Source organism: Xyrauchen texanus, chromosome 9 (assembly GCF_025860055.1).
Source record: "Xyrauchen texanus isolate HMW12.3.18 chromosome 9, RBS_HiC_50CHRs, whole genome shotgun sequence".
NCBI lineage: Eukaryota > Metazoa > Chordata > Actinopteri > Cypriniformes > Catostomidae > Xyrauchen > Xyrauchen texanus.
The window spans coordinates 4,471,856-4,543,944 of record NC_068284.1 but is presented as its reverse complement, the minus strand read 5'-3'; the positions used below and the strand labels follow the sequence as shown (position 1 = coordinate 4,543,944).

General features: G+C 39.9%; 1 protein-coding gene and 1 pseudogene across 2 annotated transcripts; both read right to left on the bottom strand.

Annotated features, from left to right (window-relative positions):
• Positions 1 to 24,631: 24,631 nt before the first annotated feature.
• On the bottom strand, positions 24,632 to 31,658 carry LOC127648974 (uncharacterized; annotated as a pseudogene).
• Positions 31,659 to 36,060: 4,402 nt separating this feature from the next.
• On the bottom strand, positions 36,061 to 70,332 carry angptl1b (angiopoietin-like 1b). Of its 2 annotated transcripts, none has more exons than XM_052134559.1 (5): positions 70,165 to 70,332; positions 49,888 to 50,736; positions 43,685 to 43,878; positions 38,554 to 38,824; positions 36,061 to 36,520 (listed from the first exon to the last, which is right to left on the bottom strand). In XM_052134559.1, exons 2-5 carry the CDS (start codon positions 50,708 to 50,710, stop codon positions 36,333 to 36,335), a joined length of 1,476 nt encoding a protein of 491 aa, XP_051990519.1. In that variant the 5' UTR covers positions 50,711 to 50,736; positions 70,165 to 70,332; the 3' UTR covers positions 36,061 to 36,332. The 2 variants fall into 2 exon arrangements, with proteins under 2 accessions (XP_051990519.1, XP_051990518.1); XM_052134558.1 differs by having other exon boundaries at positions 36,062 to 36,520; positions 49,888 to 50,741.
• Between the last annotated feature and the right edge of the window lie 1,757 nt (positions 70,333 to 72,089).

Below are 72,089 nucleotides of genomic sequence, written 5' to 3'. Positions count from 1 at the left end.
CATCTGTAAGTACCTGTGTGAGTAGTGTAAATTCAAACTTGAGAAATAAAAATGCAATGGTTATCTCTAAACTTTCATTGCTTTTAAATCAGGAGCATGTTGCCTCTTCTGTGCCCGGCCCTACTCTTACACACTCCATCAATTTTGGCTGCCCACTGAAATGAAGAAGACAATCCCCTCAAAGGATCAGAGGTGGATTTCGTCTGTGCTCTTTCATGAGGCCAGACTTCAGCCAGACTTGAAGCTCTGGTATGAGCCACCAGTCCCTTCCCTCATCTACCACCAGGCTCCATCACCAGACCGCTTTTTCAACCACATGTGAAAAAGTTGTGGAAGTTTAGAGTGTTCTGTCCTGCATGTGGGAAGCAGCTCACTGGCTATGGCATCCACAAGAGGGCACAGAAGGTCCTGGACATCGACAGATACTACCTTATGGTAACAGAGACTCTCAGGTGTACTGTTTGTCGCCTGAATTACCTGTCTACCAGACTGTCCTGGACCAGATCGACTTGCCCCATAGCAGACTGTTCCGTCTGATCTTGACCCAGAAGTGAGTTACAATCTACACACACCAGACGGAATTTTGAAATCAGTTTATAATCATGATAGTTATAACACCTGTCATTAATATGGCATGGTTAATAATCTCATTTCAAAAGTGTATATGCAGAAATGTGTAATATAAAGTAAATTCATAATATAATGAAAGTGTTTTTATTTAGCATGGAATAATAATTGAAGCATATCTCCTATTGTACACAAAGGTATGCATGTGACATTCATGTCATACGCATGCTGAGGGAGAGGACGCTGGGCTAGCCTGGTGGGGTCATGTCAGCCCCACCAGGCTAGTAAAGCAGCTGAGGGAGAACCATGGGGAGGAGTGGCTTGATCGCTTGGCACACTATATGGAGGAATGTGCGGCTTTTATCAACCACCTTGGCCTCTTACCTGTTGTGTGCCAGAAGCCTCCAGAGCCCATCGACGTCCCGATCAGCAAGTGGCTCCTGTCGGTTTACGGGAGGGACATTATCAGCCTTATAGACCACATCAAGGCCAGCATTACCTTCACATTTGGGACCATTTTAAAAATGGACTCAACAAAGCAGGTAGTTTATTGACATTATTACTGGTGTTTAAACTTTTGTAAAAAACATTTTAGAATAATTTGTGCTATGCATTATTAATATTTTTAATGTATATTGCTTTTGATTTCAGATCACAAGAAAGCTGGCGGGCACAGCCAGGGGGTCAGCACAGTGACTGACGTCTCTCGGAAATGAGACGGGGCAAATACTTATCAGTGTCCTGACTGCTCAGGAAGGACTCGGTCTAGACACCATGGTCTCTGGCCTGACCAACAGGTACAGCCAGGCGGGTGTGGCTCCACCAGTGCTGCTGTATGTGGATTCTGGCTGCTGCGTAGAGAAGGGGCAGAGCAAGCTACAGGCCAGGTTTGGAGACCGGCCTGACCTCATTATCAGACTGGTCATCTGGCACTTCATGCGTTGGCTGGCAGTGGGGTGCACCACCGATGCCCATCCTCTCTACCCAGCTTTCATGGCAAGGCTCTCTGCATGCATATTTGAGTGGGACCCACATGATGTTGCGTTGTTGCGCCAAACAAAGAGAGAGCACCTGCAGGAGGAAGGGGTGCCTATCATCAACGATGACCTGGTGAACCGGCGTATTACCAAAAAAGAGCTTGCTCTCTATTGTCGTCGGCGGACCCGTGGAGTTGAGTCCACGACCCGCCACATTGACAAGCTTCTGCAGGAGCTGAAGGGGGAGAAGGGGAGAGATCTGATGGGTGTTCCTCTGCTGGACACAGAGAGGATAGAGCACATCTGGCGTGTTCAGGTGAAGCATGTGAAGTGCATCCAGGATGTGCCAGGTGTGTCTCTCTACACTGAGACAGGGACCACCACCACCAAGGGAGGGATAGTTCTCACCAAGTACAGGTGTGCTAGAGGCTCAACCTCCCTTGAGTCTTTCCACTGCCACCTGAACAGGTTCATTCCAGGTTTGTGGCTTATCCTTATTGCAGTATAGTATGCAATAGAATAGAATATCACTTCATGAAATATTCTTATCCCAATTTCATGTTTTTAATTTTTCACTTCTTTACAGGAACCAGTGCTAACACACTGAATTTTCATTTGTATCTCCTGGAAGGCCTGAACAGGTGGAACCAGGACAGGGCAGCAGCATCCCTTGCCACCAAACCCTCCTCTCTTCTTACCTATGCAGGCAAGGTAGTGCAGTCCATTAATACTAACAGCCTGAAGGTTTTTAGTGAGAAGCTTGTGCCCACCTTCCAACCTCCTGCACAGTACACTGGTAAGACTCTCACAGTCCATTGTAGTGATGTCAAAAGTACCGGTAATTCAGTCCCAAGTCAACATTAAAATGTTGAAAATGTTACAATACCAGTCTTTCTGCAGTGCTGGTAGTACCGACTTGGTTCGGTTCCCGCATGCTTCTCGCTTTCAAATGCTGCATTTGTTTGTACGTTCTCTGTGAACAGTGCTCTGTGAAGAGCGCTCGCGATAATGCGGCTGTGCGTGACATGGCGAGATTTAATCGTATACGTGTTCAGTTACGTCTGAAGTGACTAAACATATGGGACAAAAATTCTAACCTGTGTGCTTTAGGTCTTGCAGTGTGAATGCAGCTAATAAAGCAGACACTCTTTATTGTGTCATTCATAATAATCAAACAAACAGCAATATTGACAAGGTAAAGACGAAATTGTTTACTGCTCATGGCTTGGTAATTTTAGTAGCTTTAATAAACATCAACAGTTGTATATTGTGAAAATATTAGAACTTTGTTCTATGTCTTATAATGTGTTTCTTTGTTCATTATGACTGTTGTTTACTTGTTTTTTTAAAGCAATATTTGCAAAGGCTCAGTGACCTTGTTTTCATTTATTTATTTGCATTAATATTTAACTTTTTAAATAGTTCAAATGATTGTGTTCATTAGCAAATTCATATTTTTTTTTTCTGTAGTATTGAAATTGGTTTAGAGAATCATGAAATTTTCTGGTATTGGTACCAACTACTCAAATTTTGGTATTGTGACAATATTAGTACATTATACAGTACAAGGTTTTGTACAGAAAAGGGTTTCCTGCTAATGAAAGGGCTATTTGTTTACTAATCTGCATTCTGTTTTTATTTTAGGAGAGCTAATTTGAGTGGACTATCTACTTAGTCAGACAGGGCAACCACTTCAGGCAATGGATGCTGACTCTGAGAACACAGACCAGCTGCTGGAGGAAGTAAATGTAGAAGAGCAAGATGAGGGATTTGAGGAAGAATTTAATGAGGACCCTACACTGAGTTTCCTCCATGAAGTTGAAGCTGACTGGACCCCACGCACAGTTCAGCCAACTGCTGCCTCCCCCCGGCCAGCTGCACACTCCTCCCAGCCAGCTGCACACTCCTCCCAGACAGCTGCACACTCCTCCCAGCCAGCTGCACACTTCTCCCAGCCAGCTGCACACTCCTCCCAGCCAGCTGCTGCCTCCTCCCAGCCATCTGCACACTCCTCCCAGCCAGCTGCACACTCCTCCCAGACAGCTGCACACTCCTCCCAGCCAGCTGCACACTTCTCCCAGCCAGCTGCACACTCCTCCCAGCCAGCTGCACACTTCTCCCAGACAGCTGCTGCCTCCTCCCAGCCATCTGCACACTCCTCCCAGCCAGCTGCACACTCCTCCCAGCCAGCTGCACTCTCCTCTCAGACAGCTGCACTCTCCTCCCAGCCAGCTGCATCCACAGTCCAATATGAACCAGGTTCCCCCACTCAGGAGCAGGAGATTTTGGTATGTAAATATAACAGTAGGAACATGCCATATTTATAAATTAGAAATTAATTTGGAATGTGATGAAATGATTGTTAATGCTATCATTAAGGTGTAATTTTATTGATCTGTTTTTCTTTACAATTTGAAATGATACTGTTTCAGGCTGTGGATGAGCAAAATATTCCTGGGATGGACTGGGTGGACAGCCTGGCTGAGTATTTGGTGGAGCTGAGGACAAAGTCAGGGCTAACACTTAGCAGACAGCAGGTCTGCCAAAACTTTCAATGCCCTAACATGGAAAAGAAATCAGTTATTCAAAATAGTGGACTATGCTTGTTAAATTTGATCAGTTTCCTTTTAACTCATCTATGCTTCTATCCTTTATTCTTCTTCAGGTTTAAGATATTGTGCACCTGTGGCAGAACTTGCTTCATTATGACAAGCAGCGGGTGGTGTTTGCTGCTAGACACCAGGACAGGCTGACCACTGGGAGGTTCAGGTCTCCAAAAAAGAAGGCTTTTTTCACCCCTGGAGTGGACAACCTGAAGCAATGTGTGTTGGAGTCCACAGCTTCACCTGCCCAATGCCAGACTGCTGTCGTCTTGTTGAGGCCATTTTCATCAGGCACTGTTGCATCCACAAGTGTCTTAGAAAGAAGGGAAAGAACTTGTTGATGAGGTGGTCTCTTATATTGCAGGATTACCGCAGGATCCGACAGCATATCCTGGCTAATGGTGCTATCATACAGAGCACCACTCTGCAGCTGGTGGAGGTCAATCAAACCACTCTGGTCCAGTGGCACAATGATAGGATTAAGAAGCAAGACCAGACTCTTCTGCTGCAGGGGATTGATCTGCCTGACCCTCTTAGTGTTGCTGCTGAGCCTCTCCCGCCTGCTTGTGTCCGTGCTGTTGCTCCACCACAGGTCCAGAGAGAACAGCATGTCTAAAACCTTCCACAGAGCACTGCAGGGCAAGCTAGGCTGAAAAGGCATGCCCCGTGCAATTCAGCTGAGGCTGCCAGACCCAAGCTAACCACCATGAGTCCACTAATTCCTCGGCCTGTTGGCTACCTGAAACCAGCCCCTGTCCTTTCCAGCCCACGTGTCACCCTTGCCTCCCACACAACCCCCACCGTCACTTTCATTGTTGTCCCTCAAAACCCTCTTCTTAGACCCCCAACCATGTTACATTTTAATCCCCAACCCAGTTACGTCCTCCCACCTTCTGCTATGGCTGGTCCATCTCAACCCACTGTCCCTCGTCCTTACCACAGGAAGGTCGAGGCAAACACCTGCAGGAAGTGTGGCCAGTTTAGAACTGCAGTGACCGGGCACAGCCAGTATAGAAGGAATATCTACTGCCCTGCCACAGAGACTCTTACAAAAGAGCAATGGCTTGAAAAAGTAAAAAATACAAACTAGTTTTATGCACATCATTTTACATGTTTATATATTTTTGTAAATAGTCTCCACTAATATGTATATAGTTTCTCTATAAATATATGTAAATAGGGGGGGAGGGGGGGTAAAGAATAAACCATTTATGGTTCATAGAACAGTTACTCGTCTTTGATTCATCTTTGACACTGTCCTTTTGCTTCAGTAATCATACTGTGAGCCTGGGTAAAATTATTTTAACACAATTTCTATATATATTTAGCATGGGTTATTTTTTAAATAACATATATATATATATATATATATATATATATATATATATATATATATATATATATATATATATATATATATAAAAATAAACACATGGCACATTTCAAGCAAATTAATATTCATATGGGTAATCAATAAATATAAAACATGCATCTCACACTGTGAAAAGCGGACTTTGTAATAAGACAAATACAAAAACAAGGCATAAAACATATGCAAATTAAAAAGTATTCATGCTTTGAAAAAAGTATGCATACATTTTATGCAATTTCCAGTATCATCATCAATCCACCCATAAATTAACCTGGGTGATGAGTGATTTACTTATTTCACTAGCAGCATTTTTAACAGTAATCATATATAAAGAAATGATTTAGCTTGCATTTAATTAAACAGAATCATCATCAAACTAAACAGAAGTCAAAAAATTAACTTATCACCAATATCTATGTAGAATATCAGTTGTAATTTCAAAGGTTCATTTATGTCGGAGGTGGGACTCGAACCAATTTCCTTCTTGTCTCTATTGTAACCTGTCATTTCAATACAAAGCCATTTTTTTCAGTGATATATGACTGATATATATGAAAATTAATAAGTGATATATGAAAAATGTATAAAAGTTGCAGGGGGGCTTTTGATCTTTTCTTCTCTTTCTTTCTCTAATTTTTTCTTCCTTTTCTCTTCTGAAACTATATACCTCTAAAATTTTATTTTCATGGATTTAACTCCAAATATAAATAGCTTACTAGAAATAGACACTTAATTAACTCCTTGTAGCACTCATTAATCTTTTTCTTTAAAGTGAGGGTAGTATTTGGAAAATCTAGGGGAGTAACCATTCCAATATGCAACTCTTAATATGCCATTAAGTGTTAATATTTAACCTTCACATCAACAAATTAGCGGTTAGTTGGATTTAAATTTAGACCCTCAGAACAATTTAGACATGGATTTTGAACCCATGGATGGCAGTTGGGAGAATAAAACATCCATTTAGTCATGACTGAAATCAACGTATCAAGAGAAATTTGAATCCACAATTGAAATGTCAATTCAGTAATGATTACCAGCATTCATGATATTAGGAGGGCCAATCATATAACAGCCCAAATACTGTATTTCTCAGTCTTTTTTATTTTCTCCGGACTTTCTCCTGCAATATAAGTATCTTCAATAAATCATCTGGCCCAGCAATCTGCAATGGTGAGAGACTGGTTACAGAATGATTTATTGAAATGACTTACACAATGCTGACAACCAAAAGAGTAAAACATAGTTAGCATCACTGACACACAGGATAGACACATGAACATGAAGTTATTTACGATATTCAATTGAATCTTAATGTTTCTCCATGGGTTTTCACCTAGTACCAATTACCAGTTTTTCCTTAGCATTATCAATATTTTTTCAATCAAATATACCACATACTGTGACTTATTTCAATTTTATCTGGCATGATTAATCACAGAACAAACCCAAGAAACAAATTCTCTAAGCAAATTTGAAAAGTAGAGAACATGAAATTATCTAAATCATTCTTAAATGTATTTCTTTAATTCTAGTCTCAGTGACAGCTCTCAGTGTACCCATGATCAACCAATGCCTACACTGTTTATATAAAACAAGAAATTAAAGAAAAATATCTAATTTTATCTAATCAGTGCAAGTCATCAGAATAAGGTAAAGCTTGAATACGTGGCTCTCACTTCCCAACCCGTCACGCTGGCTGGCCCGGACCATCCAGTTAAACAATTCAGTTTGCCAGGCCCCCGCCCCGCTTCACGGGCGTCTGCTTCTCCGCAGTACACGGCAAACATGCCAAATCCCTGCACGCGGAAATCGCTACTCTTCTACTCAAAGACGCGATAGAGCCTGTCCCTCCAACCGAGATGAAGAAGGGTTTCTACAGCCCTTACTTCATCGTACCCAAGAAAGGCGGCGGCTTATGACCGATCTTGGACTTGCGAGTTTTCAACCGGGCCTTGTACAAACTCCCATTCAAAATGCTCACGCAAAAACACATCCTAACTTGCATCCGGCAACTAGATTGTTTTGCAGCGGTAGACCTGAAGGACGTATACTTTCACGTCTCAATTCTGCCTCAACACCGAGCTTTCCTACGGTTCAAGTTCGACGGCCAGGCATATCAGTACAAAGTCCTCCCCTTCGGCATGTCTCTGTCCCCTCGCGTCTTCACGGAAGAGAAGCCACTCCGAGAAGCCGGCATTCGCATACTCAATTACCTCGACGACTGGCTCATACTGGCCCACTCCCAAGAGTTACTATGCACTCACAGAGACCAGGTGCTCAGGCACCTCAGCTGCTTGGGGCTTCAGGTCAACTGAGAAAAGAGCAAACTCACACCTGTTCAGAGTATCTCTTTTCTCGGCATGGAGTTAGACTCAGTCTCGATGTTAGCACATCTCACCAACGAGCATGTGCAGTCAGTGCTGGGCTGCCTCGCCACCTTCAGGCCATGACCAATGGTCCCTTTAAAACTTTTCCAGGGCTCCTGGGGCATATGGCATCCTCCGCAGCAGTCGTGCCGCTGGGGTTGATGCATATGAGACCGCTTCAGCACTGGATTCAGACTCGAGTCCCGAGACGAGCATGGCGCCACGGCACGCACCGGGTAACAATCACCCCCACCTGCCACCATACATTCAAACCCTGGACAGACCTCTGCTTTTTACGGGCAGGAGTGCCCCTGCAGCAGGTGTCCTGATGCGTCCTGGTCATGACCGGTGCCTCCAGATCGGGTTGGGGGGCCATGTTGATGCGCTGGCACATCAACTGCCGAGTTGCTAACTGTATTTTTTCCCTGCGGAAGTTTCTCCCATTAGTTCGAGACAAACATGTCCTAGTCAGGTCAGACAGCACCACCGTGGTAGCATACATAAACATGCTCCAGCCACATGTCGCGACTCGCCCGTCGTCTCCTCCTTTGGAGCCAGCCGTGGCTCAGGTCGCTGCGTGCCACTCACATCCCTGGCAACCTCAATGTGATGGTGGGGCGCGCTGTCACAACAATGTTGGCCCAGTGGAGAGTGGAGGCTTCACCCCAGTCGGTTCAGCTGATTTGGGAATGGTTCAGCAAGGCCCAGGTAGACCCGTTTGCATCCCAAGAGACCTCCCATTGCCCGCACTGGTATGCCCGAACAGAGGCTCCCCTCGGGGCAGACGCACTGGCACACAACTGGCCCTCGGGGCTGCTCAAGTATGCATTTCCCCACTGAGCCTTCTTGCACAGGTGCTGTGCAAGGTCAGGGAGGACGAGGAGCAAGACACCCTAGTGGCTCCTTACTGGCCCACCCGGGCCTGGTTCTCGGACCTCGTACTCCTTGCAACATCCCCTCCCTGGCAAATTCCCCTGAGGAAGGACCTTCTTTCTCAGGGATGGGGCATGCTCTGGCACCCGCATCAAGACCTCTGGAACCTCCACGTCTGGCCCCTGGATGGGACGCGGAAGATCTAGCTGGTCTACCACCTGCTGTCGTAGACACGATCAGCCAAGCCAGAGCCCCCTCTACCAGGCAACTTTACGCTCTGAAGTGGAACTTGTTTGCAAATTGGTGTTCTTCCCGGGCTGAAGACCCACAGAGGTGCGCAGTTAGGTCAGTGCTCCTATTCCTGCAGGAGAGGTTGGAAGGGAGGCTGTCCCCATCCACCTTGAAGGTGTATGTTGCTGCTATTGCGGCCCACCATGACGCAGTAGATGGCAAGTCTTTGGGTAAGTCTCAGTGGTCCTCGTGGGCCTTCAGAGACCCCCTTTTCAAGCCACCAGAATCAGTTGGACTCAGGGCCCTCTCTCTAAAAACGGCCCTGCTTATCGTGCTCGCCTCCATCAAGAGGGTCGGGAACCTGCAAGCGTTCTCTGTTAGCGACGCCTGCCTGGAGTTCGGAGGTTACATCCGTAACCTAGACGATATTCAGAGAGTGTTTGAAAGCTACTATAAGGGATTGTATTCCCAAACACAAACTGTAGATCCTTTGAAAATGTATTCTTTGCTCACACCTTTAAAACGTCCCTATATTAGTGATAATCAGAATGCTATGCTATCAGAAGATATAACTGTGGAAGAACTAAATAAAGCAATATCCAGACTCAGAACAAATAAATCCCCAGGCCCAGATGGATTTTCTTCCGAATGGTATATTATATTTAGGCAACAAATGACTCTGACCTTATTATCAGCTTTTAATTATGTTTTACAAGGAGGTGAATTGCCGCCCTCATGGCATGAAGCCATCATTTCTTTGATTCCAAAGGAGGGAAAAAATAAAAAGGATTATGCAGGATATAGACCAATTTCCGTTTTGAATGTGGATTATAAATTATTTGCCTCTATTTTATCAAAAAAGGATTGAAATAGTCATGTTGGAACTAATTAATTCAGACCAAACAGGTTTTATTCGAGGTAGACAAGCGCAAAACAATATTAGACGGACTCTCCATATTATCAACCCTATCTAGGAATGTAATTTACAGGCTGTAATTTTAAGCTTTAATGCCGAAAAGGCCTTTGATTCAGTTCATTGGCTTTTTCTTAAGAGTGTACTCTTAAACTTTAAATTCCACAAAAAATATATACAAGTAATACAAAACACAATGCCGGTCAAATGTTTTGAAACACAATCATTCTTTATTATAATTTTTTTCTTCATGTTTTAGAATAATAGTGAAGTCATCAAAAGTATGGAATAACATAAATGTAACTATGGGAATTACGTTGTCCATGTCATCAATTTCAAATACTTTTTTTTATTATAACATTTTAATTTTGTAATGAAATAAATTAATATGATGGCACAATTATATTTTTGTCTACAAAACTAATTTCAAACATTTAAGCATATGCCTTCAGATCAAAAGATTTTTAAGATCATGTGTAAGGTCAAGTGTTTCAAAAGTTTTGACCAGTAGTGTATATTCTAGACCTTCTGTAAGAATGAAAACAAACACGCTTCAAAACATGGACTGAGAAAGGGCTCATAGCCTATTGCACTATTATGAATAGAGGACAGTTATTCGATTTTCAATCTCTTAAGGAAAGATTCTGTTTAGAGAGGATTTACAGGTTTTACAGATACCTTCAACTGCATCAACATTTTTATCAGAACATTAAAAAAATAGACTGATGAAGATCCAAACAGTAAAGCTATCATTAAAATAATAACCTCAGCATATAAGGCTCAGCCAATGGAGAAGATTATTTCTAAGTAGTACAAAACACAGCTGCGAAGCCCCACCAGGTACATAAAATGTGATAATTCCCTTGACGTGTGGCTTACACTTTCCAACCATCGCGCTGGCTGACCAGGACCATCTGACTCAGCTATGCGATTCAGTTCGCCAGGTGTCCGCCCCGTTTCAGTGCATCCATCCCACTTCGGTGCACGGTGGAAAAGCCAGCCCCCTGCAAGTGAAAATCGCTACCCTTTTGCAAAAGGATGCGATAGAGCCTGTCCCTCCAGCCGAGATGGAGAAGGGTTTCTACAGCCCTTCACCGAACCCAAAAAGGAGGTGGGTTGAGACCAATATTGGACCTGTGAGTTATCAACCGGCACTGCATAAACTCCCATTCTCTCTAAAACACATTCTAACATGTGTCCGGCATCAAGATTGGTTCGCAGCAGTAGACCTGAAGGATGCGTACATTCACGTCTCAATTTTGCCCCAACACCGACCCTTTCTAAGGTTTGCGAGTACAAGGTCCTCCCCTTCGGCCTGTCCCCTCATGTCTTCACAAAGTGGGCATCCGCATACTCAACTTCCTTGATGACTGGTTGATCCTAGCTCACTCTCGAGAGGCACTATTTACTCACAGAAACCAGGTGCTCAGGCACCTCCGCCATCTAGGGCTTTTCAGGTCAACTGGGAAAAGAGCAAGCTCTCCCAAGTTCAGAGCAACTCTTTTCCTGGAATGGAGTTAGACTCAGTCTCAATGATAGCACGCCTCACAAACGAGCGTATGCAGTCAGTGCTGAATTGCCTCTCGTCGTTCAAAATAGACACTGCGGTTCCTCTAAAACACTTCCAGAGGCTCCTGGGGCATATGGCATCCTCAGCCATGGTCGCGCTGCTAGGGTTGATGCAAATGGACTGCTTCAGCACTGGCTTCAGACTCGAGTCGCAAGATGGGCATGGCGTGTGATCTTCACCCCCCCCCGCCATAAGTTATTCAACCCCTGGACAGACCTCTGTTTTCTGCGGACAGGAGTGCCCCTGCAGTAGGTGTCCAAATGCATCATGGTCACCACAGATGCCTCCAAACAGGGTTGGGGCACCGTGTGCAATGGGCACGCATTCTTGAATGGGCCTGCGGTTATGTTGGCACATCAACTGCCTAGAGTTGCTGGCTGTATTTCTTGCCCTGCGGAGGTTTCTCCTGCTGATCCGAGGCAAGCACGTCTTGATCCGTTCAGACAGCACCGTGATGGTAGCGTACATAAATCGCCATGGTGGTGTGTGCTCTCGTCACATGTCACAACTTGTCTACCAGCTCCTCCTTTGGAGTCAGCACCGACTGAGGTCACTGCACACCACTCATATCCCAGGCAGCCTCAACACAACATGCGCTGTCACAACAGGCTCTGCTCAACGGGGAGTGGCTCTGGCTCTGCTCGCAACAGCACCTCCCTGGCAAATTCCCCTGAGGAAAGACCTTTCTCATGGACAGGGAACACTCTGGCATCCGCACCCAGACCTCTGGAACCTCCACGTCTGGTCCCTGGATGGCATGCAGAAGATCTGTGTGGTCTGCCACCAGCTGTTGTAGACACGATCAACCAAGCCAGAGCTCCCTCTACCAGGCAGCTTTACGCCCTAAAGTGGCGTCTGTTCACAAATTGGTGTTCTTCCCAATCTGAAGAACCGCAGAGGTGCGCAGTCGGGTTAGTGCTCTCATTCCTGCAGGGAAAGCTGTAGTGGCGGCTGTCCCCCCTCCACCTTGAAGGTGTATGTAGCCACTATAGCTGTCCACGAGTTACTCTGTACTTTAATAGGTGCTCCATAGGTACCGGTTAACACGGTAATCCCCTGTGATGTTTTACACAATACGGTCCCCCTGTCAGGCAGCCTCGCGTCTCCCTTGGGCAGTCCCCTCTACCCTGGTCGCCGTGTTTGTAGAGCTCCTCCCTCATTAGACAGGACCTACCACCGCGCCACTTCCATGTGTGGCGTAACAGGCCCATGTGACATATTTGCCACATTATCACCTCCCCAGTCTGGGCAGGATGTGGTCTCTGTGGGGTCTTTTCCCCCTGAAAGAATAGGACTTGAAAAGAATGCCTTCCCCGATGCATATTATAGCTAGATGGCCCCAGCCACATCTAACACTCTATGAGGAGAAACATAGAGTGAGAAAAGGCTGTGGCTGGCGAGGCCTGCTCCCATGCTTGTCACGTTGCTTGTTCCCACCCCTCAAGGGAAATCCTTGGTCGGATGCTGGGAACCTAATAAAAACAATATGACATCTTAGTGGTGCATTGGGGAAGGTTACATGCAGTCTGATGCCCTTGCTCCTTTGGCAAGCTACAGCTTGCTGCACCAGCATCAGGAGATCGCGAAACATGGTGGCACTATTGAATAGGGACCCCTTGTGTCACTACAATCGACACAAGGTCGAGTGAATGACAGAACAGGAATGTCTAAGTTACTAGTGTAACCCCCGTTCCCTGATGGAGGGAATGAGGCGTTGTGTCCCCCTTGCCACAACACCGTACCAAGCTGCCGTAATGGCCGAACCATATTCTCGCTCCTCAGTGTAGAACCTGACTGAACAGATGCATGATCCCCGCCTATTATACCCGTATGTCCAGCGGCGGGAGATGCATATTCAACACGTCAATTTGGCATTGGCCTTTTTTATATTCAGAGGTATCTGAGGCTCTTGAAAGAAGCCCCTTGTGTCACTACAATCGACACAACGTCTCGTTCCCTCCATCAGGGAATGGGGGTTACACTAGTAACCTAGACATTTTTTGTATTGAAACTGTAATTGACTTAAAGCAGAACACTGTAGAATGAGTTTTTGTCTGTTTTTGTGAGTAATATGTCACTTTAGAAACCTGTTACTCTTGTCTTCGAGATTAATGTACTCTGCTTTAAGAGGAGTAATCTCAATAAAGAAGATATTTTTTAGGTTGGAAAGGCTTTAAAATTGACAAATGTCATAAACAATTGTTGAAAAATGTTATCCTTTATGCAATAAAAAAAAGTTATAATTAGCCAAAATCAACCTTTGCCCCTGAATTTCTGCTAAAACAATAATGATTCTTCCTAATTTATCATTAATCTGTTTGAGACATTTGAATTGTTGATCTTATCAATGTACTTATCAATCTCATGACTCCTCTGCTCTTATTTGAGCTAGCACTAAAGAAAACCTATCCAAATTTCCCCCAATGTTGTGTAGGTAAGTGAGGACCCAAAAGCGATGTAGCCGAAACAGTCTTTTAATGAAGTTAAGGAAAAATGTCAAAACACAAAGTCTTCTCCTTGAGAGGTAGCAAACAAACAACCCGCAGAGAGGGCATAATAAACAGAACAACAAATGCTTCTTAGATAATCACAGAGCAAGTCCTTGGGCAGCAGTCAGGGTAAGCGGGGTAGCGACTACAGGCTGCGGGTCTCTCCCAAGTGCTGACCGGAGTCAAGGGTAGATAGCGGATACCAACTCTCTCGTAGCGTCAGATAACTGGGCACAAATAGTGGGGATGGTTAGCAGCTAACAGAAAGTAATGACGGCTAATGCCAACAGGACAGGACTCTGGACAGAGAACAACAGGACTGTAGTTGCGTCTAGTGAGAGAAACTCTAGTGAGAATCTGACAAAGAAAGCAGCGAGAGCAAGGAGAGAAGTAGAGAGCTAATCAGAGGAAAGAGGGAACAGGTGGGTAGAGGATTAACGAGGAAATTAGGGGAGATGAGAAACAGCTGGAAGCGGAGAGAAAGAAGAGGGGAAGTAACATATAACGATCAGCAGAGGGCGACAGAGTAGAGGGAAGGAACAGAAACGAGACATACCATGACAAGACAAGACATAACACCCAATTTTTCAGCTTCCTGCTGGGAAAGATGCATTTCTTGAAGAAACACAATATCATATTTCTTATGTTTAAGAAAGAAAATAACCTTCCTTGTTTTTATGGGGTGCCCCAACCCATTCACATTCCACATGGAGAGAGACAATCCACTAATATTAACATTTGACTTTCTGACATATAAGAAAAAATAGATTGTGTGTCAAAAACAAGACTATAAAGACTGCATTCCAACATTAGTGCAATCCACAAAACCGACCATCCCCTAGAACAAAAAATAAAAAAACAGCGCCAACATGACAGCGCCAACTGGCATCCATCCCTCTAAACTTAAACAGTCTATGTACGCCTACGAGAGCCCCTGCAACAACTTTGCGATCTGATTGCTCAAGTCCGGTGCTTCTGTACAAATTTTGTGAGACAGAATTACACAACAGAAGTTAATCTATAAAACAAACTCCAGCCAATATGCAGGATAAACACAATTATGTGTAGATTCATCCACATAACTGTTCCAAAGGTGTGTTCCTCCAGAAGAAAAACAAACTCCAGCTGCTAGGCAGAACCAGAACACAAAAAAACAAAAAAGGTGCCCAGTTTCCTCGGACAGTCAAGTGAATTTTCAGTGAGTCAGGCCCACTCGGCTGTTACATGAGTGCAAATAAAAAGCCCTAATCACTCCAATGTTTTGCAAGAAATGTTCCACAGTAATAACTCCAACCAATAGGAGGCGTAAAACTGTCTCGAAAGAGTGTTACTCCACAAAACAAACTCCTTTTCAGAACCAACACAAAAAGGAACAAAGAAGGTGCAAAGTGAATGTTCAGTGAATCCTGTCCTCTCGGCTGTATAGACAGTATCACGCAATTACTTATTAATTCCATTGGCTTCTTGAAGGATATTGCTTGCTGTGTAAATATTTTGCGGCCATCCTTAGTATCTATTCTCAATTTGGCCTGGAACATCAGTGCAAAAGCGATCTTCCATTGAGTTTCTTGCATTCCTTGAATCGATGAATTTTCTCTTGTCGAATTCGCAAAGTCTGTTAACAAGAAAATGGTGTGGTTCTTCCAAGAATGCCTTCCATTATTCCTTGCCTTGTGTACAGCCCTGGGTCTGTCTCCCTCAGCGGATCTCCGAGCCGGGTCTATGTGAGCTTGCATGATTTCCATCTTATGGCCTGTTATGTCGAGCAGACTGGAATTTCTGCATATCTCTGCCTTCTTCGCTCTCAGGAATTCCATCAATTCAGACGTTGTTGACGCTGGTCTGCGGCCCTGTCTGGGGTATCAGTTTAAGCGCGTAAATGTCTTTTAATGTCTCCAGAGTTCGAAGATTTTGAATTCTTTGACATATTGTCTTCATAGAACAGTTATGGAACAGGGTATATAGAATCTCACCGGTTTATGACACAAAAAGTATTAAGAACTACCAAAGTGTGCAGAGCTCGCCGCTCACACGTCCGACTCTCACATGGCACCATGCAACCTCCCCAAACAGCATATCTAAGCATTATAGCAGGTAGACAACTATGCCAAACAGATACAGATAAACATCTACCCAGATTGCTGCGATGCTGTCCTGAACTGTGTGAGTGTGACTGAACTGAATGTAATTTCTTCAGCTGTAACATGAGACAGCCTGCAGTTCTTGCCTGTGTTAATGGACATTTTATGCTGATAACACACAGATTTACCTCCCTCTGAAACCTGAAGACAGTAGTTCTTTTAAATCACTTTTCTTATATCTGGAAGAGGTTAAAAGTTGGATGGCACAAAACTGTCTCCAGCTAAAGGATAAGACATAAATCAATGGCTAAGGTAAATGGCTTAAGTCCATGGCTTCTAATTTCAGAATCAGAATGAGCTTTATTGCCAAGAGTTCTCACATACACAAGGAATTTTTTTGGTGATAGGAGAAACAAGTGCACACAGAACATTACACAGAATATAAAACAAGATAAGAGTATAAATGGACAAACAAATAATAGGACATATAACAGAATGGTGAATGTACATGATTAAGTGGTAATGTATGTGCAGGATAAGGGGTATGTACAGTTATTGAATTAAATATGTGAATTTACATATGTACATGAGATATGTATTAACATTATTGCACTATGGGGAGTCCTGAGGCAGTTTAATTGTTCATGAGGAAAATGGCCTGAGAGTAAAAACTGTTCTTGTGCCTGGATGTCTTGGATTTGGATTAAGGGACTAGTCAGGCATCTATGTCACGGTTGCAGTTAGTCCAGAATGCGGTGGCCAGGATGCTCACAAATACCAAGAAGAGGGACAATATTTCACCTGTTTTGGCTTCTCTACATTGGTTAATGGTTCAATACAGGATTCAACCTGATATGTTTTTAAAGCAGATCACGAAATGGCTCCTGGATATTTTATGGATCTTGTTAATCTTCATTACAACTTTTTACAATCCCTTGGTCGCACTTAAAGCTAAAAGGTGATCATGCCTTTTCTTTGCTTGTCCAAGGTTGTGGAATGGTCTTCTGCTAGAGATTAGATCCTCCTCTACTATCTCCATTTTGAATGCTCTTTAAAAACATATCTGATTTCTCTGGCTTTCAACACTTGATAGACACTGTGTGTTGTGATACTATTATTTTTTATTTGTTTATGTATATTGTTTTAATTGATTTGTGACACTATGTAATTTGATTTTAATGTTTGTATTTTGTTTATTGTTTTAACTCTAATGTTCAGCACTTTGATCTACAGTGTAGTGTTAAAGGGCTTTATAAATAAATGAGACTTTATGGCACAATGATGCAAGGATGAATGACAAGTCAGATGATTGTCTCCTCATCCATGTCTAAGACTAACACAATGCCTGGTTGGGGTTACCAGAAACCGGTTTTCCTTCAAATAAGATTTTGTGGCTTTCTATAGCATAGCTTAGCTCGCCATGTCATAGTTCTTTTCCACTGAACAGAGTCAAAAGAGTTTTTGGCGCTCCAAATGACCCTTCAGACTGTTCAGACATCCCCTGACACCGCCAAGACGTGAGTGTGGTTTCCAGGACCAACACCAGCTCTAAAATGTAAGGTGGGCAGTAGGACCCTCCGGGTGGGCCAAACCATTGGAGGGGTGGGTGTGCATGTTATTGTCAAGGTGGGCCAATCTCATGATTGGATCCGGGGCCTGGTGGTTACCTCAGCTGTGCCAAAGATGACAACTTCATCCCTCAAGCATCTCCTGAGAGACAGCAGTCACAGGGTTTGGATCATTCTACAGTGTTCTGCTTCATGACACTGCCTGGTCAAATGTGTACTATTACCAGTCCGTTTTCTAAGCCACAAAAACTACGCCAGTGGTGAATGAAGGTTTTTCCTTCAAGCAAGGTTTCTGGGAAAACTCACACTGGGTCACTGTTTACTGGTGGCTGCTGAATGGATGTGCTAATGCAATCAACACATTTATGGTAATTTGTGGTCTTTGGATGCTTGGATTAAAAGTTACTGAGTGTCTATAAGACTGTTAGAGTCTTTTATATGGCATTTATAATATGCTTTATACAGACATAATGAATATTTGTTGGTAATCATCCATACTGCTGAAAGTTAGATACAATAGCAAGAGTTTATTTACATATAATTGCCATACTGTCTCTCAGTGTGAAAAAAAAACATGTACTGACTGTTACAAAACCCAGATCATGTCTGAAAATAAAGGTTTAATAAAAAATAAAAACATGTATGTGTTTGTGCTATATACCAGTTTTTCATGGCAAGAATTATTTGTGTTATTAAGCATCACTTTTACTATCGCTCATACTTGGGGGCAGTGGTGGCTCAGTGGTTGAGGCTCAGGGTTACTGACCAGAAGGTCAGGGGTTCAAGCCCCAGCACCACCAAGATGCCACTGAAGGGGCCCTTGAGCAAGGCACTTAACTCCAGGTTGCTCCGGGGGGATTGTCCCTGTAAAAAGTAAGTCGCTGTAAGTCGCTTTGGATAAAAGCATCTGCCAAATGCATAAATGTAAATGTAAATGTCATACTTAGGGGTTACTAATTTCTACAACCCCAAGTATTAAACTTTGATGCACAACTAATGAACGATACATAAAATAATGTTTGCATTACACTGAAAGAGGAACCTGTACCATATCAAGAGACTAGAATATCATAGCAAATTGGTGGTGGACTCTTTTGACGTGGATTAATAAGCACCTAACAACCACCGAGCAATGCCCTAGCTACAAGACAGAAATCCCATATGTATAGCAGCAAGTTTTGCAATGGAAAGCACAATTCCTATTTTCTTCAGAAATGCAAAATACAGTTATTAATGAAACTTTGCCTTAAAATTATTAGTATTAGATTTGAATCTACTATTATTGAATCTTGAACTTAAACTATGGTGCATTTTTGGGCTGCCCCTGCAATTTTTAATACACATTTAAAAGCTCACCATTCACACATACTGTGGACTAATTGCAAAAAAGGTCAAATCTTTTCAGAAATCCCCACAAATATTAATAAAAAAAAAAAATCCAACTATTCATAAATAATATTGTGTGTTTACAATCTATATAATGTTTTTTTTATTTTTTATAAACATGTAATTAAGGGTCTGTTCACTCTACCTCACTTTGAAAACTCTTATTTCATTCCACTAGATGGCAGCAAGCACTAGAATTTTTTTTTTTTTTCTGCATCACTTAACATCACAACATACAGATCTGAAATCTTGTTGGTAACACATTTTAACCCTCAAAGATGTACTCATCCATAGACATTCCATCTGTAACGAAAGCAGGAAGAAGTCAAGAGAGCAGGATCTAGTGCAGTTTTAATTATTAAGAAAATGAGTCCAGATACAAAACTTGGAAAACACAGGAACAAAACAAAACTATAATTCGGGAACTGAACAAATATTCCATCCATGGGGATAACAAGAAACTACCGCTGACAAAGACACAAGCAAACACAAGGACATTAAATACATTGGGCAAACAAGGTAGCCTACCCATGAATCAGCTGGGAACAATCAGGGCAGGAACCAGGAACAGAGACACAAGAAGGTAAACAAAACGTCATACTAAAAGTCTCTAAAACACCTAGAGACCTCTGGTGGTATAATTTTCATTTCGCACCTTCCTCCATATTTCATAGAATATCTCAGTCTCTGAGTGGACTAGAAGCTCAATCATATTTTTCTGATGATTTTGGGCTGTATTCACAAAGATTTTTATCTTACCACTAGGAGTTCTCCAAAGAGTTTCGAGCTAGGAGTTTTTGCTTAAAACCTATTCACAAAATTGCCAAGAGCAACATTTGGTGAGGAAATCTTAAAATAAGAGTTAGGCAGAGTTGACCGTGTTATGTGACATTTTTATTAGCGCTCTCTTTTAAATCGATTGGTAGACAGGGAATCGCTAGGCCTATTTGTCCGTTAAGACAACGATATAGACATACATGCTGTAGATAGATAGATAAGTTATGGGGATAGATTTACTGGGTAAACCTTAAAGGGCAGAAGGATAGTCATCCAACAAAAGGTATACTTGAAACATGTTGGGAATATGGGAAAGGAAAAGTTAACAGTTTTGGTTGGATTATTAAGGATTTAGTTCAGAATATGAAATTAAATGAGTATAGAGTTATTCCAGCAGTAATATTACCAACAACACCATTATGGATTTTACCTCAACCAAATGTAGATCTATTCTTATTGGAATCAAGACAAGATAAAGATCAGAGGATGTTGGAAGCAGAGATGACAAAAGAATATATTGGTATTAAGTATGAACAATATATAAAGGTTTTCACAGATGCATCTAAGGATCCACAGAAGGGACAGGTTGGGGTAGCGTATATCATTCCCAGATTGAAAGTGGCAAGAGGGGAAAGAGTATCAGATCATGTATCTGTGTTTACAGGAGAGCTACTAGCAATTATGATAGCACTTAATAAAATAAATGAAATGGGGCTAAGTAAAACTTTAATATGCTCAGATTCAAGTTCAGCCTTGAGGTGCCTGGAAGTTCAAAAATCAGATACTAGACAGGATATTGTTTTGGAAATCTTACAGATATTGTTCATGATGCAACAAAAAAATAAGATAGTTCAGTTTTTATGGGTTCCGGCACATACCGGAGTGTCTGGAAATGAAGAAGCAGATAAACTAGCAAAACAGTCTATGGCAAAGGAAAATATAGATATGCAAATTAGGTATAGTAAATTAGAAATCAAATCAATAATTAAACGGGGATAAATAAAAATTGGCAATCGTATTGGGATAATGAGGAAAAAGGTAGACATTTATATTTAATACAACCATTGGTAGGTAGAGGAAGGAATTCAAGTGGGAGAAGGAAGGAAGACTGTATTATTTCTAGATTAAGACTAGGACATACAGGACTTAATTCAACAATGCAAATAATAGGAAAACATCCTACAGGATTATGTGAATGGTGTGGAATCAGAGAAACAGTGGAGCATGTACTTATTAAGTGTAATAAATATTCTGAAGAAAGAAGTAAGATAATTGAAGAATTTGAGATGAAAGACAATCAACAATTAACATTAAAGATGGTTTTAAACTCAGTAGAGGGGGTAGGTTAATAATAAAGTTTTTAAGTAGAACAAATTTGATCTTTAGAATATAGATAGGCTATTAGTGTTTTTAGTATCAGTATCCCTCTCTGGAAGATGAGGGACTTTGGCTGTAGATGGAGGAGCTGAACACGCAGCAACATTGAAAGCACGAGTCCTGATTGTTCTGGGAGTTGTGATATATTGTCTCTGATCTATTACCTACAGTAGATGGCGGTAATGCTCTTTTTAAGAATGCGAACCGCCAATAAGCCCAAAGAAGAAGAAGAAGATTATTCCCAAAACTTGTTTCCAACTACCTGTGCTAACCATGGTTTTCTTGGCTACAACTTCCACAGTTGTAATAAAAAATTCTGTTACAGTTAACTGGGATAAATGTTAGTAAGTGTGTTCATGTATAGAAGTGTAAAGCTTTATAACTGATGCTTGTGCTGAGCAGGTGATTTCTCTTTAACTCGTTAGTGCTGTTCAGCATTGTCAAGACATTTCACATAATGGTTGAATTACATTTTACATTTACATTTATTCATTTGGCAGACGCTTTTATCCAAATCGACTTACAAAAGAGGAAAACATAAGCGAATCATCTTAAGGAGACAGCGGTACAAAGTGCCATATTACAAAATTTCACTAGCATCAGAATAGCATTCAAAACATATACAAGTGCAATTTCTTTTTTTTTTCTTTTTTTTTGACTTGTTAAGTGCTCATGGTAAAGACGCATTTTAAGTAATTTTTTGAAGACAGAGAGTGAGTCAGCTTCATGGATGGAGTTGGGAAGGTCATTCCACCAACGTGGTATGATGAAGCTGAAAGTCAGAGAAAGTTTTTTGGTGCCTCTTTGTGTTGGTACAGCAAGGTGACATTCCTTAGCCGACCGCAGGCTTCTAGTGGGTGTGTAGCTCTGCTCCATAGTAATTTAAAAGCAAATTCTCAAGTAAAATTAAAATGGCTTGCATGCGCAACGATATCGTTTGGAGCCTTGATTAATCGCGTAGGCTATGTGAGCCTGTTGAGCATCCGAGTGCGCGTTCACCCTTACTCGCGTGCAGGAAAAACAAAGGAAACGCTGTTCAGTGATGTTTATCCTTGTAGCAGGATTTTTATTTAGCAAGCTTCACTTGAACATAAGTTAGCTGTTCTCTCAACTTAGAAGAATGTGACGTAAAACGTAACGTCATCATGCACAAAACCGTATACCTACAAATAAAACTGTACAGGTAGTCAATACCGTAATACAATGTATAAGGGTGCAATACGTTTAACACCCCCACTCACTCTTAGCCCATTGTATTTTCTAAACAACAAAATAAACATTAAATACATTTTTCTCTTTTACATAAATTAGTGTATACATACATTTTTTTTAGTTTTTTTTTATGTTCCAAACATGTCTCGAGTAAAACTCTTTAACTTCTGCTTGGTGGCTGGCTTTGTCATTATGTCAGCAACCATTGTCTCTGTAGGACAATATTCCAAAATAACCTTGCCATCATTTACAATTTCTCTTATGAAATGGTATTTGATATCAATGTGCTTGCATCTTTGCCTACAGATTGGGTTTTTGGCTAGTGCAATGGTGCCTTGGTTGTCTTCGTACACCTTTGTTTGTGCATATTTGTATGTGTCCATACCCTTAAGTAACTGCTCTAAGTAGATACATTCCTGCATGGCTGATGCTAAAGACATGTATTCTGCTTCGCAAGTAGATAATGCTACTGTTGGTTGTTTTCTGGTTTTCCATGAGCTCAAAGAGCTTTCTTTAGTCAGATTAACACAGTATCCTGAAGTACTACGTCTGTCTTTTGTATCCAGATGCCCAGTCAGCGTCACTATACACTCTCAGACCTAGCCTCTCTGTGTCATTTCTCCTGAAGCATAATTGCTTTTCTGCTGTACCTTTAAGGTACCTGAACACATGTTTTACTGTGTTCCAGTGCTGTTCTGTTGGTTCAGCAAAATACTGAGATAGTTTACTGACGACAAAACTTAAATCTGGTCTTGTGCATGTGGACAAGTATATTAAACTAACTACTGCCTCCCTGAACTTCTTTGGCTCTTTCATTTTTTCAGCATTTTCTGTAAAATCAAGCTTTGGTTCACATGGAGTTTCCCTAGATTTACAGTTCTGCATGTCGAAATGATCTAGTATTCTTCTCACATATCTTTCCTGTGACATTTTGACTAAACCCTCTGATTGTTCAAAATCTATGCCCAGGAAATGTTTCAACCTTCCCATGTCTTTCATTTTGAACCTTTGTGTGAGCATTTCTTTTACACTTTCCAGAATACTTTCACTGTTAGCAGCTATGATTAAATCATCAACCCATACTATCAGGAATACTTTCTCATCTGGCTTTTCTTTTGTGTTCACGCAGTTGTCAGCTGGGTTCTGTGTAAAACCGTTCTCAGTCAAACATACATGTAACACAGCATTCCAGTTTCTGCCAGATTGCTTAAGGCCATAGAGGGATTTCTTTAGCTTGCATACTAATTTTCCATCTTTTTCAGATTTTTGCTCATAACCTTCCGGTTGTTCCATATAGATTTTGTGATCTATTGGTGCATGCAAGTAAGCTGTCTCAACGTCCATCTGGTGCAAGATCAGGTTTTCTTGTGCTGCTTTCTGCAAAACCACTCTCACACTTGTCATGTCAGCTGTGGGTGAAAATGTCTCATCATAGTCAGTCCCTTGTTTCTGACTATATTTTTCAGATCCGTCAATGTCTCTTTTAAGTGCGTAAACCCATCTTCCTCCAACTGGTTGTTTTCCTGGTGGTAATTTAGTGAGTGTGAAGGTCTTGTTCTCCTCCAATGATTGCATTTCTTTGTCCATAGCATCCTTCCATTGCTTGGATTTCGTTGATGTTATGGCTTCCTGGTAGGTTTGAGGTATATCACATACTGCTTTATAGCAAAAATCTATGCATGTTTGCAGTTTGTCTTCTGCATCCTTAATTTCAAAATCCTGTAGGTAAGCTGGCTTCTTCCTGGTTCTTGGGGGGTTCTTTCTGATCACAAATTCTGTAGCTCTACCTGACTGATTGGGAGCAGCCTGTTCGGGCAAAGTCTCTAAAACATCACTTTGAAAACCATGATCTGGTTCATCCTCCACATTATCAGCAGCATTGACTTCACTGCTGAAGATCTTTGGATTCATGTTTTCATATCTTGTGTGTATCTCAGATGTTTGTGTTTCTCTTTCACTGGTTGTCTGTGTTGTGAACTTCACCAATCTGTGTTTTTGGACTTTTTCGGTGTTAGAATAGTATACTAGATAGGCTGGGCTTTTCTTGTCGTAGCCTATGAAAACACCTTGTTCGCATCTTGAGTCCAGTTTGCTTTTCTCTTGTTTGTAAGCAAAACATATTGATCCGAATTTCTGCATTTTGGAAACATCTGGCTTTTTGCCTGTGAATAACTTGTATGGTGTTTTCTTTGTGCGTCTACTGTAACACCTATTTCTCACGTAAGCTGATGTTTGCATTGCATAGTTCCACAACTCATCTGGTAACTCACTCTCTATCTATCAGCAAGCATCTGCTCATATCAAAAAGTGTTCTCCATCCTCTCTCCGCTGTGCCATTCTGATGTGGTGAATAAGGCGCAGATGTTTCGTGTCTAATCTTATTCCTTGTCAACAGCGTTTGGAAATCTCGACTCATGAATTCAGTGCCGTTATCTGAACGAATGCACTTGATTTCTCCAAAAGGTGCAATGTCAGCTAAAAACGTTTCTGTAGCTTGTATTGTGTCACCTTTAGTTTTCATGAAGTACACGAACATAGAACCTGAATAGTCATCTGTAAACGACTGTGCATATCTGTGTCCTTCTTTGCTCTGTGTTGGCATGGGGCCAGCCAGATCCGTGTGAATTAGTTCAAGAGGTTTCTTTGCCTTTCTGTCTGGCTCCCGGTTACTGGTCTGCGTGAATTTTCCTTTTGTACACACTTCACATAACTGTTCCTGTCTCAATTTGTTTCCTCTTATCTCCATGCCTCTTACTACACCTTGTAGCTTCTGTACATCTTCATGGTTACAATGTCCCAAAATTTCATGCCAGGTTTGTAAATCATGACACACGTTGCACTGGTCAACGTCCTCTTCTAGTGTTGGCAAATAGTACAAGTTTCCACTTTCATGGATATCAAACCTGCTTCCGTTTTTGGTTATCAAGTGGCTGTCTCCTCTTTTCTCTCCATTTGTTGCTCTAGCTACCGAGAAAATGTCATGTGGGTATGAAGGCATGTATAGCGCGTCCCATAGCTGTGCAGTGTGCTGTTTTCTAGCGTCATCTATGAGATAAATCACTGCCGTTCCTCTTTGTTGCGCCATTCCATTGCACTTCGTTCCATCGGCTAATTCCACAGAATGATTCTCTGGTTGAAATGAGCTATCAAAACTTCTGAACTTTCTGATGTCGCTCACAATATGAGATGTCGCTCCAGCGTCTACCATGATGCCTTTCATCTTTACTTTGTTTTGTGGTTTTTCATATTCTGAGTGTTCAGCTATGAAGAGATGATCTTGGTCATTATCGTGTTCGTCTGTAACCTTTCTGACGCCATCTTGGTCGCCCTTTTTCTTGCACAGGAACTCCGCGTGTGTACTATTTTTACAATGATTGCACCACACTTTCTTGTAACATTTTCTCGCTCTGTGTCCCTTTATTCCACATTTGTAACATGTCACATTTGTGTCTTCATCTTTTCTTTCTTTAGTGTGGTACCTGACAGGACCTCTTCCTTGTCTCATCTGTGTCTTCATCACATTATCAGTGGATTCGGTTCCTTTCATTTTCTCTGCCTCTTCGTCAGCAGTTTCATGTCTTATCTGTGATAGGCTTTTGTCATCTATCAGTCTTACAAGTTCAGCATAACAATCAGCATTCTTCAGTCTGTCTTCGGCCAGCTGTTCTGCGTTAGCATCAGTGGGCTCATGCAAAATAGTCTCTTTTAACTTCAGAGTGTGTAAACAGCTTAATAATCTCGTTTCCCAAAGATCATATTTATCTTCGGATCCATCAAACAAAGATTGTGCTGACATGACTCCTACCGCTCTGTTCGCCATTTTCACCGACTTTTCTTCTTATATGTCTCTTCAGTTTAAAGAGCAACATGCAGGTTGAATTTATAACTGAATTAATACTTTATATTGTCTGCAGAGGTCTTTTAAAAACACATGTAGAAATTACTAATGAAATCTCATTTGATGTAGAGATTTTGATGAAAATGTGCTAGGCTCTGGAATACGCCTTTCCCGCTATAGCAACGCGTCATATGACGTAGGGCGAGGCAAATAAAAGAGCTCGCGGTCAGCTCTCTCATTGTTGGGTGTTGATGTAGTTAGAGCAGTAGTGAGAGACAGAAAGTTTTAGATCGAGTTTTAGAGAAGCCATAATGGTAAATTATTGTGTTTGTGCTGGTTGCACGAATTCCAGCCTGTCAGGACATCGTGTCCATCATTTTCCTTCTAGGAAAAACAAGGCTTTTCGGTCTTGGGTGCGTTTTGTGCAGGTGAAGAGAGCAGACTTCACTGCCGCGTCTGTTACCACACTCTCGGTCGTTTGTGGCGCACATTTCACTCCGGAGAATTATCGACCTGGAGATTTGTTGGTGTCTCGGATGGGATTTCGGAGTAAGGACCACGTGAGGCTGATTACTGATGCTGTTCCCTCGGTGCACTCGATGGAATCAAGTCCACCGTCAAAGTTTACACCGGATTTTGGCGTGGCGGGACTGGAGGACCAAGTGCTAACGTTAGCAGACATTCTGTGCAACGAAAACGAGCACTTAGCAGAGTAAGTCTTACTTTTAATTATTTTAACTCTTAATTTGTGTAATTTCGTAATAATAATAGTATAATATTTTTATATAATATATTTTTTATAATATTAAATATTTAATATTTATTTAGTATAATAATACAGAGAGAGGGAGAGAGACTGAGCTTTAGGACAGGTTGTCGTAACGTAATTGTCTGCCTTCTGAAATGAATTTAGTAGTTTGCACAATGCTATATCTATTGGCAGGAAGCTAGCCCAACTCTCCCGTTTCCCCCTCATTTCAATTCAAACAGTTCTCCCGCCGCCCTCCCGTCTGATTTTGTATCCCCGTAGGCTAACGTTATACTCTCCAGTAAATTGCAAGGTCCAAATGTATTACTCAATATGTAGAAATCCCCTAGATTTTTTTGACTTGTCAGAGTTGCTTTGGTTTTATATCTCTTTTTTTATTTACTGATTTATTACTGATCCAGTTGGTAACTGGTAACTAAGCTTGTATTCTATGTTATTGTGTGTTTTTTTTCCTTCTCTCTCTGTGTTTGCATAATCACTGTCAGCGTAGAATATGAGAAGACAAAACGTTGCTGGCTTAAATTAAGACAATCTAAATGGATGTTTAATCAAGAACAAGGTCGAACGTATGTTTGCTAAAGCAGATTTATTGCATAACACCAAGGTACTAGCCCTACAGTAGATGAACCAGCGTTAGCCATGGTGCTAACTTACATTAACTCACCAAGTCACTTGCCCTATTCGCCACTGGTTTTCTTGACACCACAACTCTACTTCTCTCCTCTGCCCATTGTTCCTCCCCCTGATCTCCCCCTGGCTTCTATCTCGCCTAGGAGGCTCATAATTATAGGCCTGTGGGCCATCATAGGCATGTTCGTCCACACCGGAGAACTCGGTTTCTTCATTCGCATCCATTGTAATCTGAGCTTGAGCTTGACCAGACTCCCTCGGCCATCGTCACTTCCGGTTAGTGCTTTATAGACGCGGAAGTTATTTTATCACAATTTATCTCAAAATATCGTTAATGGCTAAATATATATTACTCCAGTTCAGAAAATCTAGTTGTTTTATCATAAACATACACTATGCTATATAGGGGTGTCCAACCTTCATGTTGCTCTTTAAGCTTTATCGCTAGCTTCAAAGAACGCGTTTGTAATAACTTGCAGGAGACAAATCTGTTCAAAGAAGTTGATTTACTCAGGGAACACAAGCCAGCAATACACTTGAGTCAAGTCCAGGTGGAATCAATATCTGCTAACACTTTCTTCTTTGCTACTCTTAAGCCAAAGCCAAAAAGCATTAGATTGCCCCCTATAGGTTAATCTACAAAAGCTCACTCTACAACATCCCCTTCCCCCCAAGTTTACAATATAATTACCATACTATAAACTTCATTCCACAATCATGTGACCACAACACAGTTACAAATTTTTTTTTTCTTTTTCTTTTTTCTTTCTTTTTTTTTTTTTCCACTTAATTTCATAATCTTTCAAATAACCAGGCAATTTCGTGGTTCTTTGTGACCTTCTCATAATCACAACAGGGCTAACAGATTTGTTCATTTCAGGTATCTCAGCAGCTTGAGAAGAATCGTCAGCTGCTTCAAAGGGATTGACTTCCCCAGGAATGTCCTCAGCCACTGTTGCCTCTGTCTTTTTAGAAACCACAGAGGCAGAATTGTCAAAAAAGTCATAATCAGAAGATTTACCGTCCATTTCCTCCCCTGAAAATTTCACCAGCAATTTCTGTCGGTCATGAATTTGATCCACATGTCTTCGGACCACTTTCCCATCGCCCAGCATCACTTTATAAGAAAGTGGTCCAGTCACAGTCTCTATGTTCCCCGGGATCCATTTCGGTCCATAGCTAAAGTTGCGAACCAGTACTGGATCTCCCACACCGAAACTGCGTTCGTGGGCCTTCTTGTCATAATGTGCTTTCTGCTTTTGTTGTTGTTTCTTAATCTTCCTAGTCAAATCAGGATGCATAAAGTCCAGAGAACACCACAATTTCCGTCCTTGTAACATTTCAGCTGGAGAGAGACCGGTGGTGGTCTGAGGAGTAACCCTATAACTGAATAACACTCGGGCCAATTTAGTTGCAATAGTTCCTTCAACACATTTTTTTAGCATGCCTTTAATAATTTGTACGGCCCGCTCCACTAACCCATTACTGGAAGCATGATAAGGTGCAGAAGTAACAAGCTGTACTCCATTTTTGTTCAGGAACTCTTTAACTTCAGCACTAACAAAACAAGTAGCATTATCTGATACAATAAGTTCTGGTAGTCCCTGGTTACTGAAACTCTTACGCAAACATTCAATGGTGGCAGCAGATGTGGCTGAGTTTACGGGATACACGTCGATCCATTTCGAATGTGCATCAATCAAGACCAAGAACATTTTTCCCATGAATGGGCCAGCATAATCTACGTGCAATCTTTGCCATGGTTTTTCTGGCCAATTCCACGGATGCAGTGGGGCTACAGCCGGAACGTTCCTATGCTCTTGGCATAGATGACAGGTTTTAACCAACCTTTCAACATCTTGATCTAACTTGGGCCACCACACATAACTTCGGGCCAAAGCTTTCATCCTGGATACCACTGGGTGGCACTGATGCAGTTGTTTCAGGACTTCTGATCTACCCACACTGGGAATGATGACTCTGGCCCCCCAGAGCACACAAACTCTGCTCCAATTAATTCATACCCACCACGTTGCACCATTTCTCTCACCCTGGATAATACCAGATCGGTTTGCGTCCACCCTCTCACTTGTTCTGCAGTAATCAAGGTTATGTCTGCATTCTCCAGCATCAGGACTCTTTCCTCCTGTTCAATGTCCGACTCTGTTGACAATGGTAACCGACTTAGAGCATCTGCGTTTCCATGATCTTTGCCAGGCTTATAGAGGATGTTGTATTCATAGGCTCTTAGTGTCACAGCCCAACGCTGGATCCTAGGAGATGACATTTGGGGAACAGCTTTTAATTCATTAAATAAAGACAACAAGGGTTTATGGTCCGTAACTATAGTAAACTTCCGACCATACAAATACTTATGGAAGCATTGCAAGCCGAACATGATGGCCAACCCTTCCTTGTCCAACTGTGAATAATTCCGATCAGCTTGATTCAAAGTCCTTGACATAAATCCAATGGGTCTTTCACTACCATCCGGCATCTTATGCGAAAGAACTGCACCTAGGCCATAAGGAGAAGCATCACATGATAAAATCACATACTTCTGGGGGTCATAGTGGACCAGAACTTGTACTGAGTGGATCATTTTCTTGGATTGAGCAAAAGCAGCCTCTTGTTCCCCCTCCCAGTTCCATTTTTCATCTTTCCTTAGCAACTTGTGCACAGGGGCTAAAACGGTAGACAAGTTGGGTAAGAACTTATTATAGTAATTTAACAGTCCCAAATAGGCCTTCAACTCTGTCACATTCTTTGGTGAGGGAGCGTTTTGAATAGCAGTCACCTTTTCTGGTACTGGGTGGAGGCCAGTCTCATCTACTTTATGGCCCAAGAACGTTACCTCTTTTTCCATGAAGGAACATTTGCTCCGTTTCAACTGCAGTCCTGCTTCCTGCAATCTTTCCAATACCCTGGCAAGCGTTTGGAGATGCTCCTCATCATTACGACCAGTCACCAGGATGTCATCCAGGAAAACTGCCACATACGGAAGTCCTTGCAATACTCCTTCAATGGTCCTCTGAAAGATGGCAGGACTAGAAGAAACTCCAAAGGGTAACACATGGTAAGTAAACAAGCCCTTGTGGGTATTCACTGTGACATATTTCTTGGACTCCGCATCTAATGCAATCTGGTGGTAAGCATGGCTCATATCCAGGTTGGTAAACTTTTGCCCACCTGACAATGTTGCAAACAAATCATCTATTCGAGGGATAGGATATTGTTCCAACTTTTAAACTCGATTTACAGTTAGCTTGTAGTCACCACATAGTCGTGCAGTATTATCCGGTTTCAAAACCGGTACTACAGGTGCAGCCCATTCAGAGTGTTTAACAGGTTCTATGATTTTTTCTTTTAACAGGCGTTCTATTTCAGCTTCTACCTTCGTCTTCATTGCATAAGGAACTGGTCTGGCTTTGAAAAATCTGTCCACATAAATCTTTGCTGGTGGACCTCTCAATTCACCTAATTCCTCTTTAAACAACTCTGAATGTTGGCTAAGCACTTTAGTCAAGGTTACATTTTCCACCCCTTGAATCTTATGTATAGCCTCCCATTCCATGCCCAATTCCTTAATCCATCCTCTACCCAATAAATTGGGACCTGTTCCGGGTACTACCACTACAGGTAATACAGGTAGTTTCCTTTGTGTCTAACTTCCACCTGCGCAGAACCTAACACTGTTAAGGTTTGGCCAGTATAGGTTTTTAACTTCAAAGAGCAGGTCTTTAATTCTGGAATTTTATACTTTGTCCATAATTTGGAAAAATTTGACCCATTCATCACAGTCACACCACAACCGGTATCCACTTCAAAAGGTATAATTGACTCATTAACAGCCAGTGTGATAGTCAGTGGAGCAACCTTTGGAATCTCGGTTTCTTTCAAACTGTGAACTGTAAAAATACCCTCTTCATCAGATGCACTTTTTTCATCTCTGCCCACATAATACAATCTCTGTCCTCTGGTCACAACTCTCTTACGTCTTTCTCCCCCTTGAAAGTTTGTCTCTCTGCTGAAACTTTTTGATTTGCATACTTTCATTATGTGTCCTTGTTTCCTACATTGGTGACATTTCTCAAAAACAAATCTGCACTCATTGGCCAAATGTTGCAAGCTTCCACATCTGTAACATGCTCTAATTTGCCTTTCTACTTGTTTTACTGACGTTTTATGTACTCTCATTGACATGGATGTTTCTGAGCATTTAGCTTGCAAATCCCTTACATCCTTATTGGCCGTTTCCATTGCTTGAGCTATTTTCAAAGCCTTTTCAAAGGTTAGATCTGCTTCAGCCAACAGTCTACATTGGATACGGTCATCATTTATGCCACATACCAGTCTATCCCGAAGCATTTCTGTCAATTTTTCTCCATAATTACAATCATGAGCCAATTTCCTTAACACTGCCACATACTCAAGTACAGTTTCCCCCTCTTCTCTTGATCTTGAATTGAATTTAAACCGCTGTACAATTTCACTAGGTTTTGGATTGAAATGCTCTTTAAGCAATTCTACTAATTCACCAAATGTCTTTGTTCCTGGTTTAACTGGGCTCAGTAAATTCCTCAGTAGACTGTATGTTTGACTTCCCACAGTGCTCAACAATATTGCTTTTTGCTTGACTGCTTCTGTAATTTCATTTGCCTCGAAAAAATGCTGCAAGATTTCACAATATTCTTCCCAAGACTGAGATTGACTATCAAAAGGTGTGACTGTTCCTACCATGTTGGCCATCTTCTTTTCCCAAGCTCCAACTTGTATGGATTTAATTTATTCACCTTCCAACACTTTCTCTATTTCAAGGCATTTCTTTTCTTGATCCCATCCTCGTCGCCAAAATGTAATAACTTGCAGTAGACAAATCTGTTCAAAGAAGTTGGTTTACTCAGGGAACACAAGCCAGCAATACACTTGAGTCAAGTCCAGGTGGAATCAATGTCTGCTAACACTTTCTTCTTTGCTACTCTTAAGCCAAAGCCAAAAAGCATTAGATTGCCCCCTATAGGTTAATCTACAAAAGCTCACTCTACAACAGCGTTATACGTCGCGTCTGACTTACTCACGCTCGTCTGTTTCCGTGACTGGGCCCATAACCTGTTGAGCATCCGAGTGCGCGTTCACCTTCACTCGCGTGCAGGAAAAACAAACGAAACGCTGTTCAGTGATGTTTATCCTTTTAGCAGGATTTTTATTTAGCAAGCTTCACTTGAACATAACATCAGTTAGCTGTTCTCTCAACTTAGAAGAATGTGACGTAAAACGTAACGTCATCATGTACAAAACCGTATACCTACAAATAAAACTATACAGGTAGTCAATACCGTAATACAATGTATAAGGGTGCAATACGTTTAACAGAGCCACTCTGCGGTTGTCACAGCTTGCATTTTAAGGAGCGCCCATTTGACATGATCGCATTGATCCTGTCACTGGATCTAGCGTTTCATGGGAAGCCATGTTTACGTGTACCCAGTCCGTATGGACAGCAGAGCACAATTTGGCTTCAAAGACCCCGCGCACATCCGTGTCCAACATGAAAAGCATAGGCTTATTTAGTGCGCAAAGTCAAATTAATGTAATAAGGTTGCTTCATCACCTGATTGAAATGCGTTCGGACGTGGCTGACCTGAGAGTATTAAAATAAAATTACATCTTAAAACATTTGTATATCGATATTTATGCATTGTTTCCATAACATTGGATCGTTGGTTATTGGATCGATACATCCCTATTTGATAGATAGATAGATTGATTGATTGATTGATTGATTGATTGATTGATTGATTGATTGATTGATTGATTGAATGATTTATCCTGTGTTGATGTAATGAAACAAGCAGGCATCCCATCAACCGCATCAAAACACCGGGTAGCCCTGTGATTGCATTGATTCCATGTGAATGCCCCCTTTTTTCTCTGCAGCATCCACAGGACAAAAAAATACACTATGAACAGTCGGACGTGGCCTGTAGTTTGAAAGATTATTCTGCTGATAGATGATAGGATTTCCTCATTCATCCGTGCTACACAGTTTTATTTTGATCTGGCCAGGGAGTGTAAAGTTGTCAAAACCATTATCTCCGGTGTAACTGGGTTGTTGCGATTTGTGGGAGAGGTAACTTCAACTTTAATTAAGTTTAATAATTTAAACACTCGCGATTCAGGCGATAACTTTTTAAAAGGTCAATGTCCTAATAATATTCTAATACATTGTTTTTAATGTGGATTGCCAACAGCAGTTATTCATCAGACTTTGTCCTCTTAAGGATTTAGTAGTCCTCAGGACAACTTCTAAGCTGTCGTGGATGCTTCATGAATTATTCTTAGATGAAAATAATACGAGTCCTAAAATTAGGAGTGACACACCCCTAATTTTGAAGAGTTGCTCCACGTTAGGAGTTACTTGAAGCCTTTAGATTTTTTCTGAATATGGGTCCTGATTCTTTCTCCTGAAACTTACTTTGAGCCCACTTGAGCAACCATTTAAATATCAATAAACACTCCATGAAGATGTGTTAAACTTTTTATGGAAGCATGTTATTGGTCTCTTGGTAATTTCTTTTCTCAGTTGATTGTCAGTGTGAGATGACATTGGTGTAACTCAAGCTGTTTAACAGTCACGTTTAATTGTATGGTTGAGATGAATGTTTTTGCTTCACTTTTCCCAGTTTTTCAGGTGTTTTTAATGCATTATTGGAACATTGTTCAAAGAAGATGTCTTTTAAATCTGTGCTGTTGAGCTTTTAGTTATTATTTTAATTCTTGACTTCAACAATTGGATGGGGTGTATTATTTTTGCTGTATTGGTTCTCTTTTGCTTTCCTTTTTATGAAATATCACTTTCTCAAACCACACACTGAAAATAATGCAGGCCTGGATACGTCATGATCCTTACTATGGCTCTATAATTCTTGACAAACTAGAATTTACTTTACATTTATGAGAATTAATTAATTAAAAATAAGTCGTTTTTTATACTTCCTGATGAAAATGTGAGTTGTGCTTGCCTGTACAAAAGTCACCACCATGACGCAACTGTATTCTAAGTGGTTAGCAGGGCATTGCTAAGTGTTTGCTAGGTTTCTTACTGGCCTAAATCAAAAGAGCCCACACCAAGTCTCTATGATATTCTGGTCTTACATATGGCTCTGGTCCACACAAACAGCACAAGTTAAGCACTAAAGTTTCATACATAGGGTTAGAGGTTTGCTCAAATGCAAAAAAAATTGTCCAATTTTTGTAGTAAATGAAATGCAAAAAAAAAAAAAACTAGTCCAAGTTTTTGTAGTTAATGATTATGGCAACAATGCCAACTCTATCATCAATATGTCAACATCTACTGATAAAAAAGTGCAGTCAGTGATTTGATAGCATGCCAAAGCATTGCATTGAAATACACACATAAATTTCTCTGTAGTTAGACTGATGGAGAAGAGTGGAAAAAACACACATCAGCCACAGAAAGTTGGCTTGTTTCTATTCCAGTGGTTTCTCTCACCCACTTTCCCCCATTGTTGCCTTAATTTGCAATATGTTTCTGGTTGTCTGCCTCTGTGCTTCTGGCTCTGTTTAGACTCTGTCTCCAAAACCACCAAAACAAACTCTTAATTTCCTTAGACAAAATACATGATAGGAAAAAAGTTGTATGCCGAGAGCTTGAATTGTGTTTTAAATGGTTAGATAAAAGAAGAATATGACTAATGCTAATAACAGATAGGAATGTCAAGGAGTTTGAGTAATTATATATTTGTATTATCAAAGATAATATATTTTAAGAAGTATGTTGGAGTATAAACTATTAACGAAAGCATTTAGAGAAAAGCTCTAAAAATTATTTGTTTTTGTCTTGTGTTTCTGCTACTTTCAAATTTTCTTCATTGTGGAAAGCTTGCGATTTGCTGTCGCTACATGAGCAATAGCCTGCACTGTATGTAAATTGTAAAAATGTGCAGTTGTTACTTTAATGAGTTATACATACTTACATGATCATAACTTTAAAAATGACTTTAATACAAAAGCTGGAATCTGATTGTCTGCTGTCATATGCTGTTTATGAGAATTCAGGATGTGTTTGATTTTTGTATTGTTTATGTAATCTGTTATGCAAATATTTAACAAAATTACTTTTGTTTGTGTAACTCAATGTTGTCAGGTTGATTGAATTATTTTAAATCATATAATTGACTCGAATAAAATCTGTTAATTTAGATGTTACATTTTAGATTACCTGAGAAAACACTTTTTACATTGCCATGGTGTGAAAAGAAGATGTTAAAATGATGCATGATTTAAAACTTTTCCCATTCTTCTAAATAGCCACTACTCAAATTTTATCTCTTAAGCTTTCTTTTCTAAGCATAAAGAAAACGTTTGTTTGTTGTTGACATATTTCATCAAAACATACTTATTTATTTTTTTACACTAAGAACATTTAAAGAAGGTTTAATTACAAAACATCTGACAACGATGTCACTTTTGTCCAAAACTGCCTCAAAACCAACCATCTATTTTGCTGTCACATAAAATAAAACAATGGGGGAAAAGATTTTCATACAAAAAATTATTTATTAAAGCTGTTATATATTTCAGCTTTTCTGGCCTAGGGACTCAGACAAGACGATAAATAAAACATCATGTTGAATTTGCATGGTGTTTCCCCACAGATCCTGCATAGATAAGATGCAGAAAAAGCTGCAGCCTAGTCGTGCTTTTTCTTCAGTCAATCGGCCTGATCATCATACGCACAGACTTCATGGAGTAAAAACCACCTCCGTAATCTGCCCAAAAAATTCCATCTTGAAACCTGCTGCGATAAACTCCTCCTGAGTACCACACTCCATTCAGATTGGTCTGACCGCAGGCATTGTACCACCAGCCACCCTTATGGAAATGAGCACAGTTCCCTGAAAGAGAAGAATCTGATAAACAATATAGCACAAAGGGGGAAACATCAATCTCTACATGGATTTTGTTTTGCTTTTTACACTACAGTAGAGGGTTTGGTATGGACCTGCTTCCATTCAAGGTCATTCAGTTGATTTGGTTGGTATGGAATGTTTTCTGAGCTCAAGTGTACAATAAGCAATCAAATCCCACATCCATTTGAAAAGGAGGGTTTGATGTAGAGTTCATGTAGAATCCAGTATGGTTCACAATTGGTATGAAAGCAGCCCAGCATAATTTGTGTAGGTGAACCACTACTGACTACATACATTGTCTACTGGTACATTTGCAAGCTATTTTGGGTAGTTGTATGCTGTAAGTCTGCACTGGTTTGGGCTTTGTAAATGTGTGCAATGTGGCTACAAAGGAGGCATTCATGAAATAGGTTTGGGACAGGGTCTACAGTATAAAGCATTGCCATTTGTCTCTACAAAAATATCCATCGGCAATCTCTTGCAATATATCCAGAGAAGACATGTATACAAATGCCGTACAGTGCATACAAGTTTTGGTAGTAAAATCTATGGGGTATAAAAAGCAGATACTTTTATCTACAGTGATTCACAGAGCATTTTAACTATATATTTATCCTAAACGAATCAATAATTGGATTCTTTTTTCACTTCATCTTATTTACTCCATGTAACCGTGGACGATAAATGTAGACCAGATTCCATTCAAGGTCATTCAGTTAATTTGGTTTGTATGACATTTTTTCTGAACTAATGTGAGCACCAATCAATCAAGTCCCAAATACACTTGAAAATAAGGGTCTGTATGTTTTCTAAGAAAAAAGATGACTTTGGCATTGATAGTGCCATGCTCTACCAATTGAGCTACAGGAACATTGAGTAAATAAATGTAAGTGAACAAAACTTCCCATTTCTGGTACTTGGATTTGTTACCTAGCTACAGTGGTCAACAGCTGCTGCTTGTACCCACAGTTGTACTTAAATTGATAATGAAAATATACCATGCTTCGATGTAACTGAACTTGGGTTCAGACCAACAATCGAATTTGTGTCCGAACCAGAGATCAATTCTACCCCCTTCCTCTGCCCCTGCTGTTTTTTTATAGTATTTTTTTATTCTAAACGAGGTACAAATGTTTTATAAATGTATAATGCTTTACTTTCCATAAAAAAAAAAAAAAAAATTCCTTAAAAAGTTTTTTTTTTAAGGAAAGTAAAGCATTACATGTCTTTTGCATTTTTTTTTTTGCTTTACTTTTTTCTCACAGCCACTTTCTCTTCTGCTATGCTATTCATTCCATAAAAATAAGCCATGGATTGCATACAAGAGACATTACAGGTCATGCTAGCTACTGTACAACACTCAAAACAACATAGTAAACAAACAGATATTTAGAAAGTACACTAGTTCTTTACATTATATTTATATTAAAGCATCAATAACATGAAAATGCATGATTTGTTTTTCCATCAATATGGCAGCCAATATGAATAATGAAGAATAACCACTGTCTTACCTAAAGCAGCAAAGTCAACACTTGGACCTGTATCATATTTTCTTAATTATATATATGATGTGAAGACCTATTTTCTAAATATCAGTTTGTTTACTATGATGTTTTGAGTGTTGTACAGTAGCTAGCATGACCTGTAATGTGCCGTGCCCATCGAAGTCAGGATAAAATTTAGAGGAGAATGCCAGTCTAACATATTCAAGGAATGTGTCTGATAATAAAATAGTATTTTTCACTGAAGTCAGCTCAGTGCACGCTTGTTTTCTCTGCATACACAATCAATGTAGAACGTTGCTCTGAGCCACTGATCCAGAGTCAGCTTTTCTCATCCCATTCTCCCAGCTATGGGGAGCTGTAAAACGGAGCAGTCCAGCTGCTCAAGTGAGTGAATTGAGCGAGTATTTCACTCTGTATCATGCCGTGGCCAGTGAAAGACTAGTCTTATAATAACGTGTTAGCGTGTTACCCCCAACACTGACAATAAGTGATGTAGAATGTGTTATTAACCTGGGAAGGCATCTTTGTCGTGGTCCAGTGTGGTGAACTGTTTGCCGTTGTGACTGGTTAAGGAGTCTCCAGCATTACCCTGGTAGATGCCCAGACGCAGACGGTAAGATTGACTCTCTGGCTCCAGGTGAAAACTGCTATATGCTGCATAAACCTTTTTATCCATCCAGTCCTCCAGCTCCACCAGTAACTTGTAGTCTTCCTGTTTGCCCAGATTGTAGATGTTTTCCAGACCCAACCAGTGTTCACCTTCAACACTGCCAAACCCCTTCTGGAGTGAAAAGGATAAAAGATATGTTTGAACAGAGGATGATTTGTTTTAACTGATGTTGTGTTCCATTTATCCCATTTGCCTTTTGAAATTGGTTTCCACAGGCTATTTACAAATGTTGCTGTATGTATGTTCAATGAATAAGAAAGTCAATGTATGTGAAATGGGGTCCAAAAGTCTGAGAGCATAATTAAAAATCTTTGATTTAGAATGTAATTTAAACCTGGAAACAAACAGAAAGTTTTAGGGTTATGAAAAATGTCATGATGTAAATTCAGGGCAGACCCGGCGCCAGACACAAATTCACGGACGGGCATTTCATTTTTTTCAGGGGGGCACAACTGAGATAAACCCAATTCCCTAATTGCATAATAACATTAAATGATATGACCAATTATGAATTGAATATGTATGATACAATGATAATGATCGATAGTAGCCTGTTAAATAATGTACTGACGCTATTCAAATTCATAGCTGACGCTAAAGATTTGTGCTGTTTAGGCTCGCGCAGCCTCTTGATGAAACAAATAGGCCTAACTGCAGCTCACACAAAGAAACTCAGTTAGCATACTGCAACTGATGTAACACTGATTTCGACAGTTCAATAAACAAGTAATTCATATTAAGTCACTTACATTTTAGATGCAATATTGACCTTTTGTTCTATTTTAAAACAAAGATCCCAGCAGAAACAGAACGCATCTCACAGTCAACCGCCTGCCACCTGTGGCCGTGACGTCCCTTGCTTGAGGCTATGGCTTTGGCAAGTAACGTTAGACCAACTAGTATCGCTGGAATGGCTAGCCTCTGCAGTGTTGGGAGTTGGATCGACCTCTTGTGAACTGCTACACCCTGGGTCTTCTCCCCTTACCTCGCTGCTCTCTTCTGCCAACTTTGGTGGTCTTTGATTAAAGAAACGCCGTATATCCATGGTAACTCTCACACAAAATAGCTCAGCATAGTTGTTTAAAAAAAAATAACAGATATCATTATTAAGCGCTACTATGCTTAGTACACAAACAAATATTCCCACACTCACGATCGACAAACCAATCAAATCCATTTAAAAATATTATTTTTTAAATCAGACCAAACACATTTTTATTTTTATTCAGGAGTTTATTCATCATGTATATACAAAACGACAACTTACCAACTTGTAACGAAAGTTACAGTAGCCTTTTGATAAAAAAATATAAATAAAAGTGCAAACAAGCAAGGACTGGTGGTTGGTCGACTCCGCGGGACTACTAACATTTACTGACTAGATTTGATGGTCGAGTCGCGGCTATGGCGGTAATGGGTTGTGGGAGAATAAAACGATTCGTGGGACTCCCTATCTAAATAAAACATCCAAAAACAAATACATTGTTATTCATCTATTGCACAAAAGCAATAAGAACATCTAATCAAAATAACGATTTACAGTCGCAAGCACAAGTAGATGTTCTTATTAGCCTAAAACGTGTTTTTGCAGCGTTGTACAATGTAGCCAATCACAGACATATGTGTTGATTTCTAAAACGCAATGGCCAATCAGATGCATTTCAGAAAAAATCCACTCACTGCTCAAAACGTTGGAGTTTTTGTTCAGTGCTGAATTCTGCATGCTGCATAATAAAAGAGCTTTGTGAGATCGCGATTAAATGAGATGTGAGACGTGACGTAGAGTTGATGAAGGGAGACAGGATCGTCCAGGGCGGGCACTAGTGACTCACAGGGCGGGCCAGGCCCCCCAATGCCTGCCCATGGCGCCGGGACTGATTCAGGGGTGTACAGTACTTGAGTAATTATACTTCATTACTAAACCTATACATTTTATGATGTATCTGGGGGATTTCTACATTACTCAAGTGCAATTTATACTGAATACTTGTATGTTTATGTAATGGGAGCCAGCTGGCTCATGATACCTGATGTGTAAACCTCACTCCACTGGCCTCAAGAGGCGCACTAGTTACACTAGAGGCTGTAGCCTTCAGCCTCCTCGTTAGCATGCCCACCTCCCATGCTGGAGACGCAGGATCGAGTCGAGCAGGACCGGTTACATTTACTTAATTACATTTCCAAAGATAAAAACTTGAAAAGTACTCATTATATTTGCAGATAATTTTCCTTCGTTTTACTGGACTGAAGTTGCATTTTCACTGTATCACTGAAAAAGGAATGTGTAAATCCCAAAAAAAATAGGGTAAAATATTTTTGTTTGAGTGTAAGAAAATATAACTGATTTTCTTTGCATTCAGAAATTCCAAGAGATTACTAATTTAAATCAATAAGAACCTGATGAAAGAAGTTCCAACACCAAAAACTTAACGTGTTAACTACTTTTTATAGATGTTATAATTAATCTTACTGTTGTTAATTCCAGTAAATTCACATCTACATCCAACTCAAAATCATTGTTGTAATGTAGAATTTCAGTGGGACAAAAACAAAAAATAAATAAATCAATATTATTGGTCTTTTCACTTATTTTTGAAATATAATAACAATACCATTTTTAGAATTAATTCCATACCTTAACACTCACCCTGTAAGAAAAGAATTAGAAAAATTACATGATTTTTCGGTCACCTTCAATATTTGGAACAAACAACATTAAAGAAAACTTTTATAATTACCAACAGATGTGTCCCTCGGATTAAGGGAATTATTTTGAATTATCTGAATAATTCCCTCAAACACTCCAACGAGTGATCAACATATACAGTACAAAGTCATAAGAAGCAATAAAACAAACAAACAAAAAAACCAGGACATCAATAAATCATTCCGTAATCTATTTTTTTATTTTCTTGATTTCCAAATTTTCACTATATTATAGTAATTGTTTTTTGGAGGGCTCTTAACAATGTAAAATAAACTTGTGTTTTTCCCAGTTGCTGCAAGGAATTCCACTCTTAAAATAATTAGGACTATCAATCAATTTAAATTTTGAATCAAATTAATTACATTACCTTACATGAACTAAATTAATTGCAATTAATCACATATATCAATATTTGCTGAGAATGGCCCCCAAAGAACGATAATTAAACATTAATAATACATAATAATTCAAATATATTACCAGATTGTAACCTTTTGACAGTAAACCACAAAATATTCCTGTTCACCCTCTCTGACTGGACATCACAGGAACTGCACTTGTATGGTTTGAGTCATTCCTCAATTGCAGATCCTTCAAGGTCTCTTGGAGAGGAGTGGCGACCAATGGTGTTCCTCAAGGATCAGTGCTTGGACCCATCCTCTTCTCGATGAACACAACATCATTCGGACCAATCATTGGGGCACATGGCTTTCCTACCACTGCTATGCAGATGATACGCAGCTCTACCTGTCATGTCATCATACCTGTCAGCGTGATGACCCTACTGTTTCAGCTTGTATCTCTGCCTGACATTTTGACCTGCATGAAGGAATGCCAACTTCAGCTCAACTCATCTGTTGACCACAACCTCACTTATCTTGGTTCAACTACACTAACACCAACCAGGACAGCTCGGAACATGGGAGTGGTAGTAGATGACCAGCTTCATTTTAACACCCACATCTCATCAAATGTCTAGTCTTGCAAATTCGCTCTTTACAACATTAGGAAAATCAGACTATGGCCTTCAGGACAACCAATGGATCCACATCCTCTTACTTAAATGTACTTATCCATGTCTATGCTCCAACTCGCTCTCCGCGGTCTATGAACGAGCGGCACCTGGTGGTCCCATCATCACAAAGAGGCTCAAAATCTATTTCACGATCGTTCACTTTCTCTGTTCCTCTGTGATGGAATGAGTTTCCAAATTTCACACAATCTGTTAATACCATCTCAACATTCAAGAACCTGTGGAAAACACATCTGTTTCGTGAGCACTTAACCAATCCACACTAATTACACTTACTATGGAACTTAACTCGCACTTACTGTACAAAAAAAAAGTAAAAAATAAGAGAAGGATTCTCTGTCTCTTTCTTCTGCGCTAGAGCCTATACTATTCCAGAAACCATGAGAACTTGAAAGTACAACACTTCAGATATTGTTGAATTTTATTTGACTCTTTGCTTGCTATGTTCCTCATTTATATGTCGCTTTGGATAAAAGTGTCTGCTAAATGACTAAATGTAAACGTAGATTGAAATATATTGCATTATTGTGGCAGAAGCATGAAGCATTAACTTAACAATACAAAAAAGTGATTTTAGAAGTCAATATGTAGTTTGTTTTTATTCCTATATCATCGAACATAAGCCTACAGTCGACAGCAATCTGTTTTGCAAATTAATTTGTCAATCTGTCTGAGAGCTGTTCTCTCTGGAGGTATTCTTGCGATCTGCCTATGCTATTATTGATTTTAGTAATGCAGGTCTTAGCACTGCACATATCTGTCAGATGGATGCTTTTGGATTATTGCATAATTTTTTTAAAGTCATAAACATCACATTTTTTATTTGCTGTTTGAAGTTAAAAGTAGTTCCTTGAAATCTGTGTTTTGAGATCATTGCATTCTGTTGTGCTTCGTATTGCTGTCATGAATACGCCCTGTGTGAGTGGCTTTCGATTGAACATGCACACAATTTGAAAGCCGTAAAAGAGGGGAATATTTTCAGATTCATGACCTAAATCTGGCTTTGTTCCTAACACAAAGCTAAAGATACTTTTATAGTGCTATTTTTGTACTTTTCAGAGCCCTAATACTTATTCACTTTAATTGAATGGAAAATAGTGCTAGGATTCTTTAATACATCTCCTTTTGTGTTCCACAGAAGAAAGGAAGCAGAAAGGACACAGGTTTTAAACAACAAAAATGTTGAGTAATGGATTGATACATTTTCATTTTGGGGAAAAATATTTCTCACCTTATAACTATTCCAGTTTCTGAAGAAGTTGACAGAACCATCTTTCCTTTTCTGGATGACCGTCCAGCCCCCTCTGTCCACATCATGCTCACACCAGGCCTGTAGAGGAGTCTCAGTCTCATCAGGCTTCAAAAGATACAGCCCACTTGTATCATGTCCAGCTTGCATCGCCTGTAAACAGTCCCGAAAGGGACCTTGAGAGACAGAGGAAATACACACACATGACTGTACAGGTGAGAGATAAAATTGCTAAACCCTAGTATCTGTAGATTTTAACATCAATCTGTGCAAAAAGACAAAAAGTATAATGTGCACCAATCAATAGTTAATAAATATAGCCGCAATATTGCCGCAAGCAGCAATCATCTGGGTCCAAGCACAAGTGAAGAAATAACCAAAATAATCAGTATATGACAAAAAAATACATATTGGCTGACATATATCCTGCCTAAACTAAATTAGTTGAAAATTGGGAAAAATTTGATTTGTTACTTAGTTGCTAGGGTAACCACACCTGGTTGCTAGGCAGTTACCAAGGTGATACTGAAAAGGCTCATTGCTACCCTGAGACAAATGAATGAAACCAGAAGTCGCTTTGATGTACTGGTGCAGAGATATGTGATTTGTTACTTGGTTGCTTGGGTAACCCCATTTGGTTGATAGAGAGTTACCAAAGTAATACTCAAAAGGCTCATTGATACTTTGAGTCAAATTAACAAAGCCGGAAGTCTCTACATTGTTCTGGCCAGAAATATGTGATTTGTTACTTGATTGCTTGGGTAACCCCATCTGGTTGCTAGGTAGTTACCAAGGTTATACTCAAAAGGCTACTTACTGCCCTGAGTCAAATGAACAAAGCCGGAAGTGTCTATGATGTTCTGGTGCAGAGACATGTGATTTGTTACTTGGTTGCTTGGGTAACCCCATCTGGTTGCTAGTCAGTTACCACGGTGATACTCAAAAGGCTCATTGATACCTTGAGTCAAATTAACAAAGCCGGAAGTCTCTACATTGTTCTAGTGCAGAAATATGTGATTTGTTACTTGGTTGCTTGGGTAACCCCATCTGGTTGCTAGGCAGTTACCAAGGTTATACTCAAAAGGCTACTTACTGCCCTGAGTCAAATTAACAAAGCCGGAAGTGTCTATGATGTTCTGGTGCAGAGATATGTGATTTGTTACTTGGTTGCTAAGGTAACCCCATCTGGTTGCAAGGCAGTTACCACGATGATACTCAAAAGGCTCCTTGCTACCCTGAGTACAATGAATGAAACCAGAAATCTCTATGATATTCTTGTGAAGAGGTAACCCCATTTGGTCATTAGACAGTTACCAAGGTGATACTCAAAAGGCTCCTTGCTACCCTAAGTCAAATGAATTAAGCAGGAATTCTCGATTATGTTCTGGAGCAGAGAAATGTGATTTGTTACTTGGTTGCTAGGGTAAACCCATCTGGTTGCTTGGCAGTTTCCAAGGTGATACGCAAAAGGCTCCTTCCTATCCTGAGTCCAATGAACAAAACCAGAAGGCTCTATGATATTCTGATCCTAAGATCCGCATCTAAGCATTTTGAATGTAAGTCAATGGGGTTTGGTTACTAGGGTGCTCTAAATTGTTGCTAGGTCATGGCTTCTAAGTAGTTTCTATGATGATACCTGAAATCTGATTGCTTACCCAAGTAAAACAAGCCAACTGTCATTTTTCTAGGACATTCTTATCCAAAGATATCACTCTCAGCCTTTTTGAATGGAAATCAATGGGTTTAGTTGCTAGGATGCTCTAAATGGTAGCTAGGGCATGACTAAGTAGTTTATATGATTATACCTGTAGTCTGATTGCTCACCCAAGTAAAACAAGCCAACTCCAAAAACATCACGCTCAGCTTTTTTGAATGGAAATCAATGGGGTTTGGTTGCTTGGGTGCTCTAAATGGTTGCTAGGGCATGGCTACGACATTGCCAGTCAACAAAGGGACATACCAAGCCTAGAGGAATTACAGCTTTGCACAGCTTTTACCTTGATCAACTTTATGTTCATGTACATTTTCAACAAAGATGCAAATCAACATTTGACTGGGGAAAAGCCAAGCCTCCATTCAGTATGCAAAATACAAAAATCTCAAGACCTAAACGCATTTCTAATTGCTTCTTTTGGTGGGGATCGATCTGTCAACCTTCCATTTGCCACTAATCCACTCAGCTGCTAGGTTAACAGTCACCAAAAGGAACATACTATGCTAAGAAGTTTTTTCACAGCCTACCACAACAGTCAACAGCTTGGCACCAAATAATACTAACGGATACAATAGGGGCTACACACCTTTGGTGCTTGGCCCCTAACAATAGTGAAGTTACAACAAGCTAGATATCAAGTAGTTCATTTTTAGTTCAGTCAGGTCACGTTAGTCAAGCTCACAAACAGCTGATGCTCAGCTGATTTATGACGTCTACAAATACAATTTAAACACATATCAAAGTGCTTCTTTTTAAGGCCATGGGTGCAAGTGTAACTTAAAGGAATATTCCAGGTTTAATACAAGTTAAGCTCAATTGACAGAATGACATAACGGTGATTAACACAAAAACTAATTTAGACTTGTCCCTCCTTTTTTTTTTTAAACAAAAGGCAAAAATCTGGGTTTCATTGGCTACATGTTTACATGCACTCATTTTCATCAATCCGAATAAATTCAATCTGATTGCAGATTCCTAATGTACTGTTTATATGTCCCATAAACTTTGCAATCCGATAAAAAATATTCATTTACATGTACATTACATGTATTCCGTACCAAACTTTTACGCATGCGAAGAGCATCAGTTGTTGCATTCTGAAGAATCAGAGAAAAGCTGAGAAAGTAAAAATGGCACCAAAGTCCATAATTGGTGTTTTTGCTTTGTTGAGATATCTAAAAAAAATATGCCAGAAAAGGTTTCTTCTTATATTACTCACTTTACTCTGCAAACAAAGAATTAGAAGTAGCATCTAATACCCTGTCTGACTTAACCATGTAATTGCCTCACGCCCATTCTTCCTCCAATCTAACCGCATCTCTGGATGCGAGAACGAAGTAAAGACAGGTGTGTGAGAGTTGTCTTTAAAGGAGTTTACAGATGTGGAATGGAAGCAAAATAATAGAGAATTTAAGCAACAGCTGCAGACGGGTCGCTATGCAAGAATCACTAAGCAATAATGATGGTGGAACAGAGCATTTAAACATCCAAGAAAAAAAGGTAGGCTATTTAAAACAGCAAGAGAAGGGATACTTGCAGTGTTAAATAACGGTCAGAAGAAGAGTTTTACTCTTGTACGATATAAATAGCCTACATCTAAAACATACAGTATGTTCACCTCCTTCGGTCGGATGGAAATATCATTTTCAGATCCAGCTCAATCGGATCATTTTTGTGTTTACATGAAGTCTTTTCAATCTGATTGATCTATCAGTTGAATTCTAAATTGATTATTTGGTTGAATTTAATGTGGCCTGTGAGGCATTTATAAAGGAATTGAATCAATCCATAAACCTTCAAAAATATAGCCACAAGTCAAGATGTAAAAATATGTGTGTTGAAATGATTTTTATATAAATTTTATATAAAGTGATAAAATTGCTTACTAAAGTTTTCTGTGTAAAGTTATAACCAATTTTCCAACTTAATTTGCTATGAAAATGTAACGTTAAAACCAAAAAAAAAATGCACAAATATATTGTCTCCTTTCACTTCCATGTTGGTGCCACACTGGAGAGCAGAGCATGTGAGCAGAGCGGTGATAATTCCACCTGAGTGGAGAGCGCATTTTTGAAGATTGTGCTCCGCTCTCTCAGGCCACTCAGTGCCCCTCGCTCAATCCAGAATGTGCTACGCGATGTGCTGGTTTGGGAACCTGTGAAATAAGCAATAGGCCTGAGGTTATATAGCTATAACATTGTTTTAGTGAAGTTACAAACATTATAACCTCAATAAATGCAAAGTATTAATCAAAGCTAAGAATGAAGATTCTTAGTGGTGGCGTGGTGGCGTAGTGGCTAAAGCACAGGGCTGTTAATCAGAGGGTCCCTGGTTCGAACCAGGGAGCAAGGCACTTAACTCCAGGTTGCTCCGGGGGGATTGTCCCTGTAATAAGTGCACTGTAAGTCGCTTTGGATAAAAGCGTCTGCCAAATGCATAAATATAAATGTAAATGTAAATGAAGATATTGAAAGGGAGTGTGGAGAGACTGTGAGAATTACGCGTCACATTGCCAGAGAGCATGGAGATGTGCTACACGACAGGGATGTTCACAGACATTTTGGGGGGCAGGGGCTCAAATGGAAAAAAAGGGCACTTCTCATAATTATTTATTTTAAAAAATATTTTAAACAAAATGATAAATATATTAACATAACTCTGACTTCCTTACCAATATATTTTAATACACTCACGCTGCCCCCGCGACCCGACTTCGGATAAGCGGTTGAAGATGGATGGATGGATGGATGGATGGACACTCACACAATTGTTTCATACTCAACAGAGTTCTACAAAATATTGCGATTATGCTCTATTTTGCTTCCATGTCTTCTTTTACTCTAAAGGAAAGAACACTTCCAAAATACACATTTAGATGGAGTTTGTTTTAAGCCTACTACCCTCTGTCTGTTTGCATCTGTAGAGTTCTTCTAAATCAACCAAAACAAGCTAATCTGCATATTTAAACATGACATTTCAGGAAGTCATTAACTGGGGAAGTTCTGTGGTGATATGCTTTAGTTTTTTGTTTATCCTATTCACCTGCAGTGCCTTGTCAAATGTATGCAAATTAGCAAATTTGTATTAGTTAACACCTAATTTGCATATCAATGTGGCGATTGAGATGATGTTATTAGACACAAATTTTACTGTATTCACCTGTAGTGTCTCCATTAAGTACAGTGCATTAGCCAGTATGGCCATGATATATTGCCTTAGCTAAACTTTAGCTTACTTATTATATTAGCTAGTAGCTCATGAGTTTACTATATTTGTCTTTTGGCTAATTAGCTGTAAATTCGAGGCACTGGTATGTTAGTCTTTTGTTCCACTCAACTACTCAACTCCACACAAGTGAAGAAAAACACAACTGGGAGAGGCTGCTGTCTGCATGTCTGTGTGGCTGATGTGCCCATGTGTGCTGCACTGCTGCGTGGCGACGTGGAGAGAGAAGTAGACAGACTAGACTAGAATAGACTAGATAATTAGACTTTTTCTGGTCGTGACCGAATGTTTTCGGTTCAGTACAATTACTTAAAAGAATACAATTAGGCGCCATCTGCAGGTGCAAAGCCGTAACTTGAAGACATGGTCAGTGAACAAATCAATGAACGAATCTGAAGAAAAATTTTAGTGAGTCAAAAAAATCATGTCACTGAAATAAATCAAAATTACCACCACTATTGTATAATAAAAACATATTGTAAGTTTGAGAACTCAAAACATGCTCCTCACTGCATTAGAAAAAGCATTAGTTGAAACCAAAATGCCAAAATGACTCGTTCTCTTCTTCCTCCACATTTTGACATCACACCGTTGTAGACATTTACATCTGACCGCTTCCACAAAAACACATCAAAGCCTATATTACCTTCTGTTGCCTGCCCAGTATCAGTGAGCAGTGAGATGTCAAAGTAAAAGCAGGTCAAGGGCAAATCATAACAGAGGGCATTTACTATCAAGTCTTAAGCAGTGTTTCTGAGAGAGGGTCAGAATGAGGGTAGAAAATGATCATGTTTTACAAAGGAATGTTTTTTGTGCAAAAAATCGTAACCGATGTTATAAATGAACATCAAGAAACACATTAAAATAATAAAAACAGCATTTTTTTACCCCTTCAAAGTTCTATCAAGTGTATTTTATGCAAGTGAACACTTGTACCATGTTGCACTACCATAAAAATTTGTGAAAATAATTCCATGTTATAAAATAAATCTAATTGATTTGTTTTGTTACCCCTGTGGGGTTTGATTTGTTGCTCTCTCCACTGTGTCCATGCATGGCTGCATAAATGGGTGGGGAGTTTGCCCAAAACAGAACCATTCTGCAAACACCAACAGGTTTCTTCAGTTGTCTATAAGTCAATAAATGTATTCATTTGATGGAAGTGGTCCTGATTGAAAAGCCTACTGTATGAACATCATTCAGCACAGACATGCTAATCTGTTGTCTTTATTGTTAGTGTTGTTACCTTCTAAACTGAAGTTGCCTTGAGGTGGATGTTGCAGTGTTAGGGTGCTTCCCGAAGGTGATGGACTTGTCCTTGAACTCCTGTCTTCTGCAAAGGCCCAGCTGTGCCTCCTCTGAATCTCATTGGAAAATCGAGGCACATATACTGGGATGTTCTCCGGCACAACCTGTACGAGAGGTGGAGGCAGCGGCTCCTGCCTATGATTGCCATACACTTGCAGGCATTGCTCCTCCAAAGCACCAATCGCCACCGACTGGTTATTAACCACTGCGGCCAGTGCAGAGTACCGCACTTCCAGTTCTCTGTAGTGTCCGGACAGTCGCAATGCCTCGGCTGTGGCATTGAGGATTCGTCCCTCCAGCTGTGCCAGCTCTAATGAATTATCACGTTTTCGAATAATTTCATGCAGCAACTGCATGTATAGCTGGGTAACACGGGAGTTCATGTTGCGTGACTCTTTGCGCAGAAGTTTCATTTCATTGACCATGTTTCCGTCCACGTCCACAATCAACCGGAGAGTGTCCATTTCACGTCTCTGCTTGGTTAGAAGTTCCCGAACATCAGCCATGTCCATGTGTGTTACACGGTCTTTATCTGGGAGAGAAGGACTCTGGCTTGCACAAATGGGCCCTGTGATCTTCTGCTCTGGGATCAGAAAGGTATAAGAGCACTTTTTAGGGGCCTCATCTGCTTCCTCTTCGGTGACCCTGCGTCTTCGAGTCAGGACAGATCCTTTGTATGTGCTCTTGCTTTGGACACATATGAGGACACAAATTAGTGCACAAAAGATCCAGGTTTGAGGACTCATGGCCGCTCTTCTCATCACAGCAGTTGAGAAAATCTGACCATCTACCCTGAGACAAAGACACCAAACAAATTTATTGTGCTACGTTTTCCCAGCGGCATATTTATGTTTTTTTGTTTATGTATTTCAGATTTGGCAAAGGTGGATATTTTTAATTCAGATAAAAATTTACATAATTAACGTACCCCAAATTAGCTTTAAACCTGTATAATTTAATTTCTTCTGCTCTTTTCCATAAAACAAAAGCATATAATATGTCATACTGACATAAGACTTTCAGTTTCAAGTTCAGTTATGAGACATGTGAGAACCAATCATGATCAGTGTGATTAGTTGGGTTTCCAGCTCATATTTTTATGCAAACTTTGGGATATTGCATAAAAAGTACTGGATAGAAACACCAATGTCATTAAAAATGTGATCTTGAAAATGTAAATAAAAGGTTTTATTCGATAACAATGGAAACACATGGAAATGGAAACACGTTTACTGAATATATGAAACTAATTTATATAGGACTATAGTCAGCATAATGTGGCTGATCCTAGAGTACTTGTCTCGGAAACAACATGCCAACTTGCCATGTAATCATGTTGCAACAACACAAGAATGAGTAAATGATGGCAGAAATTTCATTTTTGATTAAACTATACCTTTAAGGCAGTGGCTCTCAAATTTATTTGGACGAACGCCCCCTACTTTATTCCCGTGCCCCATTATGTGACAGAATTTCAAAGTGGAGTCATTGTATTACCAAAAAAAAAAAAATGTAATAAATAAATAAAACTCAATATTTGTATTATTTTCTTAATTTGCTCTAAGCAACTTTAATGCATTCCATAAATTAAATTTTTTTTTTTTTTTATCAAAATCAGCAGGATTAAGCATAATGAATGTGAGACCAAACCTTGCGTTTCTTCAATTTAAGCAGATGGAGGGCTATATTTGGGGCCTATAAAATTAAAATGTGAAGACGGTAACTAATAATAAAAGTGGTATTGTTATTATATTTCAAAAATAATTGAAAAGACCAATAATACTAGTCAAATAAAATAATAGTTTAATAATAAATTAGTTTTAATAATAAAACTAGTCAAACTCTCAAACAAAACAATTTTACCCTATTTTTTAGGATTTACATATTTCTTTTTCATCTAAAAAATTGTGTATTTTGCATTTTTGTATTTTGAAAATTTAAATGTATTTATTTATTTATTATAGTTTTAACAGTGGTATTTGTAACAAGACCATATTAAGCACATGGAAGCATGGATCTTCTTCACTACCGTGGTTAGATGTAACATGATTTCTATAAAACAAACTATGGTATTTTTGTAAGTACAAACATTAGGACTAATTAAAACATATGTTAAAACAATAAATACAAAATATAAACATTTAAAATTTTTAACAACATTTATTATATTCCCTCACTCCCCTAATGTAGCCTATGACAAATTTAATAAAGCTGAAGTATTGATATGATAATATGTATTCTGAATCTATTTCTGCTTAAAGTACAGTTAGTGTTACTATAGTAAATTCAAGGGTGGTAATGTAGAATTCTGTGCTGAAATCAAATGGTTTCCACATCTCACGCCGTGCTTCTCACCGGTTCTTGTAGAGTTGCAATGATCAGAGGTGCACGTTTAAGAGCTCAAGACCAGTCTGTGAGTAAAAACGCACCTGTTTTACTACTGTCAATTGACCGTTATCCACCTACAGAGCCATACAGGTGCATTAGCGGAGGATATCTATTTGACGCTGTTAAACCAGATACTTCAGATGCGTCATGTTGTAGAAATTTTGATACTCATTGATCAGTGATAGTCATTGCAAGGGAATGCCTCTGTGTCTGAGGAATGCAGAGGGGGAGGATCTGCTTTTGTTAAGAAACCTTGGGATAAAAGAGTATAAAATACAAGTCAGCCCTCCCTTTCTCTGTCTCACTCACGGCACAGATTAACTCCTGTGTAATGACTGGGTCCTTCTTGCAAGAATAAATTCTTTTAAAAGACTGTTTGATTCAGAGTGTCTCTTACGCAGTGATAATGGTTGGTTAATAATTTTTTTGCCACAACAATTTGGTGTCAGAATAGTGGGATTCCTTGGAAGTGCCTTCTGGACCTGAGTGTGGACGGTGTTTGGCCACCTGGACTGAGAAGTTCCAGCTCTACCTCGTAAGCTTAAGAGAGAGGGGCCGACCGCATCAGGGGCAGGAGAAACTCCACTGGAATCAAATTGAAAACGAACCTGTGGCAACCCAAATATCTCTGGTAAGGGACGACTAAATTATTTTCTTTTGGTATAAAAGTGAGTGAACCATGGTGGCTGGGACTGTTTATCTGTGGTGCGGGTACAAGAGGTTCTCGACCAGAGACTGAGACCTACGAACAGGTCAAGAGGTTTTCTAACAGAGACTGAGTTCTCGCAAAAATTGTTTAATAAGGTTAGCTGAAATACTGAGCACTGGAACGTACTCCAGAGAAAGATTTTGAGCAAACCGTAATTAACAAAGCACTAGGGAGTGCACCCTTTGCTGATCTTGGGTTAAGAAATCAGATCTGTTGGAGAGGTCCGACAGATTATTAGACGTGCGTCGAACGGTAAATCCACAGAGGAATAGAAACAGCCAGTATGGGGAAATCTCAAAGCAAGCTTGCCAAATTTGATACACCGGTTTTCTGTCAAATGAGAAAAAACTATAGGAGAAAGTGTATGCAGGACATAGAGAAATGTGAACAGACAGTGGGCTGTTCGATTAAGGAAGCAGATAGAAGAGAACAAAAGCAAATGCAGAAAAAATTAACATGTAGGATTGAAAAGTGTAGGGAAAAAAATAAAATAAAATGTGTGAAAGATCTGTCAGCACATGCAACGACGATTGTGCCGGCACCGCCGGCATATAATCATCACTATCCCATGGCGGAGCTGAAAGCCCTGAAGCTGAACCCCGACCTCGACTGCTCTCCGCCCAGAAGACAAGCACCACAAGCACCCGACTTGGACAGAGAAGGAGACCTGAATGAACTTTTTTCTGAGACCTGAGATTGCACAAGCAGTGAAAGCAAGTTACATTGAATGGAAGAGCGATTGACCTCCACCCTGGCACACGCTGTACATGCAGAGGAACAGCTGCTGACAAAGAAAGACAAAGTCAATGCGAAGGGAGAGAGAGATCTTCAGCTGGCGACTACAGTCTAATGTCAGTACATCGAAACCACAGCAGAAGTGGGCCGACAAAAAGAAGAGAGGCTACAGAAACCAGCGGAAGTGGAATTGCGGCTTGTGTGAGACTGACGACCATGAGCTCAGAGAATGCACGAAATGCAGGCTGAGGCAGAGAGCAGCGAGGGAGGGGGCCGGAGCACATGGCAATCGGCGAGAGGCTACACAAGAGGGAAGTGAAATTTTTTTAACCACACACACATACACTGATTTACATACTGCTCTCTGCAATGAAGACAATGCTTGCAAATCTTTCAGTGTGACTGATGAAGTTTTATGTGATAATGCTTCAGATGAATGTTTGAGAATGTACAAAAGTTCAGGGTTTTTACAAATGCCGAGATATCAAATGTTAGTTGAGGGGACATTAGTAAATTTTTTGGTAGATTCTGGGGCTAGCAATTTTACTATACGACCATGTGACTTGCCATGTGTCCCAAAATTGACAGGTTCAGTGCATAAAGAGCACTTTGGCCTAGGGCCATTTGGTTTCTGAAAAATTCACAGTGCCCTTAGAGTGAGAGTCGGAGAAGGGGAGAACATTTAAACATGCGTTTTTGTGTTCACCAGCTTGTCCGGTACCTCTAATGGCCAGAGATTTAATGTGTGAATTGAATTTGACCCTTACTTCCTTTGGAATTAGCATTGAGGAAGAACCACAAATATGTTGTTCTAAATTTGAACCGCAGTGGGCTTATGAATGGCGTGTGAAAAATGATGATTGGGCAAAAATGATCTTGAAATTGGCAAAAGATCGAACAATGTCATTTAACAAATGATGACGCCTGACCAATTGCATTGCACGTCACATGTCGTAATTGAACGGAAACCACAATATGAGGAGGGGTGGTTTAACGGGGCAGAAAATGAGAGTGTGGAATTTGATACGAATTTCTGGGCAGAAAATGTGTGTGCGCTCTCAGCCAAGGCCAAAGAGCAGCTGTGGGCAGATTTGGGCCCCTTTCTGAGAGACTGCATGAAAGGAACAAATTCAGTCTTTCAAAATTGCAGTTTGTGAAACAGGAAATAAAGTTTTTGGGACATGTTATCAGACCAAACAGTAAATCCATCTGTGACAAACGTGTACAGGCCACGTACAGTAATTTTCAGGAATGTGTGCTTTTTGTCGTATATTTATTCCTAATTATGCCATTCTTGAAGAGCCTTTGCGAGCCCTGATGACAGGGAAAGGGCTGAGGTCATGTGACAAGCTTGTTTGAACAAGCAAAGCCGAGGAGGCATTTGCTAACATGACGATTTTGGTGCTTTATGGCTCTGGCTCCCACTTTGGGCCTGCCAGATGTAAACAAACCATTTGTTCAGATGGTTGATGAGAAAAATGGGTTTATGACTTCTGTTCTTTTGCAGACTCATGGAGACAGACTGCGACCTGTGGCATATTTTTCAGCCAAACTTGATGCAGTAGCAGCAGGTCTACCACACTGTTTGAGGGCTGTGGCAGCTGCTGAACTGGCAGTACTGGCATCCAGGGAATTTGTGGGGTATTCTGATTTAACTTTGATGGTTCCACACGCAGTCTCCATGATTTTGCAAGAGCAGAGAACGTCACATTTATCTACAGCCCGATGGCAGAGGTACCACACAATTTTATTGGACATGCCAAACATAACTGTTAAAAGATGCACAACTTTGAATCCTACCACACTTCTCCCCACAGAGGAGGATGGTGAGGGACTTCACTGTTGTCTGTCAGCGCTTAAACAGGTGCGCACACCGCGTCTAGATCTATTAGACACGCTATTAGACAACTGTGACAATATCCTCTTTCCCAGATAGCAAAAAATGTCCGCATGGCTTCTTTTTGCCGCCGACCCTAAGCTGTCGGCTATAGTTGCGTCCCACTGGCGGGGATGAAACATTTGCCGCCGAATTTGTCACTCCCATTTCTTGCGAGATGCCGCCGGCGATCAGACGGCGGGATGACTGCTTCATTTTATCTGGCGGTTGCCTCGGGCTAATCGACCGCGTCCGGCTGGCGGCAAGCCGCTTTGAAATACAAGGACAGCTTAGACTCTCAAAATCAACCAGCCATGTTGGCTATTATTATTTTTGCTCCAAAGCCATTAGGGTTTATAACATAGTCTTGACTCTTGATTCCATGATAAGGTAAGGTTTAGGAAATTACATTTAAATTACTTTGAAACTCTGAAGCGATTGATTATACAGTAATATATGTAAAATATATTGAATTATTTTATGCACTTAGGTGAAAATTGTTTACATTTCTTTGACTGATGCACATTTGAGACATGCACCAATAAACCAAAAAAGAATTCCTTTTGTAAAACTTACTTGGCAATAAATATCTTTCTGATTCTGATTAGGTTTTAAAATAGATATTTAATTCATGGTATGAACAATTTAGCAGAATAAATTGATGAAGTTAGACATTTCACCAATGCCTGACTGTCAGTGAACGGTGAAAGACATCTGCAACATGGCCAAAATCTTGGGTAGGCCTATACTTTATATTTTTTTATTAATTTGCAACCATGTTGATATCTATCATAAACATGAAAATCCCCGTTTTGACGTGAAGGATAAACTCAATGAAAAAGCTAAATTATCCTCTGGTTTCACAGTTGCGCAGAAATTTTGTTTATGTCTTTAAATTTTTTCCAACCTCGATTTTTTTTAGTTATTTAACCTTTTACAAGTAAGGGATTCATTTGCAATTATGACCTGTACAAATGTTTAAGAAAGTGTTAAAGTCCCTGTATAGGCAATAAAAAAAAATCTAAACACATTATAAATGTTAAATGTATTGCTAAAACTCATTACAAAGACTGTGAACTGAAGTACTGAATAGCCTACGTGCACAAGCGTAGTGACGAACTTCCGCTGTCGCCAGAAGTCGGCATATCTTTATACGGTTTACTTGCGTGTCACCCAAAATGTCTGTTTTTACTCGATGTCTCCAGGAACTTCCAATAATTAGCGTCAGCAATGTTCATCGCATTGTTGATGCCTGGTCCCCTGCTCCGACAAGCAAGAGGGACAAGGGCTTTAAACTCTACATATCGAGTTATCTGCACAACTACAAGGGTAAGTATTTTAATCTAATGTGGTGTGCCGGCTAGTTCGCCACGTGTTCATTTGTAATGTAACGTTAGTATAGAAGCTTGTTTTTTCTTAGTTTTAAAGCAGACTGTGTGTTAATTTTTGTGATAATTGTAATATCAATTATATTAACTTGCTCTCCTCTCAGTTTCTAATAAAGATCAGGGTACAGGTGAAGTCACTGTCAGGACATTGTGTTACAGGTCCATGAGGAAAACAGAGAAGCTTGCCAAATTTGATACACTGGTTTTCTGTCAAATGAGAAAAAACTATAGGAGAAAATGTATGCAGGACATAGAGAAATGTGAACAGACAGTGGGCTGTTGGCTTAAGGAAACAGATAGAAGAGAACAAAAGCAAATGCAGAAAGAATTAACATGTAGGATTGAAAAGTGTAGGGAAAAAACTAAAATAAAATGTGTGAAAGATCTGTTTGTGTGTCAGCACATGCAACGACGATTGCCGCCGGCGGTGCGCCGTCAAACGTGTTTGCGATAATGCCATTCTGCCACTTCTACTGCCTCCGGAGCACCGCCAGCGGCCCGCCGACTCATTGCTATCTGGGTTGTGGATGGGTCGGCTTCCAAAGATCCACAAACAGGAAAGAATAAGGTTGGTTACACGATAACCACTGAATTTGAGGTCATGACATCTGGCAAACTGCCATAAAATTATTCAGCTCAGGCAACTGAGCTGGTTGCTTCAACAGAAGCATGTAAACTTAGGGCAGACAAATGTGTGACAATTTACACAGATTCGCATTATGCCTTTGGGGTAACACACGATTTTGGTGCTTTATGGAAGCACAGAACATTTTTGAAGTCAGATGGTCGTCCAATATTAAATGCATCTCTTGTGTCTGAGCTTTCGGAGGCCATTCTTTTACCAGACAAGGTTGCGATTTGCAAATGCGCACACTAACGATAACAGTTCAGTCTCAACAGGAAACGCACAAGCAGATGCGGCAGCGAAGGCCGTGGCAGCGATGGAGACAAAATAGACTACGTGTGCTATGATATCTGACAATAACCTCAACATTTCTTCTTGTTTACAGAGCATGCAAACTTTTTCCACAGGCAAGGAGAAAACCCGATGGAAGGCAGCTGGCTGTAGCTCTAAGGAGAATGTGTGGATGAGCTGTGATGGCATGCTTTGTTTACCCAAACACTTCTTTCCTCATTATGGAAAGTTGATACATGGGTTAGACCATGTATCAAAAGAGGGGATGGTTGTGCAAATGAAAGAATTGTGGTTTGCTGAAAATTTTTGCAAAAGATGTGTCATTTGTAACTCACACATAACGTGGCAAGAGGGATAAAAACACCTATAGTATCTCAACCACCATCAGGGGGGCCTTTTGAGTATCTGATGATAGATTTCATCGAGTTAACCCCTTGTGGGAAACAGAAATACTGCCTGGTGATGGTTGACATGTGGTCCAAATGGGTTGAGGCCTTCCCAACCTCGAAACAAGACTCGGCAGCAGTAGCGAAAGCTCTTTTAACCGAGATTGTTCCGAGATGGGGAATTCCAAGGAAAATCAGCTCGGACAATGGGACACACTTTGTTATTACAATGAAGTAATAAAGCAGGTGGGTCAGTTTTTGGGAATTGACATGAGAACACACTGCAGTTACCACGCCGCCAGTGGAGGCGCTGTTGAGAGGGAGAATCAAATGATCAAGAACAAATTGGCTAAGTGGTGTGAGGAAACTGGGCTCACATGGGTTAAAGCACTACCAATTGTTTTGATGTACACCAGAATGAGAAAAAGAGTCAAAACAAATTTAAGTCCATTTGAAATACTCTTTGGTAGACCACCGTTCATGGGAATAGAAAAGGGTAGACAAAGGCTGCCATCAACAGATCTGTGTGAGAATGAAATGTTGAATTATTGCAAAGAAATGTCTTCTCTGTTGTCCAATGTTTGTGTTCAGGTGAAAGCTGCTCAGGGGAAGGTTGCTAAAACCCTCCTGCATAAAATCAGGCCTGGCGATTTTGTTGTGATTCATAACCTGAGGAGAAAGAGCTGGAAGGCGAAAAGGTGGCTGGCACCATTCCAAGTGCTACTAACGACTCACACGGCAGTGAAGGTTGCAGAGAGAGCTACGTGGGTTCATGCCAACCATTGCAGGAAAGTTCCGGCCACATCGCAGGAGAATCAGCAACAGGAAGAGATTGTGCCGAGTGAATGTCAATAAACGCCGAGATCAAGTTTGAACACCAAGCACCACTATCAGTGGAAGAGCAAGGCCAACCACAGAGAATAACACGGCCTGTGTGCAGAGCGGACCCCATCGTGTGGTCACAAGCAGTAATCATCGTGAAAAGATACGAACTGAAAATAATTCAAGGATTATTAACAACAGACCCCTGCATTCTAGCTGTGTGTGTTTAAGAGGAGCCAGGTACAAGAAGAAGAGGCAGGCAGCCCTAGTTGTGGAAACAGCATCCGGCTAGGCATCGTTAATCAGCAGAACAGATAAGACTCTGAGTGCGTCAAAGACTGAACTCCTTCACACATTCTTGTCACACAGCTGCAGTACTGATCTAGCAAACGGAAGAAATGGAGACCCATTCCCCATTCAGAGTGCGTGGAATGTGAGGTCTGGGTAAGAGTATGTGCATAATGACTTTGCTTGCAGTGACAATTTGTATGATATTACTGCATCTTACCGAGGGCCTGAGAGTGTTATCAACAGAAAACCACACCAACTGGACTGAGACAACTGCAACAAACAATACCATCCGACGTGTCAAGAGAAGCGTATTTATGTTCGTGGAGCCAACGCATGGCCTGAAAGGAGAAATCATCATGATTCAAGAAGGAACAAATGTGACTTTCAACTGCAACCCATTTCAAAGGAACTGTCCGAACTGTGAGGGACGCAGCGAAGAGTGTGCACCTTTCTGTGTCTGCAGAGATCCATGCAAGTGGGGCGACGTGAAAGCATACTACTACGACTAAAAGAAGGGAAAGAAAGAAATGTTGACATTTTGCATGGGGTTTTACCAAAGCACTATAAATGTGGGGTGGTCATTGTTCTTAGGGGTGGGTACAACGGTAACAATTAATAAGATAAATGGGCTAGCATGGACATTATTAGCAATAGCTAATAGCACAGAAAATGCTTTGACAATGATAAATGATGAAATGAAACAGTTAAGAGATGCGGTCATTCAAAACAGAGAAAGGGGGAGTTTGCAAAATGTTGGGAATGTCTTGTTGTTTCAATATTCCAGATTATAGCGACAACATCACGAATGTAATTGAACACATGAGAAAAGCCGTACAGGAGCCAGAACATGTTGAGAGTACATGGGTTACTTGGTTTATGAATCTCTTGGGAGGATGGGGGTATTGGCTGATTCAAACTGTGTTACCAATTGCCGTGATAGGACTGTTGTTATTGTTATGTTTACCATGCATTATAACGTGTGTTTCCAGCTCAGTACAGAGACTGGTTAAAGCAGGGATGTCTGTTCAAATGGTAAAAATTACAGTATATCCAGAGGATGATGAACACAAATATGATGATACGAGTAGCGAGAGCTACTGTGAAATGTGTTAAAATTAGGTATGTCTTTCCTTTCTGAGAATGTTTTGATATGTAAAGAGGGTTATAAGCAGTGGTCATCCGTGTTACGAGATGACGTACAAGGAGAGGGTTTGAAATGAGGGATTTTATTCTACTTTTATTCTTTGTATTTTTATAACCAAAATGTTAAATTGATGTGTTTTTCCTACTTAATCTGTACACTATTTCTTGTTTATACTGAGGTGACTGAGGGTCTGATTTTATGCAGAAGCGCAGTAACAGTGTTTACTCATTTAGCCCGGCTTCAGATAAAGTCTTTACTTGCTTGCTAATACTTAGGGGACTATCCCCACAAAAAACAGCCTAAGCTTTTTACTTTTTCCAAATGTTATTTCACAAATGTTTAATAGAGTGATCATTTATGTGAAAATGAGAGATGAAGAGTGTAAGTGTGATGATATGACTTAAAATTTGTCTTATTGTTCATTATTGTGATTGAGTAATCTGAATGATAAAAAGCGGGGAATTGTTGTAGAAATTTTGATACTAATTGATCAGTGATAGTCATTGCAAGGGAATGCCTCTGTGTCTGAGGAATGCAGAGGGGGAGGATCTGCTTTTGTTAAGAAACCTTGGGATAATAGAGTATAAAATACAAGTCAGCCCTCCCTTTCTCTGTCTCACTCAAGGCACAGATTAACTCCTGTGTAATGACTGGGTCCTTCTTGCAAGAATAAATTCTTTTAAAAGACTGTTTTATTCAGAGTGTCTCTTACGCAGTGATAATGGTTGGTTAATAATTTTTTTGCCACAACAGTCACTAGATTTCAGAATCAGATGAATCGTGGTATAAATGCATTCTGACCCGTATAATGGTGTCTAGATAAACATTTGAATGCAAACAGGAATTTGAGGATAGATTTGATTAACATGACTGATAAATGCCCCCATTTGTAACCTAACGCCCCCCTCTCTAATAATTTGCTCTCAGCACCCACTCGCAGCCTTTGAACACCCACTGGGGGGTGGTTCTGCCCCTGTTGAGAACCCCTGCTTTAAGGCATTTGTATGTTTGTGATGTGGGTTTTTTCTGTGTCCAAACAGAAACATAATTGTAATTTTGTACAATATATGCATATTCTGAAAATCACATGCAGAGGTTTGTTTACCCATCATGCTAAACTTTATCTAACACCTCAGTGAATTTGGTTTCTTTTTAGTATCCCAATTTCTTTCCTATCTCTGGTCTCCCTGCACTCATGAAAGTTTTGGTTTCTCTTAAAGAAACTCTGACTTCTTCAAAGTGTGTTACCTTTCAAGTTTTTTCAGTAAGTCTAACAGTATCCCACTAATGGAAGAGAGTGTATTTAGGTAATTCATAAGTGTACATGTTTTTCAAAATTTTGATATTTCTTGTCATTTGTAATGTTTCAATGCTGCAAACTGCAACATGTATAGAAATTAGGTGTTACATGTCAGTAATGTTAATGTAAATCTTTTATCGATTACACGATTTCCTTGGAGCAAAGCTATCATTTTTACAACAAAATAAGAATGTTATGAGTATGATACTATTGATTTCACTATATAAGGATACACATTAAATAGTATTGCAGGCATATCACCAGCAGAGGTTCATTGAACCTCCAAAGCTTTCCAAAATAGTATTTGAATTTGTATTGCACTTTTCACAATCACATTGTTTCAAAGCAGGTTTACAAAGAATTATGCTGTTATGTCTGTAATGTTTCAAAGTCCTCAATGAGCAGTTTCATTAAAAGAAAAAATCTTAAAGTTAATATAAATAAAACTTAAAGGATTGTCTGTGCAGGAAATATGAGAGAACTATGTGATTGCACATGAGTTTTGAATCAAGTTTTGCTGACAGTGCGAAAATCAACTGAGCAGACCTCAACCTCACTCTGCCCCGGCACAGCTTTACAGCTTTTAAATTCAAAGTCGGACTGTTACAAAGAATGGGAAAACTGAGCAGTTCTTATTTCTGTGGTTTTGTCAAAATGTTCAGGACTGGCTGCTTTAGTATTTTCCATCATGAAAACTGCTTTGGCAGAGGTGTACTCTTTCACATTGTCAAGACAACAGAAAGAGGGAGAAAAAGGGTCCGGTTACCATCCTGAGTCAAAGAAAATAAATTAGGTCAAAGTTGCTCCTGTGCAAACTATTTTTGGTGTGGTAAATCAAAACCTCCTAGTTCATAAAGATATATTAATAGAGTTATTCAGAATAAGAGACTGAGAGACTGATCAGAAATTAAAGAGTCAACAAGAAGGAAAGGTTTATAGCTTTAGTATGCAACACAACAATTAGAGTTTGGTCTGTTGAATTAAATATTGAATTAGGCTACATTCAACAAATTGTTTTTTTGTTTTTTGTTTTTTTTAGAAAAAGAAGCATTTGAAGATACAAGCACATTGTGACATATTATAGTTTGAGATTGTGCATGTCAGGTGAATGAGTCTATGATCCAATTTATACCTGAAAATTGACAATGAGCAAAACATTTTGAAAGATTAACTAAGATTTTTTGGAAATAGAAGTTTTCTGCAAGGAAATGTTGGCCCCTTTTTTTAATCTGTTACATTCAATAGTAGAGTGCAAACAGTCATTGTGCATCAGTTCTAGAAGGAATTTGTCAAGTAAGTTTGTGATTGAAATGGCCACACTCGTCAGGAGTGCACAAACTTAACAACAAACAACTGTGAACAACTGTTGGTATATTTACAATATACAGTGGCAAGAAAAAGTATGTGAACCCTTTGGAATTACCTGCGTTTATGGATAAATTTGTCTTAAAATCTAGTTTGATCTTCATCTCAAATACTGAATAATGAACAAACACACTCTGTTTTAACTATCCATCCATCCATCCATCCATCTTCAACCGCTTATCCGAAGTCGGGTCGCGGGGGCAGCTGCTCCAACAGGGGGCCCCAAACTTCCCTATCCCGAGCCACATTAACCAACTCTGACTGGGGGACCCCGAGGCGTTCCCAGGCCAGTGTGGAGATGTAATCTCTCCACCTAGTCCTGGGTCTTCCCCGAGGCCTCCTCCCAACTGGACGTGCCTGAAACACCTCCCTAGGGAGGCGGCCAGGGGGCATCCTTACCAGATGCCCAAACCACCTCAACTGACTCCTTTCAACGCAAAGGAGCAGCGGCTCTACTCCGAGCTCCTCACGGATGACTGAGCTCCTCACCCTATCTCTAAGGGAGGGTGCGTACTCCAGGTAGGGAATGAGGTTTTGCCCCAAGTGAAGGAGTTCAAGTACCTCGGGGTCTTGTTCACGAGTGAGGGGACAATGGAGCAGGAGGTTGGCCGGAGAATCGGGGCAGCGGGGGCGGTATTGCACTCGCTCTATCGCACCGTTGTCACGAAAAGAGAGCTGAGCCGAAAGGCAAAGCTCTCGATCTACCGGTCAATTTTTGTTCCTACCCTCACCTATGGTCATGAAGGTTGGGTCATGACCGAAAGAACTAGGTCGCGAGTACAAGCGGCCGAAATGGGCTTCCTCAGAAGGGTGGCGGGCTTCTCCCTTAGAGATAGGGTGAGGAGCTCAGTCATCCGTGAGGAGCTCGGAGTAGAGCCGCTGCTCCTTTGCGCTGTTTTAACTAATAACACACATATTATTGTATTGTTCTTGTACATATTGAATACATCATTCAAACATGCACTGTGCTATTTGGAAAAAGTATCTGAACCCCTAGGCTAATGTTGTCAACAATAACTAATAAGAGTCAGGAGTTGGCAAACCTGGCATCCAATTAATGAAATGAGATTGGAGGTGTGGTTTAGAGATTCTTTGACTAATTAAAAGTACAAAAATATTTTGAATTTGCTATTCACAAGAAGCATCTGCTGCCTCATTATAAGAGATCTCAGACTTTATACGATCAAGAATCATTGGTTTATATAAAGCTGGAAAGGGTTACAAAGTTATCTCGTAGAGCTTAGATATTCATCTTTCCATAGTAAAATAAATTGTCTATAAATGGAGACAATATAGTTCTGTGGCTACTCTCCCTAGAAGTGGCCGTCCAGCCAAGATGAATCAAAGGGCACACTGCAGAATGCTCAGTGAGTTAAAAAAGAGTGACAGCTAAAGACTTGAAACATTGAAAATGGTTAACATCTCTGTCTACTAAGTGGAAAACATTAAATAGACATGGTGTCCATGGTAGGACAAAACGAAGGAAGCTGCTGCTTTCCAAAAAAAACAAAACATTGCTGCACACCTGAAATTTGCCAAAAGCCACATTGACACTCCACAACGCAACTGGGAAAATGTTTTGTGGAATAATTAATTGTATAGGAAGAACATGCAGAACTATGAAAGGTGTAAAAATGGCCCAGCATACCAACATGAAAACATCATCCCAGTGGTTAAGTACGGTGGAGGGAGCATCATAATTTGGAGCTGCTTTGCTACTTCAGGACCTGGACCATGATCAAGGGAAAAATTAATTCCCAAGTTTATCAAGATATCCTACAGGATAATGTCACGATAGCTGTGCACCAACTGAAGCTCAGTAGATGTTTGGTGATGCTGCAGGACAATGACCCTAAACATTGAAGTAAATCCACTACAGAATGGCTTCAAAAAAAGAAAATCCACCTATTGGAATGGCCTAATCAGAGCCCAGGCCTTAACCCAATAGAGATGCTGTGGAATGACCTCAAGAGAGCCATTCATACCAGACATCCTAAGAACATGGATGAAATGAAGTAGTTCTGAAAGGAAGAATGGTCCAAAATTCCTTCTGAACAAAAATTCCTTCTGAATGTTGTTCAAGTTACACAGCTGCCGGAAATGCTCAGTTGAAGTTATTGCTGCAAAAGGAGGATTGACCAGTTATTAAATCCAAGGGTTCACCTACATTTTCCACAACACTGTGAATGTTTAATGGGATGTGTTCAGTAAAGATATGAAAGATTATAATTGTTTGTGTGTTGTTAACTTAAGCACATTGTGTTTGTCTATACCTATGGTACTCAACATAAAATTATGAAATGCTTATTAATTTTGAGGCATCAATTTTCTAGAGAATGTATTCTCTGTATTTATAATACAGGTGCTGCTGATGAACCTGGAGCTTGCCACTAAGAGATGGGGCCTTACCATCAGCTCAACCAAAACTAAGCACCTTATGTACCATCGGACACTCCACCCCCACAGCTCCCAATTGGTGATTGGGCAGTTGTGGAGAGAGTGGAGTGTTTTACATACCTGACAGTGTGCTTATGACCAGCTCTGGTTTGACAGCAGAGGTCTCACTCCGAATCAGTCAAGCAGCATTATCTTTTCATCGTAACGCTGTGTGGAAGCTACACGGTTTGTCCCTCTGCATGAAGCTTCAGGTATTTTCGGCCATGGTCATTCCCTCCCTTCTCTAAGCTTGTGAAACATGGACCCCGTTAATGGAACATCTTCACTGGTTAGAAACATTTAGGCTGGCCTACCTACGATCCATCCTGGGTTTAACCAGGCTGGATTGTGTGAAGAGCTCACAAATCCTTGAAAGATCTGGTCAAAGTCCCATCGGTGAGCTCCTCTAGCAGGCAAGGCTGCATTAGCTGGGCCATGTAGCCCGCATGCCCAGCCACTTTATGCCTAAACATCTTTTGTTCGGCCGGCTTGAGGGTGCTAAATGGGCACAGCATGGGCTGGAGAAGAGATGGACTGATGTGGTACAGGAGGATGTGGAGCTGAGTGGATTTGCCGCTGACAGGTGGTCCATCAGCCAATCGTCTCAGTCAGATGACCTGTGGCATCTGGGTCTGCCCCCCTGACCTCCTGCCAGCAGGCTTTCGACACTTCACGTGGCCTCAAGGTGCACATAACCTGGCACAAGTGTTGTGGTGATGTCACCGCCACTTAATGGCGAATGGTGGTTGTTGTTGTTGTTGTTGTGTATGTGTGGATTTAGGTGGTTTATGAGGACTTTTTTTAGGTTATAAACAGGTAATTACAAGGGTATTATGCTATAAAATGTGGTTTATGAGAACGTTTCTAGTGTCTCCCTAATTCAAATCGCTTAAAAAACATACTAAATTATGTTTTTGTAAAAATGCAGAAAGTTTTTTGTGAGGGTTAGGTTTAGCTGACAGAATCTATAGTTATTACAGTATAAAAATCATTATGTCTATGGAGAGTCCTCATATTGATAGCTGCACCAACTGGTGTGTGTGTGTGTTTGTATACTAGGTGGCCAGAGTGTCATGACAATATTTGACAATATTTGACAACAGAACAGATCATCATATTTCTATTTATGGCAATTCTTTTTTTAATTGTACATTGTCATTTTTTCAAGTGGTGCATTCCGCAGCAGTATATGGCCAACTTGTAAAAGTGTTTTAAATCTATTAAAGCAAACAAACAAAATACATATTGGCCTATATTATAATCAATATAATAATAGTATATCAGAGTTTTTGTTTAAAGAACCTCACTTTTACAAGAATTTTGCTATATATCTATATATAATGTTTTATTTTACTTGTATTAATTACACTTGTCCATGATGTATTAAATAGCATATAGCATTGTCTGTTCACCTCATTAATATAAAAAGATAATTAAATATGTTTTAATAAAAAACTTTTATTAAAAAACAAGTGTGGCCCGTGAGGCTAAAGGGTTCCTTTATTATTCATATTATTATTATTATTAATATTATTATTATTGAAACAGCAAACATGGTAAACATGTTCAAATATAATACAGATATTGCAAAAGGCAAAAAAAGACAACAATTATATATCTGTTAACTTATTTAATTTAAAAAAAATTATCTTTGTGCTTCACTGTTTTTGAATACCTTTATCATCTTATGATAACACTGTAGTTCTATCAGTGCATTGAAGTTGGGTTTATTGACCATTTCATGTTACGTACAAAGTATCTCCCATAAATAATTTGTTATGTACGAAAGGTTGGCATCTTTGTTAAAAGATGTGTATCTGTGTTGAAAATTAAGTAATACATTGTTTTCTTCAAGACACATTGTATATTTTTCAACAGACAAATTGAGAGTCATCATTCCAAAATATTTTTACAAAGTGGCAGTTCCAAAACTAACGGGATAATGTTTCTGTATCATCTTTATAGAATGCAACTTTATCATGACTAAAGGGATCCTGGCCTTTCAAAATTGAGTACACTTGGTTTATACTTGTGACTTTAATGAAGATATCACATTTTATTACCAATCAATGCAGAAAACCATCTGCTAATTCCAAAGGGTTCACATACTTTTTTGTCCACTGTACGTTTGGTAACACCAGACTTGGGGAGTAATAGATTACTTGTAACATTGTTAGGTAATCAAGATACAAAAAACAATAATCCGTAACAGTTACATAAAACCCATCATAATCGTGAGCGATTGTTTAGATGCGTTCTCTTCAGGTTCTCTCTCGTGACTCACTTGACGCAAATAAAACCTGTCTCACATCAGCGTTCGAAACATAGAATACGCCATAAACTGATATCTGGTGATATTTGACTTTGGATCATGAGCAAACAGAGGAAAAACACTCTCCAGCATTTAATTATGACAATAATAAAGATGATGATAACATATGATCTATCAATTGAATATAGTCTGAAGATGATGAATAGTGCAAATTACAGTTGCCTATACACACTAACTGCAATACATGTTGAATTACACTTTGCAGTGTTTTTGTATCTGAGGTACATCCTGTCAAACTCATAAGATTTCTTTAAAAATACTGAGTTGTACATTAACAGCTCATTTTTTGTTTTCTTTGTAGGGTGCAGTGTACATGTTCATAATTTAAAGTTAGAGATCATTTTAATTTGATCTTGACTTTATGTACATGTGTACTTGTGGTAATCCAAAACTAATGAAAAAGAATCTGATGACATTACTTCCATATTTCTGTAATTGGATTATGTTACTGATTACATGTATTGTTAATTAATCAGTAATCTGTAACGTATTACATTAAAGAAGTAACCCTCCCAACCCTGGGTAACAGTTTCTGTTAATGTTAGGGTTTTATAAAAGGGTTAATTAAAGGTGCTGTTAGCGATTTTATCCGTTCAAGAATTTCAAGAAGCTGAGCCGTTGGATTAGCCACACCCCCTCTTTCCAAAACTATGCACTCCAAAGACACCAAGATTACATTTAATGAGATGGAACGGTTGTCTTAGCCTAGCGGGCTGTGCTCATGACATATAATGCTGATGCATCACGGGTGACTTGAGTACCAGTCCCGGCTCATGAGGCCCTTTCCCATTCCCACTCTTATCACCTCTCCACTGTCCTCTTGCTAATAAAGCCAGAAAAGGCAAAGTAGCACCTTCAACTGACAACTGTTATGAGTAACATGGCATTAAAATGGCATTTAAGCCTGAATAATTTGCTGCAACTACAACACTGTGAGAAACCGAAAAAGTATTAACTGGCAGAGACTGCAGCCCACAAACACATTTTTGTTTGGTTTTTACTGAATCTAGTGCTGTCACAGAGGCCGGTAAGATATTTCGCAACACTTATTTCATTAATATATTTCAGGGAGTAAGAATTGTTTTTGCATACCTTTTCATGAAAAAAATTGCTTACAGCACCTTAAATGACTGTAGTACAAATGTAATATAATTAATTGATGTGCAGTTATAACAACATGGAACAGAAGGGCAACTTTGATGCAGTGCATGCCAAATAGTGAGCCATTTTACCTCACATGTTATCAATGCTTTATAAAGAAGATTATTCATTCTTAATTTAACCAACAACATAAAACGCCACAATTAATGATTTATGTGCAAGAATTTTTATGGGTTTCGCCTCAAAGCGATTTCAACTTCAAATGGATCTATAAATAAATGGAAATATAAATTTACATCGAAGTAAAAAAAAAAATGGCGCTCTGCCTCCTCATGTGAAAGTCACGGCAGTCCATAAAAATAAACTTCCTTTTGTTCACTTTTTGTTTGTAAAATGTGCTTGCTTTATTTCTTTAAAAAAATTAATTCCACTTAAATTCCATATGCTGTTGTTATATAATGAGAAGATATTCTTAGTTTTTATTAATTGTTTTAGGCTTAAAAGTGTCAAAATACTTTTGGGGCTCTGTATGTGTTGAACATGTAATATATACCGTCTGTAAACATACATATTATCTTGATTTCACAACTATGTCATTGAAATATAACTTACTACATGTTGCATACATGTGTTCAGTATTACAGTATAAGCTATATTGAGCTAAGTGACATTATTTGTTCAAGTACCAGAGATTTTACAAATTTGCTAAATTTTCACTATTACATAATTAAACCAAGAGCAGAGACAGACAGGACTGTGGTCATACCTCCAACCCAAAATGGGAATTCCACATCACCCAATCTGTAGTAACATTTTACTTAGGAATTTATTAAGATATCCATAAATAGAAGCTTTTAGTTTAATATTTTTAGCTGTTAATAGCTGTTTATTTCTTTGCCCATTACAAATGCAACAGAAGTATAAAAAGAAGTGAGCTCTATGTATTGTGTTACATGTAAATAAAATATAAATACTCAAAATGTGAAGCTACACATACATTTAGTAAGGAAATTAACAGACACTAACCTCTGTGTTCTTTCGATAAGCAGTGTCGTTCCTCTGTCTGAGTCTCACATTCAAGAAAATTATGGTCTGTCGTTCCACATCTCTTACTTTCCTTCTGCTACAGATGACCAGAAAACTCTTGGGTGTTATGTGTGTGCGTGTGTGTGTGTGTGTGTGTGTGTGTGTGTGTGTGTGTGAGTGAGTGCGTGCGTGCGTGTGTGTGTGAAAATTATACAGAAAACATTACAGGAGAATCAGTAAGTGTAGCACAGTGTACAGTCAGTAAATGCACAGTTAAACAGAAGTGTTTTTAGTCTGGAATTTAATGTGGCTACTGTTGGAGCACATCTATCCCTTTCTGGAAGCTGGTTTCATTTGTGGGTGGCATAACGGCTAAATGCAGTTTCATCTTGTTTTGGGTGAACCCTTTGTTATTTCTAACTGACTTGAAGCCCATGCATTAATGCAGCCGTGCACAGTTCTTAACAATATGACATAATAAATGTATTTGAGCTTATTTCATTATTTTAGGATATTTTACATATTCTATTTGTCGCAATAAAGTTTTTGAGCTTTGTTAATGATTTTTGTTAGGAAATTTCATGGTTTTAGCAGCTTTGCAGGGCAACATTGCAGACCCCAAAAACAATAGTCTGTGCTTCCCAACTTTTGAAAAGCACCAGCCTCCACTGACCTCCATTGACATGTACTGTATGTTACTTGTGTTGTCATAATCGTGGCAAAAATAGTCCTGTCCCTGTAGTTTATTGATTGGTTTCAGCGCATAGACTTAATATATGGCTTATAATAAAGAACACTTGTCCACAGCATGGCTCCCTCATCCATAATTTGTAAACGCAAAGTACTCTGTGCTCACTTTATTTATCACTTTAATCCATGTATTTCTTTATTTCCACAGACCCTGGACACAGGTTAGATACGGTTGTTTTAATAGTCCTGCACAAAACTCTTAATGAATGGGTATATGCTGCATGTGTTTTCAAATGAGTAATATGATTATCAGATAGAGTCTTCAGTTAGATGTGTAAATTCATGATTCTACTCCTCTTCGAGTGCAGGCTTCAGAAGAAGAATTACATTTTCATAATTTTCCAGAAAGTGAAAGAACTGGGCTGTTTACAGCACATTGGCACAGAACTATTTCATGACTGAAGACACCAGCCAATCCTGGCACCATGCCCAAAATCACCATATTGCACTATTCAACGCCTGTAAAATAAACAGGCCTCTGCAAGAAGTCACTTGTGAATAGGTTTGTGTGTTTAGCATCATTCCTCTTGAGACTGTAAGAAAATGTTGGTGTCATAACAAATGAATTACAGAAATCCGGTCATAGAAGTTTCTCTTATGCAGAATTCACCAGAGGGAAAAATCATAAAGATTTTTCCCTCTAGTCGGTTGGTATATGTCATAAAGTTTTTTTCCATTAAGCCCACCTTAAGCAGCTCAGCTCATTCCATCTAGAAGCAGAATTATGCTTTAATATGTCTTAGCTCCCCATGATTTATCTTCCACCTTTTCCTCAAGTGGTCTTCTGTTTTTTGTTATTCTTGACTGCATTTAAACACACTAATCTTAAATGTGCCGTATGTACCAATTTTCATGTAATATTCAACTTTATTTTTCCAAAGTGTGAACGGCATGTAATGCAACTAAAAATATGATTTCCTAGGTTGCCTATTAAAGCCTGTAGACTGATTTTCATGCAAAGGGAGCGGCTCGGTTTTGCCAGAAAAATCCAAAGAATGTGACGTTTATGCACGCTCCCAAGAGCCTTTCCACGGTGCTTCCGCTATTCAACAGTGACAACAAACTGCAACACTTGGTAACGTTATCTTTTAGATGGAATCCAGCAAACGGCTGTCTCCCAGCACAACACCGACTCCTACACAAACTCAGAGTAAGCCAAAAAAAAACTACTTTTA

Bases quoted from the DNA above. Each gene is read 5' to 3' on its own strand.
- angptl1b (XM_052134559.1), bottom strand. From the start codon at position 50,710: ATGAGAAGAGCGGCCATGAGTCCTCAAACCTGGATCTTTTGTGCACTA. The intron at 43,879-49,887 runs GTAACAACACTA...CTGTCTCTCAAG, and splicing joins AGGCAACTTCAGTTTAGAAG to GTCCCTTTCGGGACTGTTTA. The intron at 36,521-38,553 runs GTTAATAACACA...CTTCTCTTTCAG, and splicing joins CGACAAAGATGCCTTCCCAG to GGAACTGTGCTCATTTCCAT.